The sequence below is a fragment of the Callithrix jacchus genome, chromosome 15 (genome assembly GCF_049354715.1).
Source record: "Callithrix jacchus isolate 240 chromosome 15, calJac240_pri, whole genome shotgun sequence".
In the NCBI taxonomy this organism is placed as follows: Eukaryota; Metazoa; Chordata; class Mammalia; order Primates; family Cebidae; genus Callithrix; species Callithrix jacchus.
In genome coordinates, this window is record NC_133516.1 from 30,129,617 (window position 1) to 30,200,387 (window position 70,771).

At 45.3% G+C, this 70,771-nt stretch overlaps 2 protein-coding genes, 1 long non-coding RNA gene and 2 pseudogenes across 13 annotated transcripts; 3 read left to right on the top strand and 2 right to left on the bottom strand.

Moving 5' to 3' along the window:
- The first annotated feature begins 1,230 nt into the window (after positions 1-1,230).
- LOC118147857 (uncharacterized) lies at positions 1,231-19,842 on the top strand. Its single transcript, XR_008476724.2, has 3 exons — positions 1,231-1,371; positions 11,667-11,763; positions 19,719-19,842. It is a non-coding gene; the product is annotated as an uncharacterized LOC118147857 (long non-coding RNA).
- On the bottom strand, positions 1,694-2,815 carry LOC144579522 (interferon-induced transmembrane protein 3 pseudogene; annotated as a pseudogene). Its single transcript, XR_013527275.1, has one exon. The product of XR_013527275.1 is annotated as an interferon-induced transmembrane protein 3 pseudogene (transcript).
- On the bottom strand, positions 17,611-41,629 carry ELP6 (elongator acetyltransferase complex subunit 6). Of its 10 annotated transcripts, none has more exons than XM_078350680.1 (8): positions 41,478-41,629; positions 39,443-39,521; positions 38,434-38,504; positions 31,322-31,440; positions 28,996-29,197; positions 25,382-25,528; positions 21,793-23,056; positions 17,743-17,921 (listed from the first exon to the last, which is right to left on the bottom strand). In XM_078350680.1, the coding sequence occupies exons 1-7, from the start codon at positions 41,529-41,531 to the stop codon at positions 22,928-22,930; spliced, it is 801 nt and encodes a 266-aa protein (XP_078206806.1). In that variant the 5' UTR covers positions 41,532-41,629; the 3' UTR covers positions 17,743-17,921; positions 21,793-22,927. The 10 variants fall into 10 exon arrangements, with proteins under 10 accessions (XP_078206807.1, XP_078206808.1, XP_078206805.1 ...); XM_078350684.1 differs by lacking the exon at positions 17,743-17,921 and adding an exon at positions 39,811-39,965 and having other exon boundaries at positions 22,494-23,056; XM_078350679.1 differs by lacking the exon at positions 21,793-23,056 and having other exon boundaries at positions 17,633-17,921.
- Positions 26,319-26,726, top strand: LOC118147858 (bolA-like protein 2 pseudogene; annotated as a pseudogene).
- Positions 41,630-51,789: 10,160 nt separating the features above from the next.
- LOC108588324 (nuclear pore complex-interacting protein family member A5-like) lies at positions 51,790-52,294 on the top strand. The gene is made up of 2 exons (XM_035275218.2): positions 51,790-51,889; positions 52,054-52,294. Exons 1-2 carry the CDS (start codon positions 51,790-51,792, stop codon positions 52,194-52,196), a joined length of 243 nt encoding a protein of 80 aa, XP_035131109.1. The 3' UTR covers positions 52,197-52,294.
- Positions 52,295-70,771: the final 18,477 nt, after the last annotated feature.

Below are 70,771 nucleotides of genomic sequence, written 5' to 3' on the forward strand. Positions count from 1 at the left end.
TTATTACCTATCAAATTCCTACCATGTGTCAGAGACCAGGAATACACAAGTTAATTTCCTGTACTAAAGAAGTTAACTGTCTTAATGTTGAACCTTTAAACAAATCTTATAGGCAACATAAGGGTTATTACAGAGGTCATAATAGCCCATAATAATAACCAATTATTGATTGTTGGGTTCTTGCCAGCAGCAGGTTTTACAATACATTTATCTCAAATAATCCTTGTGATGACCTTTAGAGGCAGGTAAGATAAACCCCATTTTAAGTTGTAAAAACCATTGCATCCAAAGCTCTAACAACTTACCTGAGGGGTTACACAGCTGCTGTATTGCAGAGGCAGCACCAAAGCCGTGCACTTCTGCCACATAGCTTCCAAATGCTATGTGGGAAAGGGAGTTGGAAACCAAAGAGCAGGAATCACAAAGAAGATGCTGATGTGATTTTGAGTGGGGCCTTCTAGTGTAAGAGTTTGTCCGACAATAAGAACAGCAGCAGTCAGCTGGGCACAGTGGCTCATGCCAGTAATCCTTGCACTTTGGGAGGCTGAGGTGGGCGGATCAACTGAGATGAGCAGTTCAAGATCAGCCTGGTCAACATGAAAACCCCATCTCCAGTAAAAATACAAAAATTAGCCAGGTGTGGTGGTACGCATCTGTGATCTCAGCTACTCAGGAAGCTAAGGCAGGAAAATCACTTGAACCCAGGAGGCGGAGGCTGCAGTGAGCTGAGCCTCCAGTGAGTTGCTACACTCCAGCCTGGGCAACAGAATGAGACTGTCTTTAAATAAATAAATAGCAACAGCAGCGGCTACTGCTTAAATCAGTTACCAGGCCTACTTTACATGTCATTGCTTACTGATCCTGACAACCCCAATAAGTCCCATGAAATGGGCACTCTTGTCTCCCCATTTTCTAGATAAAAGAAACAGGGGACTAGAAATGTCCAATCACTTGTAAGAAAGATCACTATAGTCAGTTAATTCATTGTTGTCTTCTCTGTAAGCTGATCATAGGCATGCACCCCCTACACAACGTTCAGCAGGTGTGGAGCCTCCTGGCTGGGTGAGTACACCATCCTCTCCACTGTCTGCCTTGACCAATAAAGCATGAGGGAACATGACCCCCACCAGCTCTAGCAGAAGCTTTAAGAGCCATTGCTTGTGTGAATGAGCCTCTTGTTCTTCCCCGTGGCCAGGCGAACACAGTCCTGTGTTGGGTCTGTTCCTTCAGATCAGGTGCTAGGATGAGAAGCCACGTGGAGCAGAACTGCGGCAAATGACCTGTGGTCCCTGACATGTGATGGAGTGAAGAATGTGCTTGCTGTTTTAAGCCAACTGGGATTTGAGAGCTGTTTGTTACTACAGAAGAGCTGTAAGTGGCAAAATCAGGATCCTAACCTCAATAGATGTAAACATTATAAAATTCACCCATTTTCCAGTGTATATTTCAGTGACATTCAGTAAATGTACAGTGCAAGTATCATCAGAATCTTCTTTTAGAACATTTTCATTATCCCAAGATGAAACTTTTCTTAAATTATTTTTTTCTCTTTCTTTTCTTTTCTTTTTTTTTAAAGATTGGGTTTCACCATGTTGGTCAGGCTGGTCTTGAACTCCCAACCTCAAGTGATCTGCCCACCTTGGCCTCCAAAGTGCTTGGATTACAGGCGTGAATACCATGCCCGGCCTTTTTTTTTTTTTTAAATAGATACGGGGTTTCACCATGTTGGCCAAGCTGGTCTCGAACTCCTGGCCTCAAGTGATCTGCCCACCTCAGCCTACCAAAGTGCTGGGATTACAGGCATGAGCCACCACACCCGGTTGTTTATTTCTTTTTATATATATTTGATTGCACTTTAGGTTCTGGGGTACATGTGAAGAACATGCAGGATTGTTGCATAGGTACATACATGGCAATGTGGTTTACTGCCTCCATCACCCATATCTGGCATTTCTCCCCATGATATCCCTCCCAACTCCCTACCCCCTGCTGTCCCTGCCCTATTCCCCACCAACAGACCCCAGTGTGTAATGCTCCCCTCCCTGTGTCCATGTGTTCTCATTGTTCAACACCCACCTATGAATGAGAACATGTGGTGTTTGATTTTCTGTTCTTGTGTCAGTTTGCTGAGAATGATGGTTTCCAGATTCATCCATGTCCCTACAAAGGACACGAATTCATCATGGTTTTTTTTGTTTGTTTATTTTATTTTATTTTTATTTTTTTTATTTTTTTTTCCCCAGGAACATGTGCACTTTATTGAACACAATTGTAGAAAAGTGTGTGAGGGTAAAAGGCTGATACAGGATTGGCTGGGGGCAGGGTGAGGAATGGAAGCTGGAGTACGTGGGAGACAGGTCACAGGCAGAGCCCCTGGCCGGGATGATTCCTCTGATCTACTGATAGGCTTGCAGCATCAGTATTGGGATGATGATCAGCAGAATGGTTGTGATTATACCCAAAATCAGGGCCCAGATGTTCAGGCACTTGGCGGTGGAGGCGTAGGCCTGGGCCCCGGTCAGGTCGCCAACCATCTTCCTGTCCTTAGACTTCACGGAGTAGGCGAATGCTATGAAGCCCAGGCAGCAGGAGTTCATGAAGAGGGTGTTGAACAGGGACCAGACAATGTGGTCGGGCACGGAGGTCTCGCTTTGGATGTGGATCACGGTGGATGTCGGGGGCGCAGCGTTGTGGGGCGCCCCCAGCGCAGCCACCTCATGTTCCTCCTTCAGCATCTCATAGTTGGGGGACGGCTGGTGCTGGCGGGAGTGAAGAAGGTTTGGACCGTGTGGTTCATGGTGTCCAGGGAAGACTGACCATGGTCAGGTTGCTGCGATGCTTCTCAGTGGTCCCTCCCCTTCCCCTGTTTGTTTTTTTTAAGACAGGGTTTCACCATGTTGGTCAGGCTGGTCTTGAACTCCCAACCTCAGGTGATCCACCCGCCTTGGCCTCCAAAGTGCTTGGATTACAGGCATGAGCCACCACACCTGACCGAATTCATCATTTTTTATGGCTGCATAGTATTCCATGGTGTACATGTGCCACATTTTCCCTGTCCAGTCTATCATTGATGGGCATTTGGGTTGGATCCAGGTCTTTGCTATTGTAAACAGTGCTGCAATAAACATACATGTGCATGTGTCTTTATAATAGAACAATTTATAATTCTTTGGATATATACCCAGTAATGGGATTGCTGGGTCAAATGGAATTTCTATTTCTAGGTCCTTGAGGAATTGACACACTGTCTTCCACAATGGTTGAACTAATTTACACTCCCACCAACAGTGTAAAAGTGTTCCTATTTCTCCACATCCTCTCTAGCATCTGTTGTCTCCAGATTTTTTAATGATCACCATTTTAACTGGCATGAGATGGTATCTCAATCTGCTTTTGATTTACATTTCTCTAATGACCAGTGATGATGAGCATTTTTTTCATATGTTTGTTGGCCTCATATATGTCTTCTTTTGAAAAGTGTCTGTTCATATTCTTTGCCCACTTCTGAATGGGTTTGTTTGTTTTTTTCTTATAAATCTATTTTAGTTCTTTGTAGATTCTGGATATTCGCCCTTTGTCAGATAGGTGGATGGCAAAATTTTTTTCCCATTCTGCTGGTTGCCAGTTCACTCTAAAGATTGTTTCTTTTGCTGTACAGAAGCTCTCAAGTTTAATTAGATCCCATTTGTCTATTTTGGCTTTTGTTGCCATTGCTTTTGGTGTTTTAGTCATAGAGTCCTTGCCTATGCCTATGTCCTGAATGGTTTTGCCTAGGTTTTCTTCCAGGGTTTTTATGGTGTTAGGTCTTATGTTTAAGTATTTAATTCATCTGGAGTTAATTTTAGTGTAAGGTGTCAGGAAGGGGTCCAGTTTCTGCTTTCTGCACATGGCTAGCCAGTTTTCCCAACACCATTTATTAAACAGGGAATCCTTTCCCCATTGCTTGTTTTTGTCAGGTTTGTCAAAGATCAGATGGTTGTAGATGTGTGGTGTTGCCTCCGAGGCCCCTCGTCTGTTCCATTGGTCTATATCTCTGTTTTGGTACCAGTACCATGCTGTTTTGATTACTATAGGCTTGTAGTATAGTTTGAAGTCCGGTAGCGTGATGCCTCCAGCTTTGTTCTTTTTGCTTAGAATTGACTTGGCTATGCGGGCTCTCTCTTTTGGTTCCATGTGAAGTTTAAGGTGTTTTTTTCCAGTTCTGTGAAGAGGGTCATAGGTAGTTTGATGGGGATAGCATTGAATCTATAAATTACTCTGGGCAGTATGGCCATTTCCACAATATTGATTCTTCCTAACCATGAGCATGAAAGGTTTTTCCATCTGTTTGTGTCCTCTCTTAATTCGTTGAGCAGTGGCTTGTAGTTCTCCTTGAAGAAGTCCTTTACATCCTTTGTTAGTTGTATTCCTAGATATTTTATTTTCTTTGTAGCAATTGTGAATGGCAGTTCATTCTTGATTTGGCTCTCTTTAAGTCTGTTATTGATGTATAGGAATGCTTGTGATTTCTACACATTGATTTTGTATCTTGAGACCTTGCTGAAGTTGCTTCACGAGATTTTGGGCTGAGACAATGGGGTCTTCTAAATATACCATCATGTTGTCTGCAAATAGAGACAATTTGACTTCCTCTGTTCCTAATTGAATACCCTTTATTTCTTTTTCTTGCCTGATTGCTCTGGCTAGAACTTCCAATACTCTATTGAATAGGAGTGACGAGAGAGGGCATCCTTGTCTATTGCCAGATTTCAAAGGGAATGCTTCCAGTTTTTGCCCATTCAGTATGATATTGGCTCTGGGTTTGTCATAAACATCTTTTATTATTCTGAGATACATTCTGTCGATACCTAGTTTATTGAGAATTTTTACCATAAAGCGCTGTTGAATTTTGTCAAAGGCCTTCTCTTCATCTATTAAGATAATCATGTGGTTTTTGTCTTTGGATCTGTTTATGTGGTAAATTACATTTATAGACTTGCATATGTTGAACCAGCCTTGCATCCCAGGGATGAAGCCTACTTGATCATGATGGATAGGTTTTTGATGTGCTGTTGCAATCAGTTTACCAGTATTTTATTTTATTTTATTTTTGAGATGGAGTTTCGCTGTTATTACCCAGACTGGAGTGCAATGGCACAATCTCAGCTCACTGCAACCTCTGCTTTCTGGGTTCAAGTAATTCTCCTGCTTCAGCCTCCCGAGTAGCTGGGACTACAGGTGCGCATCACCATGCCCAGCTAATATTTGTATTTTTTTTCTTCTTTTTTTTGAAAGAAAGAAAAAAAAAGGAGTGAAGGAGAAAAAGGAAGAGGAAGAAAAGAGGGAGAGAGAACAGGAATGTAGCTTTATTCTAAAAACGGGTATTAATAATGGCCGATCAATATTTTGTGTATTTAAGGTGCAGAATGTATATTTTGTGTATTTAAAGTGGAGAGCTCTATAAATATTTATTGAGTTTACTTGTTCCGGATCTGAGTTCAAGTCCTGGATATCCTTATTAATTTTCTGTCTCGTTGAGTCTAAATCTCTTTATGAGCCTTATGCATCTGAGTGTTAGGATCATTAGCTCTTATTGTTACATTGATCCTTTTACTACTATATCTTTGTTGCTTTGAAATCTATTTTATCAGATGCGAGAATTGCAACTCCTGCTTTTTATTTATTTATGCTCTTCATTTGGTTGGTAAATCTTTCTCCGTCCCTTTGGTTTAAGTCTTTGTGTATCTTTGGATGTGAAATGGGTCTGGATGTAGCATACCATTAGGTTTTGTTTTTTTGTTTTTTGTTTTTTGTTTTTTTGGGAGGAAGGCAGGAAGGGAGGGAAGGAGGACAGTAGGGAGGAAGGAAGGGATGAAGGAAGGAAGGGAAGAAGGGGGGAGGGAGGGAGGGAAGGAGGGAAGGGAAGGAAGGAAATCAAGCAATGAGAGAGACACTGCCGACCTGGATCTAGAGGTTTACAAGTTGATTTCTTTTTTTGAGAGAAGGAAAGAAAAAAATAAATAAATAAAAATAAAGGAGAGGAAGAAAGAGGACGAGAAAGAGGGAGAGTAAACGGAAATATTGCTTTATTCTGAAAAAAATTGGGTATTAATAATGGCCAATCAATGTTTCATTTAAACTTATGAGTAGGTGTGATGTGGTATTGACAAGAACGTATATTTTGTGTATTTGAAGTGGGGAGCTCTATAAATATTTATTAAATTTACTTGTTCCAGATCTGAGTTCGAGTCCTTGATATCCTTATTAATTTTTTGTCTGATTGAGTCTAAGTCTTTATGTATCTGGGTGTTAGGATCGTTAGCTCTTGTTGTTGCATTGATCCTTTTACCACTGTATCTTTGTTGCTTTAAAATCTATTTTATCCGATACGAGATTTGCAACTCCTACTTTTTATTTATTTATTATTTATTTTTGCTCTCCATTTGGTTGGTAAATCTTTATCCATCCCTTTGTTTTGAGTCTTTGTGTATCCTTGCATGTGAAACGGGTCTGGATGTAACATGCCGTTGGGTTTTGGCTGTGTCTTTTGATTGGGGGATTTAGTCGATTTAAATTTAGGGTTACTGCCATTTGATGTTAACTGGCTATTTTATCCATTCGTTGATGTAAATTCTTCTTTATGTTGATGCTCTTTACTTTTTGGTATATTTTTAGAAAGGCTAATACTGGTTTTTCCTTTCTATGTATAATGCTTCTTTCAGAAGCTCTTGTAAAGCAGGCCTGGTGGCAATAAAATCTCTGAGTACTTGCTTGTTCATAAAAGATTTTATTTTTCCTTCAATTGTGAAGCTTAGTTTGGCAGGATATGAAATTCTAGGCTGAAAGTTCTGTTCTTTAAGGATGTTGAATATTGGCCCCCACTCTCTTCTGGCTTGTAGTGTTTCTACTGAGAGATCTGCTGTAAGTCTAATAGGCTTCCCTTTGTGGGTAACCTGACCTTTCTCTCTGGCTGCCCTTAGTATTTTCTCCTTCGTTTCAACCCTGGTGAATCTAACAATTATGTGCCTTGGGGTTACTCTTCTTGAGGAATATCTTTGTGGTGTTCTCTGTATTACCTGGGGTTGAATATTGTCCTGCTTTGCTACATTCAGAAAGTTTTCCTGAATAATATCCTGAAGAGTATTTTCCAGCTTGGATTCATTCTCTTTGTCGTATTCAGGTACACCTATCAAACGTAAATTTGGTCTTTTCACATTGTCCCATATTTCTTGGAGACTTTGCTCATTCCTTTTTTCTCTATTCTTATCTTGTTTTATTTCATTAAGTAGGTCTTCAACCTCTGATATCCTTTCTTCTGCTTGATCAATTCGGCTATTCAAACTTGTGCATATTTTGCTAAGTTTTTGTGTTGTGTTTTTCAACTCCATTAGTTCATTTATATTCCTCTCTATATTGTCTATTCTTGTTAGCATTTCGTCAAACCCTTTTTTCAAAGTTCTTAGTTTCTTTACATTGGGTTAGAACAAGTTCTTTTAACTCCCAGAAGTTTCTTATCATCCACCTTCTGAAGCCTACTTCTGTTAATGGCACACAGTTCTTTTCCATCAGGGCTTGTTCCGTTGCTGATGAGGAACTGTAATCCCCTGTAGAGGGTGAGGGGTTCTGATTTTGGGTATTCTCAGCCTTTTTAGGCTGGTTTCTTCCCTTTGTTATAAATTTATCCATCTGTCGTCTTTATGATTACCACCTTTCTAGTTGGGTTTCTGAGTGGATGCCCAGTTTATTGATTCCCAGCGCTGGAATCCGAGCAACCCACTGTGCCGGCCAAAACAGCAGCGATAAGACTGATGGTGCTCTTCTGCCCGGGAATCTCCTCCCATTTACTCTGCACGAAGAGCTGCCGTGCTGAGGCGCCGGCAAAACAGCTGTGCTGGCCACAAGAGTCACGCTGGTGACCCGCAGGGCCCCTCCACTGGGAATCTTCTGGTCCGTGAGCAACGAAAATTCGTCTGAAAGTGTGGCTTCCTCTCATTCTCTTTGCTTTCACTGGGAGCTACAATCCCGAGCTGTTAGCGATCAGCCATCTTGGATCTATTTATCTGTATTTTTTTTTTTTTTTTTGAGACGGAGTTTCGCTGTTGTTACCCAGACTGGAGTGCAATGGCACGATCTCGGCTCATCACAACCTCCGCCTTCTGGGTTCAAGCAGTTCTCCTGGCTCAGCCTCCTAAGTAGCTGGGACTACAGGTGCGCACCACCATGCCCAGCTAATTTTTGTATTTTTAGTAGAGACGGGGTTTCACCTTGTTCACCAGGATGGTCTTGATCTCTTGACCTCATGATCCACCCGCCTCGGCCTCCCAAAGTGCTGGGATTATAGGCGTGAGCCACCGCGCCCGGCCTACCAGTATTTTATTGAAGACTTTTGCATATATGTTCGTCATAGATATTGGCCTGAAGTTTTCTTTCCTTGTTAAGTCTCTGCTGGGTTTTGGTATCAGGATGATGTTGGTCTCATAAAATGATTTGGGAAGGATTCCCTCTTTTTGGATTGTTTGGAATAGTTTTTTTTTTTTTTTGAGATGGAGTTTCGCTCTTGTTACCCAGGCTGGAGTGCAACGGCGTGATCTCGGCTCACCACAACCTCCGCCTCCTGGGTTCAGGCAATTCTCTGCCTCAGCCTCCTGAGTAGCTGGGATTACAGGCACGCGCCACCGTGCCCAGCTAATTTTTTGTATTTTTAGTAGAGATGGGGTTTCACCATGTTGACCAGAATGGTCTCAATCTCTTGACCTTGTGATCCACCCACCTCGGCCTTCCAAAGTACTGGGATTATAGGCATAAGCCACCACACCCGGCCCATGGAATAGTTTCAGAAAGAGTGGTACTAGCTCATTTTTGTATGTCTGGTAGAATTCAGCTGGGAACCCATCTGGACCTGGACTTTTTTTGGTTGGTAGGCTATTAATTGCTGCCTCAACTTCAGCCCTTGCTATTGGTCTATTCAGGGTTTCAACTTCTTCCTGGTTTGGGCTTGGGAGGGTGCAAGTGTCCAGGAATTTATCCATTTCTTCCAGGTTTACTGGTTTATGTGCATAGAGTTGTTTGTAGTAATCTCTAATGGTAGTTTGTATTTGTGTGGAATCGGTGGTAATATACCCTTAATCGCTTTTTATTGCATCTATTTGATTCTTCTCTCTTTTCATTTTTATTAATCTGGCTAGTGGTCTATTTTGTTGATCTTTTCAAAAAACCAGCTCCTGGATTTACTAATTTTTTGAAGGGTTTTTGTGTCTCTATCTCCTTCAGTTCTGCTCTGATCTTAGTTATTTCTTGTCTTCTGCTGGCTTTTGAGTTTTTTTTTATCTTACTTCTCTAGTTCATTCAATTTTGATGATAGGGTGTCAATTTTAGATCTTTCCTTGCTTCTCATGTGGGCATTTATTGCTATAAATTTTTCTCTAGGCACTGCTTTAAATGTGTCCCAGAGATAGTGGTATGTTGTGTCTTCGTTCTCATTGATTTCAAAAAAAATCTTTATTTCTGCCTTCATTTCATTGTTTATGCAGTCAACAACATTCAAGAGCCAGTTCAGTTTCCATGAAGTTGTGCAGTTCTGAGTTAGTTCTGAATCCTGAGTTCTAATTTGATTGCACTGTGGTCTGAGAGACTATTTGTTATGATTTCCGTTATTTTGCATTTGCTGAGGAGTGATTTACTTCCAATTATGTGGTCAGTTTTAAAGTAGGTGTGATGTGGTGCTGAGAAGAATGTATATTCTGTGGATTTGGGGTGGAGAGTTCTGTAAATGTCTATTAGGTTTGCTTGGTCCAGATATGAGTTCAAGTCCTGGATATGCTTGTTAATTTTCTGTTTCATTGATTTGTCTAATATTGACAATGGAGTGTTAAAGTCTCCCACTATTATTGTGTGGAAGTCTGAGTCTCTTTGTAGGTTAAGAACTTCCTTTATGTATCTGGGTGCTCCTGTATTGGGTGCACCTATATTTAGGATCGTTAGCTCTTCTTTTTGCATTGATCGTTTTACCATTATGTAATGCCCTTCTTTGTTGCTTTTGATCTTTGTGGGTTTAAAGTCTATTTTATCAGAGACTAGGACTGCAACTCCTGCTTTTTTTTGCTCTCCATTTGCTTGGTCAATCTTCCTCCATCCCTTAGCTTGAGCCTATGTGTGTCCTTGCATGCGAGATGGGTTTCCCGAATACAGCAAACTGATGGGTTTTGACTTTTTATCCAATTTACCAGTCTGTCTTTTGATTGGAGCATTTAGTCCATTAACAATTAAGATTAATATTGTCATGTGTGAATCAGATCCTGCCATTTTGATGCTAGCTGGTTGTTTTGCCCATTAGTTGATGCAGTTTCTTCATTGTGTTGATGCTCTTTACCATTTGGTACGTTTTTGGAGTGGCTGGTACTGGCTGTTCCTTTCTATGTTTAGTGCTTCTTTCAAGAGCTCTTGTAAGGCAGGCCTGGTGGTGATGAAATCTCTGAGCAATTGCTTGTTCATAAAGGATTTTATTTCTCCTTCACTTAGTTTGAAGTTTTGTTTGGCTGGATGTGAAATTCTAGGTTGAAAGTTCTTTCCTTTTTTTTCAATAGATTACTCAATCGTGGATACTTTTTTTTTTTTTTTTTTTTTTTTAATAAAGATGGGGTTTCACCATGATGGCCAGGCTTGTTTTGAACTCCTGACCTCAGGTAATCCACCCACCTCAGCCTCCCAAAGTTCTAGGATTACAGGCATTAGCCACCACGCCTGGTGAAAAGTTCTTTTCTTTTATTGAGTATTGGCCCCCACTCTCTTCTGGCTTGTAGGGTTTCTGCCAAGAGATCCACTGTGAGTCTGATGGGCTTCCCTTTGTGGGTAACCCAACCTTTCTCTCTGGCTGCCCTTAGCACTTTTCCTTCATTATAACCCTGGTGAATCTGATGATTATGTGCCTTGGGATTGCTCTTCTTGAGGAATATCTTTATGGTGTTCTCTGTATTTCCTGGACTTGAATATTGGCCTGCCTTGCTAGGTTGGGGAAGTTCACCTGGATAATATACTGAAGAACGTTTTCCAGCTTGGATTCATTCTCTCTGTCACATTCAGGTACACCTATCAAACGTAGATTAGGTATTTTCACATAATCCCATATTTCTTGGAGGCTTTGTTCATTTCTTTTTACTCTTTTTTCTCTAATCTTGCCTTCTTGTTTTATTTCTTTGAGTTGATTTTCAATCTCTGATATCCTTTCTTCTGCTTGGTTGATTTGGCTACTGAAACTTCTGTATGCTTCACAAAGTCCTTGTGTTGTGTTTTTCAGTTCCATCAGTTCGTTTATATTCTTCTCTATGCTGTTTATTCTTGTTAGCATTTTGTCAAAACTTTTTTCAAGGTTCTTAGTTTATTTGCATTGGGTTAGAACATGTTCTTTTAGCTCAGAGAAGTTTATTGTTACCCACTTTCTGAAGCCTGTATCTGTCAATTCATCTGACTCGTTCTCCATCCAGCCTTGTTCCCTCGCTGGTGAGGAGTTGTGATCCCTTGGAGGAGGAGAGGCCTTCTGGTTTTGGGTGTTTTTATCCTTTTTGTGCTGGTTTCCTCCCATCTTTGTGGATTTATCTACCTGTAGTCTTTGTAGTTGGTGACTTTCTGATGGGGTCTCTGAGGGGATGTTATTTTTATTGATGATGAAGTTATTTCTTTCTGTTTTTCAGTTTTCCTTCCAACAGTCAGGCCCCTCTGCTGTAGGACTCCTGGAGGTCCACTCCAGACCCTGCTTGCCTGGGGATCACCTGCAGTGGCTGCAGAATGGTAAGGGTTGCTTCCAGTTTCTTCTTCTGCTATCTTTGTCCCAGAAGAATACCTGCCAGATGTCAGCCTGAGCTCTCCTTTATGAGGTGTCTCTTTGGATATATGGAGGTCAGGGAGCTGCTTGAGGAGACAGTCTGTCCCTTATAGGAGCTCAAGTGCTGAGCTGTGAGCTTGGTTGTTCCATTCAGAGCTGCTGGGCAGGTACGTTTAAGTCTGCTGCAGTGGAACTCATAATTGCCTTTTTTCCAGTTGCTCAGTCCTGGGAAGGTAAGGCCTTATTTATAAGTTCCTGATGTGCTGCTGCCTTTTTTCAGAGATGCCCTGCCCAACGAGGAGGTAGCCTAGTCACAGTCTGCCAGCAGAGGCATTGCTGAGCTGCCATGGGCTCTGCCCAGCTGCTGTGTAAACTTCCTTGCAGTTTTGTTTACAGAGGTGCAGTTAGAACTGCCTCGGTAATGGCAGTCTGCCTCGGTAATGGCGGACACCCTTCCCCCCACAGAGCTAGACTGTCCCAGGTCCAGCTGTGCTTGCTGTGAAACTCTTAATCCAGAGCATTTCAGATTGCTGGTCTTTGTGGGGGTGGGACCTGCTGAGCCAGATCACCTGGCTCCCTGTTTCATCCCCCTCTTTTTCAGTTGAATGGGCTACTCTGTCCCCCAGGTATTCCAGGCACCAGTTGAAACAGTGCCCAGGTTTGTGTGAGTTTTTGTGCGGAGACCCGCAGCACTGGCTGAAACAGCCATGCTGGAGACACGTAGCACTTTTCTGCCCAGGAGTCTCCTGGTGTGTGGGCAGTAAAAATTTGCTTGGAAATGCAGTGATCACTCACCCTCTGAGTTCTCACTGGGAACCCCACTCCAGAGCTGTTCCTATTTGGCCATCTTGGATCATCTCCCCAAGAGAAACTTAACTGAGTTACTTCCTATTCTCACTCCCAGCCTCAGGCAACTACTAATTTATCATCTATCTCTACAGATGTGCCTTTTTTTTTTTTTTTTTTTTTTTTTTTTTTTTTGACAATGTCTTGCTCTGTTGCCCAGGCTGCAGTGCAGTGGCACGATCTCAGTTCACTGCAACCTCTGCCTCCTGGGTTCAAATAATTCCCTGCCTCAGCCTCCTCAGTAGCTGGGATCACAGGAGCATGCCACCATGCCCAATTTTTGTATTTTTAGTAGAGATTGGGTTTCACCATCTTGGCCAGGCTGGTCTTTTTTTTTTTTTTTTTTGAGTCAGTTTCACTCTTGTTGCCTAGGCTGGAGTGCAATGGCTTGATCTTGGATCACTGCAACCTCTGCCTCCTAGGTTCAAGTAATTCTCCTGTCTCAGCCTCCCAAGTAGCTGGGATTATAGGCATGTGCCACCATGCCTGGCTAATTTTGTTTTGAGATGGAGTTTTGCTCTTGTTACCCAGGCTGGAGTGCAATGGCACGATCCCGGCTCACCGCAACCTCTGCCTCCTGGGTTCAGGCAATTCTCCTGTCTCAGCCTCCTGAGTAGCTGGGACTACAGGCATGCACCACCATGCCCAGCTAATTTAATTTTGTATTTTTTTAGTAGAGACAGGGTTTCTCCATGTTGATGAGGATGGTCTCGAACTCCAGACCTTAGGTGATATGCCTGTCTTGGCCTCCCAAAGTGCTGGGATTACAAGTGTTAGCCACTGTGCCTGCCCTATCTTTTGTATGTGGCTTAATAATTTTTGGTCTCACTATGTTGCCCAGGGTGGAGTGCAGTGGCTATTCACAGACACAATCACAGCACATTGCAGCCTTGAACTCCTGGGCTCAATTGATCCTCCTGCCCCAGTCTACTGAGTAGCATAATGCTCTTGAGGTTCACCCATGTTGCAGAATGTATCAGTACTTTAACTCCTTTTTTACTGCTGAGTAACATTCCACTGCACAGACATACTACTTTTTTTTTTGCAAAGTCTCACTCTGTCACCCAGGCTGGAGTGCAGTGGCACAATCTTTGTTCACTGCAACCTCCGCCTCCCAGGTACAAGCAATTCTCCTGCCTCAGCCTCCCTCCCGAGAAGCCGGGACTACAGGTGCTCACCACCATGCCTGGCTAATTTTTGTATTTTTGGTAGACACAGTGGTTCACCATATTGGGCAAGCTGGTCTCAAACCCTTGAGCTTGTGATCTGCCGGCCTCAGGCTCTCAAAGTGCTGGGATTACAGGTGTGAGCCACCATACCCAGCTAATCCAGATATACTACATTTTTATTATCATTTGATTATTATCATCATCTGAATTTTTGTTTGTTTTTGAGATAGAGTCTTGCTCTGTTTCCCAGGCTGGTGTGCACTGGCAAAATCTTGGCCCACTGCAACCTCCGCCTCCCAGGTTCAAGTGATTCTCCTGCCTCAGCCTCCCAAGTAGCTGATACTACAGGCACCCACCACCACACCTGGCTAATTTTTTATATTTTTAGAAGAGATGGGTTTCACCATGTTAGCCAGGATGGACTCCATCTCCTGACCTCATAATCTGCCTGCCTCAGCCTCCCAAAGTGCTGGGATTACTGCCATAAGCCACCAGGCCAGGCAGACATTTGGATTTTTTTCTACTTTTCAGTTATAATAATAAACACTGCTGTGAATATTCACATACAAGTTATTCCATGAAAGGGGCATATGTACAAAATCACCCCCAAATGCAAAAGGAGCCAAGGAACTAGAGAACAAGACAGACAAATCCAGTTTATCAGCAGAGGGCAATTGATTAGGGAACTTACGAACAGAAACATGGTCAGCAATAAGTCAGGTAGATCTCTGCAACATTATTCCCCAGACCCAGAGCTTATATAGCATAGAAAAAGGGGTGTGTGCTCTATAGAGACAATGAAAGGCAACCCTCTAGAACAGGCCAGAATGAGTTGCGCAGTAACATAAAGGTTGCTTTGACCTAAAGGCAGGATATATTGTGATTACATGTTCTTGCATTAAAGACAGTAAATAAACAAGGAATCAGAAGGCATTCACAGGACTGGGGTCAATCTGAGGTCAACATGGCAGATTAGCATCCAAGATGGAGTCACTTTTGTCATCACACAAGTGTTTGTGTAGAACTGTTTTCATTTCTTTTCTTTTTTTCAGACGGAGTCTGTCACCCAGGCTGGAGAGTCTCACTCTGTCACCCAGGCTGGAGTATAGTGGCACCATCTTGGCTCATTGCAACCTCTGCCTCCCGTGTTCAAGTGATTCTCCTGCCTTAGCCTCCCAAGTAGCTGGGATTACAGGGGTGTGCAACCACACCTAGCTAGTTTTTTGTATTTTCAGTAGAGACGGGGTTTCACCATGTTAGCCAGGATGGTCTCGATCTTCTGACCTTGTGATTTGCCCACCTCAGCCTCCCAAATTGCTGGAATTACAGGTGTGAGCCACCGTGCCCAGCTCATTTTCATTTCTTTTGGGTAGATAGCTATGAATGGAATGGTTGAATCATATAGTAAGCCTTTATTTATTTTATTTAAGACAGGGTCTTCCTCTGTCACACAGTCTGGAGTGCAGTGGTGCAATGTCAGCTCACAGCAACTTCAGCCTCCTGGGTTCAAGCAATTCTCATGTCTTAGCCTCCTGAGTAGCTGGGATTACAGGCGTGTGCCATCACACCCAGCTAATTTTCTGCATTTTTAGTAGAGATGGGGTTTCACCATGTTGGCCAGGCTGTTTCAAACTCATGGTCTCAAGTGATCCACCAATCTTGGCCTCCCAAGTGCTGCGATTACAGGCTTGAGTCACTGCGCCAGCCTAGGTTTAACGTTTTGAGAAATACCAAACTATTTTCCAAAGTGGCTGCACCACTTACATCCCCACTAGCAATGTATGAGGGTTCCAATTTCCTCACATCCTTGCCAGTACTTGTTACTGTCAGTCTTTTTGATATAGCCATTTTAGTGGCTATGTAGTGGTATCTCATGGTTTTGTTTTTTTTTTTTTCTTTTCTTTCCTTGCTGCCGTGTAAATAATTTTTTTTTTTTTTTTTTTTTTTGAGACAGAGTCTTTCTCTGTCACTCCAGCTACCAGGCTAGAGTGCAGTGGCACGATCTCAGCTCACCACAGCTTCCACCTCCTGGGTTGAAGCAATTCTTCTGCCACAGCGTCCTGAGTAGCTGGGATTACAGGCGTGTACCACCATGCCTGCCTATTTTTGTAAATTTAGTAGAGATGGGGTTTTACCATATTGGCCAGGCTGGTCTCAAACTCCTGACCTTGTGATCCACCTGCCTCGGACTCCAAAATTGCTGGGATTACAGGCATGAGTCACTGAGCCTGGCCCTCATTGTGGTTTTAGTTTGTACTTCCCTAATAATGTTGATCACTTATATAATGCCTGTTAGCCATTCTTATGTCTGCTTTGGTAAGATGTCTATTCCAATCTTCTGTCTTTTTTTTTTTTTTTAAAAGAGACAGGGTCTCAGCCGGGCAGAGTGACTCACGTCTCTAATCCCAACACTTTGGGAGGATCATTTGAGGCCAGCAGTTTAAGACCAGCCTGGCCAACATGATGAAATCCTGTCTCTACTAAAAATACAAAAATTAGCTGGGTGTGGTGGTGCAGCCTACTTGGGAGGCTGAAGCATGAGACCTGCTTGAACCCAGGGGGCAAAGGTTACAGTGAGCTGAGATTGTGCTGCACTCCAGCACGGGTGACAAAGCAAGACTCTGTCTCAATAAAACAAAAGAACAATATCTCACTACATCGCCCAGGCTGGAGTGCATTAGTGCAATCATTGCTCACTGACTGCAGCCTCAACTTCCTGGGCTCAAGTAATCCTCCCACTTTAGCCTCCTGAGTAACTTGGACTACAGCCATGTGCTACCATGCCCAGCTATTTTTAAAAATTTTTTTTGTAGGAACAGGGTTTCACTATGTTGTCCATGCTGGTCCAGACATCTTGGCCTCAAGCAATCCTCCTGCCTTGGATCCCAAAGTGCTTATGATTACAGGAATGAGAGAGCATGCCCGGCTTGCTGCTGCCAATCATTTATTTATTTATTTATTTTTGAGATGGAGTTTCACTCTTGTTACCCAGACTGGAGTGCAATGGCATGATCTCGGCTCACCGCAACCTCCGCCTTCTGGGTTCAAGCAATTCTCCTGCCTCAGCCTCCCAAGTAGCTGGGACTACAGGCGTGCACCACCATGCCCAGCTAATTTCTGTATTTTTAGTAGAGATGGGGTTTCACCATGTTGACCAGGATGGTCTCAATCTCTTGACCTTGTGATCCACCTGCCTCGGCCTCCCAAAGTGCTGGGATTACAGGCATGAGCCATGGCACCTGGCCTACAAATTCTAAATGAGTTGAAATCTTATCCGTATTTTAAAAATTATTTCACATTAGAAAGCACAGAATAGCAACTTCATTCCAGTGAGAAGAAAAACACATTTTTGAGTCCTGAAGAATTAAGACACCATCAGAGATGAAACAGGAACATTTCAAATAGCATTGCCCCCATAAATTCTTCTCCAATTTTCTGCTCCCCCAACAAAAAACAAAAAAATTTAGGGGGAAATAATTGTTCTTTCCTATGAACATCAGCCTCATGTTACTAGATTCATTTTTATGGCCCATATTACACCCTATGATCCTGTTTTTCTACCCCTATATTTGTCCATTCTCACACTGCTATAAATACCTGAGGCTGGGCAAGGTGGCTCACACTTGTAATCCCAGCATTTTGGAGGCCAAGGCAGGTGGATCACCTGAGGTCAGGAGTTCAAGACTAGCCTGACTAACATGGTGAAACCCAGTCTCTACTAAAAATACAAAATTAGCCAGGCATGGTGGCGTATGCCTGTAATCCCAGCTACTTGGGAGGCTGAGGCAGGAGAATTTGCTTGAACCTGAGAGTCGGAGGTTGTGGTGAGTCAAGATCACACCATTGCACTCCAGCCTGGGCAACAAGAGCAAAACTTCACCTCAAAAAAAAAAGAAAGAAAGAAAGAAAGAAATACACGAGGCTGGGTAATTTATAAAGAAAAGAGGTTTAATTGGCTCACAGTTCTGTAGGCTGTACAGGAAGCATGGCAGCATCTGCTTCTGGGGAGGCCTCAAGGGAGCTTTCACCCATGGCGGGAGCAGGTGTCTTATATGGCAGAAGCAGGACCAAGATGGGGTGGGGGAGTGGCAGCGAGCAGGCACTACACACTTTTAAACAAAAGATCTCATGAGAACTCAGGACAGTACCAAGAGGGAAATCCGCCCCCATGATTCAGTCACCTCTCACCAGGTCCCATCTCCAACAATGAGAATTACATTTCGACGTGAGATTTAGGGAGGGACACAGACCCAAATCATATCAACCTTTCATTAGGCTGCAGCAGCCTTTTGGATTGTTTTGCTTTTGGTTTCAGAGTTTTTTTGAGACAGCATTTCACTCTGTCATGCAGCCTTGAGTGCAGTGGCTTGATCATAGCCTACTACAGCCTTGAACTCCTAAGCTCAAACAGTCTTCCCACCATAGCCTCCAGAGTGGCTGGGACCACACCACCATGCCCAGCTTTTTGTTGTTGTTGGTGTTCGAAACAGGGTCTAGCTGTTTTGCCCAGGCTGGCCTCAAAGTCCTTGCCTAAAGCAACCCTCCTCTCAGCATCCCAAAGCACTGAGGTTACAGATGTGAGCTATTGTGCCCGGCCTTCAGGATTGTTTTTATCTTTACAACCCTTTTTTATAAAACAGGTCTTCTAAAACTATTTCTTGGACTAATGAATATCTCAATATAAAACAAATATTTCTGGGCCGGGCGTGGTGGCGCATGCTTGTAATCCCAGTAATTTGGGAAGCCAAGGCAGGTGGATCACTTGAGGTCAGGAGTTCAAGATCAGCCTGGACAACATGGGGAAACCCCGTCTCTACTAAAAACACAAAAATTAGCTGGGCAGGGTGGTACATGCCTGTAATCTCAGCTACTTGGAAGGCTGAGGCAGGAGAGCTTGGGAGGTGGAGGTTGCAATAAACTTAGATGGTGCCACTGTACTCCAGCCAGGGTGAGAGAGTGAGACTCTGTCTCATAAGATAATAATAATAATAGCTGGATACAGTGGCTCACACCTGTAATCCCAACACTTTGGGAGGACAAGGCAGGCAGATCACGAGGTCAAGAGATTGAGAACATCATGGCCAACATGGTGAAACCCCATCTCTACTAAAAAATACAAAAATTAGCTGGGTGTGGTGGCGTGCACCTGTAGTCCCAGTTACTCAGAAAGCTGAGGCAGGAGAACTGCTTGAACCCAGGAGGTGGAGACTGCAGTGAGCTGAGACTGCGCCACTGCACTCCAGCCTGGCACCTGGCGACAGAGCAAGACTCTGTCTCAAAAAAATAATAATAATAAAAATCAAACATTTCTGAAGAAAAAATATTTTTTAAAAACCAGAATGTAGAAAAATATTCATAAATAAATGGCAAAATTTTACTTTCCAAAATATTACAAAGATTTAGTAAAGTTGACACCAGGTTTTTGAGATTTTTTTTTTTTTTGAGATGGAGTCTTGCTTTGTTGCCAAGCTGGAGTGCAGTGGCACAATGTCAGCTCACTGCATCCTCCACCTCCTGGGTTCAAGCGATTTTTCCGCCTCAGCCTCCTGAGTAGCTGGAACCACAGGCGCGTGCCACTATGCCCAGCTAATTTTTGTATTTTTAGTAGAGATGGGGTTTCACCATGTTGGCCAAGATGGTCTCAATCTCTTGACCTTGTGATCTGCCCACCTTGGCCTCCCAAAGTGCTGGGATTACAGGTGTGAGCCACTGAGCCTGGCCGGGTTTTTTTTTTTTTTTTGATACAGGGTCTCACGCTGTTGTCCAGGCTGGAGTGTGGTGGTGCAATCACAGTTTATGCAGCCTCAACCTCCTGGGCTCAAGTGATCCTCCCACCTTAGCCTCCCAAGTAGCTGGGACTACAGGTATGCACTATCACACTTGGCTAACATTTCTATTTTTTGTAGAGGTGAGGTCTCACTATGCTGCCCAAGCTAGTCTCAAAATCCTGGACTCAAGTGATCTGCCTGCCGTAGCCTCCCAAAGTCCTGGGATTCCAGGCATGAGCTGCCACGCCCAACCAACACCAGGTAAGCAAGGATAAGGAACAGATTCTGTACATATGGAAAAATACAAAGAAAATTATATGCTAGCAATTAAAGAAATGTTCATTTTCACACAACTACCATTGAATTAAAAATAAGTTAAACCCAAAGTTGACCGAGGAAAAGCTCTGTATCACTATAAACTGGCTCCACCATTCTGAAGAACAACCTGCTAATGTGCCTGGGCCAGTTCATGCTATAATTCAGTAATTCCCTTAGCGGGAACAGACTCTAAACTGGAATCACCCCACCCTTCTCACAGGCCCCTTCGCTGGTTTATTTACAGCACTTAGCATGGTCTAAGTTAAATATGTCCCTTGTCAATTCTGTTAATTGCCTCTTTTCCTCCAGAACGTAAGTTCTATGAGCTCTGCCAGTGACCTGGTTTACCAGGTTCTAAAAAAGCAAGTACTTGTCCCCACCCTCAAAAGGGAGAGTATATAACATTTATAACAGCATAATTGGTAACAGTAAAAACCAGAACCTACATGCCCAGAGGATAACTAAACAAACTAGAATATAATGATGGCATAAAATGCTGAATAGCTATTAAACATAAAATATTCGAGGGGAGTCTGAGGTGCGAGGATCTGCTGAGTCCAGGAGTTTAAGACTACCCTGGGCAGCAAGGCGACACCTGCCTCAACAAAAAAAATTTTTAATTAGCTGGACGTGGTGGTGGGCACCTGTAGTACCAGCTACTCAGGATGCTGAGGTGGGAGGATCACTTGGAATTCAGGTGAGCTAAGAAGTGCCACATTGCACTCCAGCCTGGGCAACAGAGAATCTGTCTCAAAAAAAAAAAAAAAAATTAGTGAAAGCATTTATAAACTAAGTGAAGAAACATGCTAGCAACATTTATGTCATGTAAAAAATGGTGGTTTCGGGGTCCAAAGTGGCTCCTGCCGGAGGTCATGGCTCTTGCGAAGGCGAGGTCATCAGTTCAAGGCTAACCTGAGCAACCTCAAAAGCTCAAACTGATAGGCAAAAAAAACAAAAAAACAAAAACATGGTGGCTTGCCCATTGAAAATTGTAGCTCAAATAAAGTTTGCATAAGTACTGAAGTCTTAATGAAAGAATCATTACGTTAGATTCTTTATTTATTTTTTTTTTGAGACAGAGTTTCACTCTTGTTACCCAGGCTGGAGTGCAATGGCGCGATCTCGGCTCACCGCAACCTCCGCCTCCTGGGTTCAGGCAATTCTCCTGCCTCAGCCTCCTGAGTAGCTGGGATTACAGGCATGCGCCACCATGTCCAGCTAATTTTTTCTATTTTTAGTAGAGACGGGGTTTCACCATGTTGATCAGGATGGTCTCGATCTCTTGACCTCGTGATCCACCCGCCTCGGCCTCCCAAAGTGCTGGGATTACAGGCGTGAGCCACTGCGCCCGGCTACTTTCTCTTAATTGCACTCATAACTTTCAGATTTCTATCAGGTCTACAATATTTTGAGAATAAAAGCAGCTTATTGTTTCAGAAGGATAACATAAACAATTGTATGATTTGAAGAGAAGTGTGGTTAAGTTTTTCCCAAAGACTAAAAAGGTAAAAAGTTAAAATTAAACAGCAGATATGAGCTGGGCATGGCGACATGCACCTGTAATCCCAGCTACTTGGGAGATTGAGGTGTGAAGAGCCCTTGAGCCCAGAGGGTCGTGGCTGCAGTGAGCTATGACCACACCACTGCAGTCCAGCCTAAGCAACAGAGACCATGTCTCAAAAAAAAAAAGAGAAGAGGCCAGGTGCAGTGGCTCATGCCTGTAATCCCAGCACTTTGGGAGGCCGAGGCAAGTGGATCACCTGAGGTCAGGAGTTCAAGACCAGCCTGGCCAATATGGTGAAACCCCGTCTCTCCTAAAAATATAAAAATTAGCTGGGCGCAGTGGCATATGTCTGTAATCTTAGCTATTCGGGAGGGTGAGGCAGGAGAATACCTTGAATCTGGGAGGTAGAGGTTGCGGTGAGCTGAGATCACGCCACGGTCCTCCAGCTAGGGCAACAGGGTGAGATTCCATCTCAAAAATAAAAAAGAAAAAAAAGAAAACAGCTATGCAAGTTCCTTAGTATACAGCAAAATAGTATTATTTTTTCATTTTCTTTAAGATACAAATTCACTGTAGTATAATTTATATACCAAAAAAGCACCCATTTTAAGAGGATACACTTGGTATCTACTCTGAGGTGACCTCAACTGAGGGGCTGAGTAGGACTAATTATCATCTACAGGATCCGGGAACAAGTGTTCACCTCCTGCAGTCTTCATAGGTGAGGGAGGCACCAGCTCCTCACTAAGGTCCCACCTGCTTGGCAGCCAGAACCTCCCTTACCCCTCTCACCAAGGCCGTACACACCTGCGCCTACACAGGGCCTCATGTGGCCAAGGCCCTGGTGCCAGGCCCTTGATGGCTAGGATTTGTTGGCATAAAGGCAAGGCACCACGGAAACTGGAGAAGCTGGCGTCTGAGTTACATAACTATCAGTCAGCAAGTATAGACTCTGAGGCGCAGTTACCTACAGCCCGCTGTGCAGCCTGTGCGCTCCTAAACCTCTCTAGGTCTGTTTCCTCACTGGACTCAAAGGGAAAAGGAAAGTACCTTTCCAGGATGGAAATTGAACAAGACAACCCACAGGAAGCCCCAGTGTGGAAACTTACTTTATTCCAGTCACGACTGTCCTAGTTGTCACCTTGCGTACCTGCCATCTGCAACTATTTCCTGGCTGGCACATTTATACCCACTTTGGCTTTGAAAGACACATCAACCAAAAATAGGCAGCTGGGACTAAGGCATATCTAAACAAAGGCTCCAAAGGACCCCATTCGCTGGGGTCTAGCATCCAGCCTCTCTCTCAGCAGAAGTAGGATCGTGGTCCCTTGCTGTGTTTTCTGAACAGAGCCCAGAATAGCCAAGGTATGCCATCACTGCAGCATTCAACTCTCCCTGGTCACCATGGAGTCACCAGTCCAGCCCGAAATACTACTACAGAGGAGAAAGGCCCATTTTTGCTAGGTTGTGTTATCTTCCACATCCAAAAACAGTCCCATGTAGCTTTAGCTGCTCCGAAATCAGATCACAGAACAGCAGGAGACATTCCTTTGGCAAAAAATGACACGCTTCTGTCCTGTATCTTATACTGGTAAGTGAGGCTCTGATCCCGCTGAGATGTAGACTGCGATGGTCTCCTCCACAGGATCCTCAGCTACAGAGACAGAGAAGAATGAAAGAGGGGCGACCTTGGGAACCTGCTCTACTGGGAATCCCACCCTGCCTTCTCTGTGACTTTCAGCTGAGGCCTCTATGAGATCACAGTCATAGTGATCTCATAATGGGGCCAACTTGTAAAATAAAACCTATCACCAGCTAACTACAAATAAAGGGTTCCCCTCCATTACAATAGTCATATTTGCTCAATACAGAAAGTGTGAAAGAGAGAAAAAGGAGAAGGAAGAAAAAAGTCTTTCAGAGAAAGACCCTTATTTTTATGTTGTTTTTTTTTTTTTTTTAAGCAGAGTCTCACTCCATTGCCAGGCTGGAGTGCAGTGACACAATCTTGGCTCACTGCAACATCCACCTCCAGGGTTCAAGTGAATCTCCTGCCTCAGCCTCCCAAGTAGGTGGATTACAGACGTGTGCCACCAGGCCCCACTAATTTTTGTATTTTTAGTAGAGACGGGGTTTCGCTATATTGCCCAGGCTGGTCTGGAACTCTGACTTCAGGTGATCTGCCCACCTCGGCCTCCAAAAGTGCTGGGATTACAGGCATGAGCCACCATGCCTGGCCCGTGTGTGTGTGTGTGTGTGTGTGTGTGTGTGTGTCTCTCTTTCTCTCTCATGAGCCACCATGCCTGGCCCATGTGTGTGTGTGTGTCTGTCTCTCTCTTTTTTTTTTTTGAGACAGTTTCACTCTTGTTGCCCAGGCTCATGTGCAATGGCACTATCTCGGCTCACTGCAACTTCTGCCTCCCAGGTTCAAGTGATTCTCCTGCTTTAGCCTCTTGAGTAGCTGGGATTACAGGCATGCGCCACCATGCACAGCTAATTTTGTATTTTTAGTAGAGATGGGGTTTCTCCATGTTGGTCAGCCTGGTTCAGAACTCCTGACCTCGGGTGACCTGCCCACCTCCACCTCTCAAAGTGCTGGGATTACAGGCGTGAACTACCGCACCTAGCTGTTCTTTTTTTTCTCTTTTTTTGAGATGGAGTTTTGCTCTTGTTGCCCAGGCTGGAGTGCAATGGCGCGATCTCGGCTCCCTGCAACCTCTGCCAGGTACAGGCGATTCTCCTGTTTCAGCCTCCCAAGTAGCTTGGATTACAGGCATGTGCCACCAAGCCTGGCTAATTTTTTTTGTATTTTTAGTAGAGATGGGGTTTCACCATGTTAGTCGGGCTGGTGGTGAACTTCTAACCTCCAGTGATCCACTGCCTCTGCCACCCACAGTGCTGGAATTATAGGCATGTGCCATTGCGCTCAGCCCCTTAGTTCTTTTTTCTAAGCATGGTTTTGTACTTGTGGGCTAGACTAATTTTGAAAATCACATTAGAGGCCAGGCACAGTGACTCACACCTGTAATCCCAGCACTTTGGGAGGCTGAGGCAGGCAGATCACGAGGTCAGGAGTTCAAGACCAGCCTGACCAACATGGTGAAACCCTGTCTCTACTAAAAATACAAAAACATGAGCGAGGCATGGTGGCACACGCCTATAATCCCAACTACCCAGGAGACTGAGGCAGAAGAATCACCTGAACCTGGGAGGCAGAGGCTGCAGTGAGCTGAGATCACGCTACTGTACTCCAGCCACCTGGGAGACAGAGCAAGACTCCATATCAAAAAAAAAAAAATCACATTAGAATTTGTACATTCAATGCAGAGGCCCAGGAAGGCTAGATACCTGTTTTTGTTTGTTTGAGATGAAGTCTCGCTCTGTCACTGGAGCTGGAGTGCAATGGCACAATCTCGGCTCACTGCAACCTCTGCCTCCCAGGTTCAAGCGATTCTCGTGCCTCAGCCTCCCAAGTGGCTGGGACTACTTTTGTATTTTTATTAGAGATGGGGTTTCATCATGTTGGCTAGGCTGGTCTCCAACTCCTGACCTCAAGTGATCTGCCTGCCTTGGCCTCCCAAAGTGCTGGGATTACAGGCATGAGCCACTGCGCCCGCCCCCTGGTCATTATTTTAAAAGGAACAGTGTTGACCTGAATGGACAATGCCTGCTGCAGTACTGCAGAGAAATTTTGCTGTTATTTGATGGCATGCCCCTGCATTCCATTCTAGACAACTGTCTCCTCTTTAAGAGTGCTCCATGGGTCATAAACGGGACTCCCATGGAAAATGTGTGCTGGTCCATGAGGCTCAGCACCATCTTAAGCAGAGATCTGACCTGAAGTCTCACAATTTCCAATGTTTCCCTTCCACCTAAAGTTCAGTCCCAACCAGACAGTCCCTCAGGCCCTACTCTCCCTTATGCAGTCGGGAATCATAGGTACATGGGCAAGCAGCCCATTGCCCAGCGGGTCCCTGCATACCTGCCCATGCACATCCCTGCAGAAGCCAGTGGCCAGGCCCTCAGCCCGCAGGATCAGGTGGCTCTGATGACTGAGGCCATTCAGCAGGATGTCATTCTCCTCATCTTCCACATCTCCACTGTCATGCACAAGGACCACCACATTTCCCTGCAGCAGATACAAGATGGAAACCTGGTCCTTACTGGAAGGGACACCCAGAGTCAGGGAGCACCAGCCTCTCATTACCTCCACTCCCCTGTACATCCTCACAGGTTACCCTCCCTGCTGCTGCTGCAACCACTCCCTACCTGGGCTCCCAGACCCTAATTCCAGTCATCTACTGGACAATTTCACCATCAGAGCCAACCTATATTTTCAGCTCACTTCATCTAAACCAAGCTCACCCTGCAGTCTTCAAAATTAGCTCCTCTCCTGAATTCCTGAATGTTACTAAAGTGTCACCAACCTGCAAGGCACCTATTCATTCAGTCAATGGTTCCTGAAAACTTAGTGTACAAGATCCCACAGTAGGAATAACAGGTGAGAGATATGGGCCCCAGAGACAGACAGATGCTGACAATACAGGATGATAAGGCCAAGGGGGAGGGAAGCATAAGGTGTACGGGGAACACAAAGACAAGGCCGGGCACGGTGGCTCACAGCTGTCATCTCAGCACTTTGGAAGGCCAAGGTGGGTGGATCATCTGAGGTCAGGAGTTCAAGACAAGCCTGACCAACATGGTAAAACCCTGTCTCTATTAAAAATATTTTTAAAAATTAGGCAGGCGTGCTGGTGGGCACCTGTAATCTCAGCTACTTGGGAGGCTGAGGCAGGAGAATCACTTCAACCTGGGAGGCAGAGGCTGGGCCACTGCACTCCATCCTGGGCAAGAAGAGCAAAACTCTGTCTCAAAAAAAAAAAAAAAAAAAAAAGAATAGTAATAAAAAAGAAAAACAGTAAGTGGCTCCTGTAGGGGTGCAAAGAAGCATGGCTGGGATCTAAGCTAGGGCTCTGTCTGGGCTGTGGCCCCAGCTGGATGCTGTCATGAAACTCATTGCTGCCAAATACCTCCAGGGAAAGCTGCAGCAGGACCTGGAGGTGGAGGACGTGACCCTCAACCATTGTGGGTGCAGCTTCTGAGTCCTGGTGGTGTCGGCCAAGTTTGAGGGGAAGGTGCTGCTTCAGAGACAACGGCGGGTGAATGTGTGCCTAGCCGGAAGCTCCCGCACATCCGTGCCTTTGAGCAGAAAACCCTGACCCCAGAGCAGTAGGCCTTTGAGGGGCAGAAATGAGGGACTGGCGCCTGCACAGCCGTTAAATTATAAATCAGGATCAGAAAAAAAAAAGTAAAGCAGATCCATGTGTTATTTTGGGGCAATGGATCGTATATACCGCATATTACTAAATGAAATATACTGTGTATTACTAAATTTAAAAAAAAGTAGTAAACAGTGTGGATAGCAGGTTACCAGTGATATGAGGGAAAATGCAGGGAGACAAATATGTGCACATACTTTGAGAGGCCAAGGAGTTCAAGATCAGCCTAGTCAACACAGTGAGACCAAGTCTCTACAAAAAGTTAAAAAAAAAAAAGAAAAAACACAAATATGTGCGTAATTGTACAGACTGGCTGGAAGGATGCATGTTGGAGGGAGGGAGAGAGACAGCAGCACTTTTTGCTAAAGTACGCTTTATACTGTTCCTCTGTTCCTTTTCTTTTTTTTTAAGCGATGCCCAAGTTTCTTCTTTTTTTTTTTTGAGATGAAGTCTTGCTCTGTCACCCAGGCTGAAGTGCACTGGCGTGATCTCAGCTCACTGCAACCTCCATCTCTTGGGTTCCACCAATTCTCCTGCCTCAGCCTCCCAAGTAGCTGGGATTACAGGTGCCCACCACCAAACCCAGCTATGTTTTGTATTCTTAGTAGGGACAGGGACAGGGTTTTGACATGTTGGCTAGGCTGTTCTCAAACTCCTGACCTTGTGATCAGCCCACCTCAGCATCCCAAAGTGCTGGGATTACAGGCGTGAGCCACCGCACCCGGCCAAATTTTACTTTTTCAACTAAAAAAAGTATTCTTACAAAAAGAGGGTAGTAGCAGGTCAAAGGCCCAGCTGGGATGTGGAAGGTAGCTTTGACTACTTACTCTCACCCCCCAATCCAGACTGTGCCTTCCACACTCCTGACAGTTCCTCCTCCTCCCATTCTTTCTGCATTACCCTGGCTAAGGAGCTCTGCAACCATAGCCAGGACAGCTTCTTCCAGGCAGGACTTTGAACACAGGTGTTCAACACACACTGTTGGATACCTACATGCCTGGCTAACTCAGTTAGCTTATCTCTCCCATTGCTGTGCATGCTCAGCCTGACCACACCATGCCAATATCCACACGTTCCTGCCAGCTGCACCACTGCACACTGACAAATGGCTACAGTGGGCCAGACACCGTGCTGGCATGTTACAAGCTTCATCTCACTTCACTCTTGCAGTAGGTACCTGTGAGGTAGTCACCACAGTCATGAGATGAACCAAACTAACTCCAACTTAGATGTGAACCTGACTGACTCCATCTTGGCTTCTCCCCCCACCATTTCTCCCTTGAATGTATACCTGGACCACACTGTGCTGAGTCATGTTGTGCTTAGAACTATAGAAACATATAACCATTGTAACCATATCCTGCTTGACAAGCCCACTTGCTATTGTGAATACTCCCTTGATTGATTATATGGAAAGTACTGAATGCCCCTCCTTGGTAACCAGCAATCATGGGAACTGCTTGTGTATACCCTCCTTAGTTAATCAACAATCATGGGAGCCTCCTCTCCTAACTTGCTTATTCTGCTTCTGTAAAATTCTGCTTTGCCCCCCTCACCCTGAGCAACATATAAAAGGAAATCAAACCCCTTCCTCAGGGCCAAGAGATTTTGAGCGTGAGCTGACTCTTGGTCGTTGGCAATAAAGGACTCACAATCAAGATTTCAGAGTGTGGCGCTTCCCATACAACTTGCTCAGATATTAATAGTCATTCCTATTTTCCTGATTGGCCTATTATAATTGTTAAAACTCTATTATGGCTGTGAGTGCAGTAGTATTTACATCTAATTGATCACAACCAGTTACAGATTTCTTTGTTCCTTCTCTGTTCCCACTGCTTCACCTGACTAGCCAAAAGAAAACAAAAACTCCAAAACCTCTATTATGGGAAAATCTGTTTGTCCCTCCTAACTTGGTAATAAAGGTAATATTGTATATCCTATGCTTTTATTGCCCTTTATAATTTTTAAAGTAGCTCATACTCATTAACTTAGCGGATGTATAAAATACACTCAGGGACAATAATAACTTGCACCAGGACTCACAGGCTATGTGTGGCAGACCTGGGACTGCAGTGGTGCCATATGTGACTAGCCCACTGAATGCAATGCAATGTTCATCATCACTTTACTCTGGGGGTGCTTTACTTTTCAGCAACAGCAGGTAAGGGAAAGCAGGGTGGCTGGAATACAAGCTTTCTGGGCCTCCAGAGTAAAAACAAAACTCCAAGCAAATAAAAAGATCACACCAAGTGAGTCTGGACCTGTCTGAGCTCCTGGAGGTCACAGGTGGGCGCACAGAAGGCAGTTCCATTAGTACCTTTAGTTCCCAGCACAGGGTGGCTCTGCAGTAGTGAATAAAGTCCAGCACAGCCACCGCCCCCAGGCCCAGGCTCAGGAGCACACTGAGGTCGTCCACCAGCAGCACCGGGTAGGTCCACCCAGCGGCTCCACTGTCTACTGGCTTCAGGGCGACACGTACAAACTCAAACAATGGTTTCAAGTTCCCAGCACTGGCCTCCCTGGAGGGACAAGACAAAAGTTACCAGACTTCACTCTCTCCACAGATGTTTACCAAGGACAAGTAGCACCACAGGAGAGGGCTAGGGGAGATAAAGAACTGTATCAGAATCCTTGGCGACAAAGAGTTCATGTTCTGATTAGAAAGAAAAGACATGCACATGTACAGGAATAATTTTACTCCAATTCAAATACTTCCTGAGGCCTACTAGGTAGGTATAAAGCACTGATAGAAACTGGGGGACACAAAAATAATCAGCTCCTAGGGCCCTTGAGAGACATGATACATAGCCAGATATGGTGGCTCACGCCTGTAATCCCAGCACTTTGGGAGGCTGAGGTGGGCAGATCGCTTGAGGTCAGGAGTTCAAGACCAGATTGGCCAACATGGTGAAACCCTGTCTCTACAAAAATACAAAAATTAGCCGGGCGTGGTGGCATGCACCTGTAATCCCAGCTACCTGGGAGGCTAAGGAATGAGAATCGCTTGAACCTGGGAGGTGGAGGTTGCAGTGAGCCAAGGCTGAGATCACACCAATGCACTCCAGCCTGGGCAACAGAATGAGACTGTCTTAAAAAAAAAAAAAAAAAAAAAATAGAGAGACTCCATCCTAGCTATTTGTATTTGATTTTTGAAGAAAAAAAAAAAGGAGACTCCATAAAGCCTCTCAACCTAAGAGATTAAGGCACCTGGAAGATCAACATGGACTGCGCAGGCAGAAGCCTTCCCAGGAGGTTAAACAGGGCGGGCACAGTATATCACACCTTGTAACCCCAGCACTTTGGGAGGCCAAGGCGGGAGGATCATTTGAGCCCAAGAGTTCAAGAACTGTGTAGGCAACAGAAAGGGACCATGTCTCTACAAAAAAATTTAATTAGCCAGGCATGGTGGCATGACCCTGTAGTCCCAGCTACTCAGGAGGCTGAGATGAGAAGAGTGCTTAAGCCCAAGAGGTTGAGACTGCAGTAAGCTGTGTTTGCACCACCGCACTCTAGCCTGGACACCAGAGAAAGACCTTGTCTCAAAAAAATAATGAAAATAGGAAGTTAAATAGCAACTCAGGTGCCCTGATGGTGAGTGACAGTGGCCTAAAGGCTTTTGTATAGGTAACAGATTTGACTTGTTTCTGACACAAGCCAACTTGCCCATCTCCATCTTCTCCAGTGACTATCCCCAGTCATCATTTCTCAGCAATGAGTGGAAGAACAGAGCTCAGGGCCTACTGCCATATGCTCCAGAGATGAGTCCCTTGCACTGGGTTAACTTCACTAACAATGAGGACATCTCCCCAACCCTTAGGAGGAGGTGTAACCAGCCCCTACCTTCAAATGGGAGCCCCAGGTCAGAGGTGCTAAGGGTTATGTGTGAGGTCACACACAGGGTCAGGAAACATGGCCTCACAGCACCACATAAGGCTGTGTGTCTGAGAGATGAGGCAGTGGGGGGAAGTTCCAGAATCTTCACAGATCTGTTTGTGGCCAATGTTCAGAAAGGAGGAAAAGCAGGAAAACCAATCTCAGGCCTGTGCTGTTGAATATCAAACCAGGGGACAAATTTTTTCTTAAACGTCCAGAGAATAAATATTTTAGCCTTGCAGGTCATATGGTCCCAACCATTCAACTCTATTTGTTTTTGTAGTGTAAAAACAGCCAGGGACAACATGCAAACAAATGAATGTGGCTGTATTCCAATACAATTTTATTTACAAAAAATTAAAAAAAAGAATTTTTAAAAAGACAAAACATAAAAAAAAAATACAAACAAAACAAATTTATTTACAAAAGCAGGCAGCTGACTCAGCCCATAGTTTGCTGACTCCTGTATCAAGCCAAGCACAGAGCACAGGCACATGCTAGGCTCTAAGCCAGGGCTGGAAAACACAGCAAAGCATATCGTTCTGCCATCCTTCCAGCAAATGATCCTCTCTAGAGCTTTTGGGACAATGTCCACTCTCAGCCCCATGATAAGAGCCAGCATGTGATGATGCTGCAACACCAGATGAAACGTCTGACTCCTGAAGCCAGTTCTATCCTCCGGCACAGTAAGAAGGAATCAGGCAGCAACCAAGAACCCTGCTTGGGCCCTCTGGCCAAGTGTGTGCTTCTTGGGCTGCAGACTGACTGACCTGAGAAACTGCAGGGGGTGTGGCTTCTCTTGAGCCTGGAAGAAGACGTCCACTGCAGACTTGAGTCCCTCGAGGAACACAAGCTGCCCACGCTCCCGCGCCATGGTCAGGTTGACACCCTAAACATGACAGAGAGAGTGAGTTACTGTGCCTTGTAGCAGAACCCATCAGACTAGATGCCAGCTTGCAAGAGGGCACAAGACATCTTCCAAACATGGCAGAAGTGTATCTGTCCACCCGATGTACAGGCTTGTCTTCATTCCCCTGGGAGCTCCCAACCCACAATCCTTCACCTGTTTTCAGATGTGCATTGCCATTTAATTGTCACATTAAAAGAAAAACTAGCCAGGCATGGTGGCACATGCCTGGAGTCCCAACCACTTGGAAAGCTGAGGCAGGCGGATCGTTTGAGTCCAGGAGTTTGAGATCAGCTTGGGCAACATGGAGAGACCTCGTCTCTACAAATAGATTAAAAAAATTAGCCAAGTGTAGTTTGCACCTGTAGTCTCAGCAACTCAGGAGGCTGAGGTGGGAGGACCACGTGGGCCCAGGAAGTCAAGGCTGCAGTGAGCCAATGATCATGCTGCTGCACTCCAGCCTGAACGAGAGCTCGAAAAGACAAAAAAAAACAAACAAAAACCTAGGCCTGGCGCAGTGGCTCACGCCTATAATCCCAGCACTTTGGAAGGCAAAGGTGGGTGAATGGAAGGCAAAGGTCAGGAGTTCAAGACCAGCCTGACCAACATGGAGAAACTCCGTTTCTACTAAAAATACAAAATTGGCCAGACATGGTGGCTCATGCCTATAATCCCAGCACTTTGGGAGGCCGAGGCAGGTGGATCACGAGGTCAAGAGATAAAGACCACAGTGAAACCCTGTCTCTAGGAAAAAAAAAATACAAAATTAGCTGGGCATGGTGGTACATGCCTGTAATCCCAGCCACTTGGGAGGCAGAGGCTGCAGTGAGCCGGGACCATGCCATTGCACTCCATCCTGGGCAACAAAAGTGAAACTCTGTCTCAAAAACAAAAACAAAAACAAAAAAAAGGGAGGCCGAGCATGGTGGCTCACCCCTGTAATCCTTTTGTAGAGACAGGGTCTCACTAAGTTGCCCAGGCTGGTCTTGACTCCTGGGCCAAGGTGATCCTCCCACCTCAGCCTCCCAAAATGTTGGGATTATATGCATGAGCCACTCACCCACCAGCTCAATACTGTTTTTATCTTTTTTTTGAAATGGAGTCTTACTGTCACCCAGGCTGGAGTATAGTGGCATGATCTCTGCAACCTCCGCCTCCTGGGTTCAAGCTATTTTTCTGCCTCAGCGTCCCAAGTAGTTGGGACTATAGGGCGCACCACCACGCCCAGCTTATTTTTGTATTTTTTAGTAGAGACAGGGTTTTACCATACTGACCAGGCTGGGGGATTTTAATTTATAATGGTGATACAAAGTTTCATATTTAAATGTGTGTATTTATAAAATTAAACATATTTAAAAACAAGTAATAATAAAGATAATGGCTGGTCAAAGTCTGGAAAATGCCAGTGTAGAAATAAGGGCCCAGACTTGGTGGGTTTTTTTTTTCCCCCACTCTTGTTGCCCAGGCTGGAGTGCAATGGAGCAATCTCAGCTCACTATAACCTCCACCTCCCAGGTTCAAGCAATTCTATTGCCTCAGCCTCCTAAGTGGCTGTGATTACAGGCATGTACCACTACACCCAGCTAATATTTTGTATTTTTAGTAGGGACGGGGTTTCTCCATGTTGGCCAGGCTGGTTTTGAACTGCTGACCTCAGGTGATCCACCCGCCACATCGTCCAAAAGTGCTGAGATTACAGGCATGAGCCACCACATCTGGCCAAGGGCCCACACTTTTTGCTCTGTTTATCTGTCAGTGGCATGGGACCTTAAGACTGTTCTGAGGTTTGAAAGAACACAACTCATGGACTGTAAATGTCAGGCTGCCTAGAATACAGTAAGAACTGAGTATGAATAAGTCCTCCTCCTCTTCTAACTGGGGCAGTTGTCTCATACGTATTCCAGCAATATAAACTCTTTATTTATTTATTTATTTGAGACGGAGTTTCGCTCGTTACCCAGGCTGGAGTGCAATGGCGTGATCTCGGCTCACGGCAACCTCTGCGTCCTGGGTTCAGGCAATTCTCCTGCCTCAGCCTCCTGAGTATCTGGGATTACAGGCACGCGCCACCATGCCCAGCTAATTTTTTGTATGTTTAGTAGAGACAGGGTTTCACCATGTTGACCAGGATGGTCTCCATCTCTTGACCTCGCAATCCACCCGCCTCGGCCTCCCAAAGTGCTGGGATTACAGGTTTAAGCCCAGCCAAACTCTTCTTTTTTTTAAAAAAAAGAAAAGGCCAGGCCAGGCGCAGTAGCTCACACCTGTAAATTCCAGCATTTTGGGAGGCTGAGGCGGTTGGATTAACTGAGGTCAGGAGTTCGAGGTCAGCCTGACCAACATGTGAAACCCCGTCTCTACTAAAAATACAAAATTAGCCAGGCATGGTGGCACATGCCTATAGTCCCAGCTACTGGGGAGGCTGAGGCAGGAGAATCCCTTGAACCTGGGAGGAGGAGGTTGCAGTGAGCTGAGATCACACCACTGCACTCCAGCCTAGGTGACAAGAGGGAAACTCTGCCCAAAAAAAAAAAAAAAAAAGAAAGGCAGAAATTTAGTATGCTTATCCCTGCTTAGACCAGGACTACTTTTTTTTCTTTTTTTTGAGATGGAGTATCTCGCTCGTTACCCAGGCTGGAGTGCAATGGTGCAAACTCGGCTCACCGCAACCTCCGCCTCCTGGGTTCAAGCAATTCTTCTCCCTCAGCCTCCCGAGTAGCTGGGACTACAGGCGCGTGCCACCATGCCCAGCTAATTTTTGTATTTTTAGTAGAGACAGGGTTTCACCTTGCTGACCAGGATGGTCTCGATCTCTTGACCTCGTGATCTACCCGCCTTGGCCTCCCAAAGTGCTGGGATTATAGGCATGAGCCACCGCGCCCGGCCCTTTTTTTTTTCATTTTTTACTTGTCACTGACTTGAATCTCAAGGGATTTTTTTTTTTTTTTTTTTTTGGATACAGAGTCTCATTCTATTGCCCAGGCTGGAGTGCAGTGATGCAATCTCAGCTCACTGAAACCTCTGCCTCCCAGGTTCAAATGATTCTTGTGCCTCAACCTCCCGAGTATCTGGGATTACGGGTGTGTGCCACCACACTTGGTAATTTTTGTTATTTTCAGTAGACACAGGGTTTCACCATATTGACCAGACTGGTCTGGAACCCCTGGACCCAAGTGATTCATCCACCTTGGGCTCCCAAAGTGCTGGGATTACAGGTGTGAGCCACTGCGCTTGGCATCAAGGACTTCTTAAATATAGTTCTTTTTTTTTTTTTTTTCAAGACAGAGTTTCACTCTTGTTACCCAGGCTGGAGTGCAATGGCATGATCTCGGCTCACCGCAACCTCCACGTCCTGGGTTCAGGCAATTCTCCTGCCTCAGCCTCCTGAGTAGCTGGGATTACAGGCACATGCCACCATGCCCAGCTAATTTTTTTGTATTTTTAGTAGAGACGGGGTTTCACCATGTTGACCAGGATGGTCTCGATCTCTTGACCTCGTGATCCACCCGCCTCGGCCTCCCAAAGTGCTGGGATTACAGGCTTGAGCCACCGTGCCCGGCCTTAAATATGGTTCTTCATGAACTACCATCCAATTAAGCACCCCTTTAAGATGCCTGATTAAAATGCAGCTCCCTGGCTGGGCATGGTGGCTCATGTCTGTAATCTCAGCTACTTGGGAGACTGAGGCAGACCAATCTCTTGAACCTGGGAGGTGGAGGTTGCAGTAAGCCAAGATTGTGCCATTGCACTCTAGCCTGGGCAACAAGAATGAAGCTCCATCTCAAAAAAAAAAAAAGCAGATCCCTGAGTCTAACTTCAGACCTCCAGAATGAGGGCAGAGCTCAGGATCTACATCTCAGCAAACACCCAGGGATGGTGATGCACCTAAATGTGTAACCTACTGCTTCATCTGTGCAGAAATAGGTCACATGGGGCTGGGCATGGTGGCTCATACCTGTAATCCCAGCACTTTGAGAGGTTGAAGCAGGAGGATTCCTTGAGCTTAGGAGTTTAAGATCATCCTGGGAAACATAGGCAGACTCATTCTCTATTAAAAAAAGGGAAAGGAGGGAGGGAGGGAGGGAGGATATGTAACTCTTTAGACTTTTCATGCCCCTACATCAGGTCTCAATTGCTCATTCACACACAAATCGCTCAGGGTCCTCCACTGTCCAGTACCATTTGTTCCAACAGCTGCAGCTGACAGAGAAAAAGCCTCCTGATCATCAACTTTGCTCTTGCTCACTACCAGTCTATTTATGTAAGTGCAACAATATGGCATGAGTATAGAAGCTCATGTTCCAGTACTTCACATGCCAAGTACTGTGCATGCCATTCCTGCTGCGCTGATCATTCAAAGGTAAAAGAAAAAGTGGCCAGTTTAGACTTGCAAACACACATCCGTCTCATCTGAAAAGCAGATCCAGTGGCTGTAATGTCATGCTATCATGCTACAGAGACCTGCGATGCAATATGTTTTGTTTCCTTTTTTTTTGAGAGACAGAGTTTCACTCTTGTTGCCCAGTCTGGAGTGCAATGGCACAATCTTGGCTCACTGCCACCTCCGCCTCCCAGGTTCAAGTGATTCTTCCGCCTAAGCAATACTATTTATTACTTTAGTAAATAAGTATATAATTTACTAAAAAGACAAATAAATTTCGTATTTTTAGTAAAGGTGGGGTTTCTCCATGTTGGTCAGGCTGGTCTCGAACTCCTAACCTCAGGTGATCTGCCTGCCTCGGCCTCCCAAAGTGCTGGGATTATGGGCGTAAGCCACTGCACCTGGCCAATGCAACATGTTTTCTTTACATCCTGATTATTCTCCCTGGGCTCCTGGCCTGATGTCTACACTGGAAGTTCTCCCTTCTCTGCAAAGGATGGGAAAGAAAGAATCTACCATCCTCTCACCCCCTCCTTTGCTTCTGCCCAACAGAGAAGAGGCAGTGACTTGGTCTGCCATTAGCCAGGCAGGTGGTGTGTGCCTGTAGAGCGAGACATCCAGTAAGATTGGATGTTATTGATTGATTGATTGAGATGGAGTCTTGCTCTGTCACCCAGGCTGGAGTGCAGTGGCGCGATCTTGGCTCACTGCAACTTCCGCCTCCCAAGTTCAAGTAATTCTCATGCCTCAGCCTCTGGAGTAGCTGGGATTACAGGCATGAGCACAATGCCTGGATCCTCTAAGAAATAAATGAGTAGAATGCATGTCCCATGAGTGACAGATTCCAAAGTTTTAGGATAAAAGGCATGAGCCTCCACCCTGGCAGCTGAGAATTTTTATAATGACTAGGTCTTGGGTTTTGTCAAATGCTTTTTTTGCATCAAGTGATATGATCATATGAATTTGTTTATTTAGCCTAGGGTGGATTACAATAGTTGATTTTTATTTATTTATTTATTTTGAGATGGAGTCTCGCTCTGTTGCCAGGCTGGAGTGCAGTGGCGTGATCTCGGCCCACTGCAACCTCCACCTCCCGGGTTCAAGCGATTTTCCTGCCTCAGCCTCCTGAGTAGCTGGGATTACAGGGGTGTACCACCACGCCCAGCTAATTTTTGTATTTTTGGTAGAGACAGGGTTTCACCATGTTGGCCAGGATAGTCTCGATTTCTTGACCTCATGATCTGCCCGCCTCAGGCTCCCAAAGTGCTGGGATTACAGGCATGAGCCACCATGCCCAGCCAATAGTTGATTTTCAAATATTGAATCAGCTTTGCAAAACTGTAATAAACCCAAGTGTGGTGTATCATTCTGTTTATACATTTCTGAACTTCATTTGCTTATGTTTTTTGGTGGGGGCTGCATCTCTGGTAGAGATTTTTTTTTTTTGAGACGGAGTTTCACTCTTGTTACCCAGGCTGGAGTGCAATGGCGCGATCTCAGCTCACCACAACCTCCGCCTCCTGGGTTCAAGCAATTCTTCTGCCTCAGCCTCCCGAGTAGCTGGGACTACAGGCGCGCGCCACCATGCCCAGCTAATTTTTGTATTTTTAGTAGAGACGGGGTTTCACCTTGTTGACCAGGATGGTCTTGATCTCTTGACCTCGTGATCCACCCGTCTTGGCCTCCCAAAGTGCTGGGATTATAGGCGTGAGCCACCGCGCCCAGCCTTCTAGTAGAGATTATTTTTTTCCTTTTTTTTTGAGATGGTGTCTCGCTCTAGGAGCACACACCACCTGTCCAGCTAATTTTGGTATTTTTAGTAGAGACAGGGTTTTGCCATGTTGACCAGGCTGGTCTCAAACTCCTGATGTCAGGTAATCTGCCTGCCTCAGCCTCCCAAAGTGCTGGGATTACAGGCGTGAGTCACCATGCCAGGCCCAAGACTGGCATTTTAAAGAGCACTGCTAAAGAGTAGCCCGGTTATCTCCCTCTCTGAGGCTGGCCTGTCTGGGAAAAAAAAACAACCAAATATAAGAAACAGCCCTTCAGCTCCCATTTTCAGGCAGTGAAGTCCACCTGGTCTTCACTAACTACCTAACCTGGGTAATGGCCCAGGTTAGGTCAGGAAGTTCATCAGCCTCTTGGCCATCTGATTCTTGCCAGCCTGTGTCTGATGTGGTGAGGGGCAGGAAACAAAAGTGTCTCTCCCCACATTGGGGTCTGAAGCCCTAGACTTAGGGAAAGACAGCGGAGGCCATCCAATTTCGCAGCAGAGCAACATGTGAGCTCCAACCAAGGATTAAAATCAAAACTTTCATGGAGAAGAAGAAAATCTTAACTGGTCCAGAATAAGTAGAGAAGGGTTTGATTAATTAACATCTACAAAGAGCAGGTCTGGTTCTATAAAATCTCAAGTAATGAAACATGTTCAGATGCTTCCTTCACCCTTCAGACAAGGAGTTCAGAATCCCAAGATTCATTTAGTCCCTCCTTCACTAAGTTCTGTACAAAGCAAACAGGAAAGCCAAGCTTTTCACTATGCGTGACACACACACCCACTCAGGGATCTCACCAGGGAGCACCAAAATATTTACCAGCTTCTGTCCCACGATATTGTAGTGGCTGAAGGACTGGATGAGTGCCACAAAGCAGACTTTACAATTAGCTAGAAAACAAAATAATTGATTTTAAATAAATCCTCTGCTTACAACCAGTCTCACTGACTTCACACTTCTGGAAATAAAAGCACTGAGGGAAATCTAGAGACCCAGAGGCTTTGCAACCCAACATACAGAATTTGATTCTGAAAAAATATGTACTTTTTTCTTATTTAACAGTTATGTCTTATTCTGTTGATTCTAAGATATATTTCTGTTAGATGTCAGATGTAGTACTAGGTACTTATTTATTTTGAGATGGTCTTGCTCTGTTGTCCAGGCTAGAGTGGCACAAACATGGCTCACGACAGCCTCAATCTCTCCAGCCTCAAGGGATCTGCCCGCCTCAGCCTCCGGAGTAGCTGGAACTATAGACGTGCCCAGCTAATTTTTGTATTTTTTTGTAAAGACAGGGTCACCCTATGTTGCCTAGGCTGGTCTCAAACTTCTGGCCACCGATATTCCTCCCACCTGGGCCTCCCGAAGTGCTGGGATTATAGACGTGAGCCACTGGGCCCAGCCATGCAGCAGACATGTTCTTTAGGAAGCATCTACTGCCAGGGCAAAGTGTCAATAGGGTCAAGCACCCAGAGACCTTGAGGTACACAAAGACCGAGGAGCAACAATATCAGGAAGCCACACAGGACCTCAGTGAGACGATGTCCACACAGCGGGTGGAGAAGGGGAAGGTAGGACACAGAAACAGGGAGCACATGCCACTCTTTGTCAGGGCTGAGGAGGGAACTAGATGGCCCAGTAATAATAAATAAAATAGCCCCCCTAGGTATCCTAACACCAAAGCCTGGCTTGTAAATGCTCTTATTTAATGTAGAAATAAGAGGTTACTCCTACGTTAAAATGTGAAGGGTTCCTTAAACAGTTTTGGTTTTTATTATTTCTGTACTCCCCTTGGGTTTCTTTTCTACAGCATCAACAAGTCGCATACCTTTGAGGTAGAAGGAGAGAAAGTGGTGTACAAGGAAACTGCCATCTGTCTTGGCATCACAGAGTAGAGTCAGTTTCCCCTAAAAGTTACAAGGAACACAAAAAGGTTAGACTCCCTGGAAAGAGGTCGACTTAGTGTAGAAATCGAGTAGATTATGTCCACACCTAAATTTCTACACCTGAAGAGTTTATCTTTTTAATGATATATATGCTAAGGTTAACCTGAAAAGATGAAAATAAGCCAAAATTATGGAAAATCCATGATTAAAGTTATCACTTATTGTTACTCATGATAGGGAAGCATATCTTGGCCTCCACCTCCTCAAAGCAAAACAGAGAATAACATTATTTCTCTTCCTCACTCCTCACCTTAGTAACTCAGGAACCAGTCTTAGGAAGAATTGGATCCTGAACAAAGGATGCTTTTACCATCAGACTCCAGTGAAAATCAGACTGCTAGGATTGGAAGAGGCCTTCAAAAGACCTCCCAGCCAAATACTTTACTTTCTGATGCCAATTCTGTTCTGTAGGGTGAGGGAGAGGGGAGGAAGAAGCAGTTATTGATAGAGATGTCTGATTACGAAGTTCACCCAATGGCCCTGCTTCAGACAGAGGTCTGATCATGGAGAGTCCTAGAAAGACCTCTGAGGGTGGTCTCTGCAAAGCCTGGGTGTCCTGCTCCAGTCACCTCTGTCAGTGACAGGGAAGGTCGGGATCAAGTGATACCATGTATGCCAGCTCTTTGCCGTGTGACCTTCTGCAAATGCCTGACTTCTCTAGGCTTCAGGTTTTTTCACTTAAAAAATATGAAAGATCACACTGTCAGACCTTCAGGGTTATCCCGGGTGCTGTCATTTCCTGGTGCTCACTTGCACAGTCCATTCTCTCATCTGGCCCTAGGCTGACTTTGGAGTGCCAGTAGTAACTGGCAAGGTAATCAGAGTCATGTGGACAAGAACTGCCTGGCAATTAAATTCCACAAGGATCCACTGAAAGCTACAATTTGGCACTAGGGGGTCATAAAAAGGCTTTAGACACATAGTATTCTGGTTGCCTGGAGGAGCTTACCATTTCATTAGGAAGACAAAGATTATGAAAAAACCAGGCTGGACTCATGCCTGTAATTCCATCACTCAGGCAGAGGCGGGTGGATCACCTGAGGTCAGGAGTTTGAGACCAGCCTGGCCAACATGGTGAAACCTCGTCTCTAACAAAAATACAAAAAAAAATTAGCCGGGTGTGGTAGTGCAGGCCTGTAATCAAAACAACACGCAGAGTGCTCCGGGGCAAGGGGGCGGTTAGGAAGCTCGCCCATAAATAGGGCAGCGATTCGAACTCTCCTCTCCTTTTGAGCCTATTCCGCAGGCTCCTCCGAGGGCCTGGGGCCCCAATGAAAACGCACAGGGTGCCCCAGTTTACGTCTGTGAATATAAGCCAACCTTATTGTATGTCGTGCCTCCCAGGGACTTTTGTGGTTTTTTTTTTTTTTTGGACTTTTGTTTTTTTATTGAGACGGAGTCCTGCTCTGTCTCCCAGGCTGGAGTGAAGTGGCGCGATCTCGGCTCACTGCAACCTCTGCCTCCTGGGTTCAAGCAGTTCTCCTGCCTCAGCCTCCCGAGTAGCTGGGACTACAGGCATGCGCCACCACGCCCGGCTCATTTTTGTATTTTTAGTAGAGACCTGGGTTTCACCATGTTGGCCAGACTGGTCTCGAACTCCTGACCTCAGGTGATCCACCCGCCACGGCCTTCCAAAGTGCTGGGATTACAGGTGTGTACCACCGCGCCCGGCCACTTCCCAAGGATTTTTAAGGGCAAGCACGGCCTTTGAGAATATGCGAGATGGTCCAGAAGGCCCAACTTCCGCGGACCCAAGTCTCCAGTTCAATCCCCGGGTCGACCCTCTGAGGACTACAACTCCCAGGCGCCCCGTGCCCGGTCATGGCGCCATTCCCCGGCGTCGTGAGCGCTGCCTCCCGGCTGCAGTCTTCTGCCGCCTGCCAGGCCCCGCCCGCTTCCGGGCCCTGGACCGCTTACCTGCTCCGCCCTGTCCGGGGTGGTGTTGAGCAGGTTATTAAGTTCCGGGAACATTCTGAGCTCCTGGCACTACCGCTCTGGAGGAGAACTCAGGGTGCTGCAGAGACAACGGATGCTGGAGAGCAACAGGAACCAGCAAACACGGCACACGCAGAGGAGTGCGCATGCGCTACGCCCCTTTTGTGAGCCAGCCACAGCCAATCAGACGGGCGCCTCGACGGGGCCACGGCGCACGTGCGTCGACGTACATCGAGTCCTAGGGGCTTCTCTGTGCGACTGACAGCGGCCTCTGGCGGCTGGTCCCATGCAGATCTGCGTGGCGCCGGAGCCCTCCCAGTGGTCCCCAAGGCTCCACGCGACCGAGTCTTTTCCTTCCCTTGGCCTTGGTCTTTGCCCAGCCCCGGGCCTCCTTTCCTCTATACGTGGCTGTCAGGCGCCTTCTATGTGTCCCACACTCCTAGGAACTTGGGCTCCATCGGTGAACGAAAACAAATGACACGGAATTATATCTAGAAAAGTTCTGTGGAGAAAAGCAAAAGTGGGATTAGGGAGTAACAGTGGGGGTAGGGGTAGGTTTCAGAATTAAAGAGGTTGTCAGGGTGGGCCTCACTAAAAGCGTGGTTGCAACGTCCACTGTATGCCTGTCCTCAGAGCCTTTACACTAACTCTTCCCTCTTCCTGGAATGCCCTTTTCCCAGATAATCAGCCAATTTAAAAATTCCCCGCTTCCTTCAGGTCTTTGCTCAGATGTCACTTTATCCGTGGGGCCTTCCTTGAGCACCTTACTTAAATCGCAAACTGTCCCTTTCCGAGCACTTTTTCCTTGCTTTTATTTTTTCCATAACATTTTTATTATACAGTATATAGCTTTGTTCTAGCCCAATTAGATCAGTGGAGAAACCTGTAATTCCACCAAAGTCAAGTTTGTTGACAGTCACTAAAATAAAAGAATTGTTATATGATTCGGGAAAGAGTCGAATTCAGGTGAAATTTAAGTGAAGCGGTGTTTGATATGCTCAAAGCACAGCACAGCTGTGTGTAGAGGAGTCATAATCTGGTGTGGACTGCAAAGTGGACCCAGGGTCGTTTCTGTGGGAACTACAAGGTTAAGATAGATGTGGAATTGAATCACTTAGCTGAAGCTCTGCACCTGGGATGGAAATCGAGGCTGCTTCTCTGTGTAAAAGGGACGTAGATCCTTCAGCCAAGAATGAGATGTTTCATGCTTATTAAAATGTGAGAAAGAGAAAAAAAAATTGGCCTGACACAGCTTGGTCTTGGTGTTCGGTTGAGCATAAACAATTTCACAAAACATCAACATCAGACTGATTGTGATGGATCAAGACAAAACTAGATCACTCCATCATCATGTTGAACACAAAACATGTAAATTATCCAAGCCATGACAGAACAGCTCATTCCCCAGCAAATAAGAGTACTGCTTCTTTACCAACCTCTTTAATACTGGCTTTGCAAAGATGGTGGCAATGCCTGTAATCCCAGCTACTCAGGACGCTGAGTCAGGAGAATTGCTTGAACCAGGGAGTTGGAGGTTGCTGTGAGCCAAAGGTGCACTATTACACTGCAGCCGGGGCAACAGAGCAAGACTCCGTATCAAAAACAAAACAAAACAAAAAAGCAAGAAACAGGATCTCTCTCACTGTGTCATCCAGGTTGGATATAATGGTGTAATCATAGCTCACTAAGCCTTGAACTGTAAGGGATTTATCCTGCCTCAGCCTCTCAAGTAGCTAGGACTACAGACATTCGCACTAGCTTTTTTTTTTTTTTTTTTTTTTAAGATGGTGTTTCACCATGTTGGTTGGGCTGGTCTTGAACTCCTGACCTCAGGTGATCCACCCGCTTTGGCCTTCAAAGTGCTTGGATTACAGTTGTGAGCAACCAAGCCCGGCCCCCTTTTTTTTTTTTTAATTAAAAACATTTATTTTATTTATTTTTTTTGAGACAGAGTCTCACTCTGTCGCCCAGGCTGGAGTGCAGTATTGTGATCTCAGCTCACTGCAACCTCCTACTCCCAGGTTCAAGTGATTCTCCTGCCTCAGCCTCCCGAGTAGCTGGGATTACAGGCACATGCCACCACGCCCAGCTAATTTTTGTATTTTTAGTAGAGACAGGGTTTCACCATGTTGGTCAGGCTGGTCTCGAACTCCTGACTTCATGATCTGCCCACCTCGGCCTCCTAAAGTTCTGGGATTACAGGTGTGAACCACTGCGCCTGACCCTTTTTTCTTTCTTTCTTCTTTTTTTTTTTTTTTTTTTTTTTGTAGGTGTGGGGTCTCACTATGTTAACCAGGTGAGCCACCACACCGAGCTTTTTTTTTTTTTCCTTTTAGACAAGGTCTCTTGCTTTGTCACCCAGGCTGGAGTGCAGTGGCATGATTATGGCTCACTGCAGCCTCAACCTCCTGGGCTCAAGCAATCCTCCCACCTCAGCATCCCAAGTAGCTAGGACCACAACAAGTGCACGCCACCACATCCAGCTAATCTATTGATCGATTTTTTTTTTTTTTTTTTGGTAGAGATCAGGTTTTGCCATGTTGCCCGGGCTGGTTCCAAACTCCTGGGCTCAAGTAATCCTCCTTCCTTGGCCTCCCAAGGTGCTAGGACTATAGGCGTGAGGCATCAAGCTTAGCTTCTCAGGATGCTTTTTTAGCCCTGACCGTTAACAATGATACTCATGATATTGCCAAATAACCAACATTTAGTATTTTTTTTTTTTTGAGCCAGAGTTTTGCTTTTGTTGCCCAGGCTGGAGTGCAATGGCACTATCTCAGCTTACTACAACCTCCAGCTCTCCGGTTCAAGCAATTCTCCTGCCTCAGCCTCCCAAGTAGCTGGGATTACAGGCATGCATCACCACATCCAGCTAGTTTTTTTGTATTTTTAGTAAAGACCAGGTTTTATCATGTTGGCCAGATTGGTCTTGACCTCCTAGGCTCAAGCAATCACCCACCTCAGCCTTCTAAAGTGCTAGGTTTACAGGCATAAGCCACCACTCCCAGCCATTTAGTCTTTTAAAAAATCGGAATGAGGCTGGGTGCAATGGCTCACACCTGTAATCCCAGCACTTTGGAAGGATGAGGTGGGAGGATCACTTGAGCCCAGGAGTACAAGACTAGTCTGGGCAACAGAGTGAAACCCTCTCTGCAAGAAATAAGAAAAAAATCAGCTGGACGTGGTGGTGTGTACCTGTAATCCTAGCTACTTGGGAGGCTGAGATGAGAAGACAGCTTGAGGCCAGGAGGGAGAGGCCGCAGTGAGCCATGATCTTGCACACAAACAGACACAAAGGACCAGGATTTCAAGACCAGCCTGGGCAACATAGCAAAACCCTGTGTCTACAAAAAATAAAAAAATTAACCAGGGGTGATGGTGTGCATCTGTGGCCCCAACCAGTCGGGAGGCTGAGGTAGGAGGATCACCTGAGCCCAGGGAGGGCAAAGCTGTAGTAAGCCATGATCATGCCACCGCACTCCAGCCTGGGTGACAGAGTGAGATACTGTCTCTAAAAGAAAAGAAAAATAAATCTTAATATCTACCAGAGAGGGAAGGCACAAAATCTGCAGTGGAAATCAACGTGACACCATTCTTCCCAACAATAGAGCAGTTTTCCATTTGCTGAGGAGAAATAACTGTCAATTTACAATTTTATACTCAGCAAAACTACTTTTCTAGAGTGGGGAAAAGACAGAGATTTTCAGTTATGTAATACATAAAATCTCCACTAAAGAATATAGTTTGCGTTGGGCGTGGTGGCTCATGCCTATAATCCCAGCACTTTGGGAGGCCGAGGCTGGTGGATCATGAGGTCAAGAGATCGAGACCATCCTGGTCAACATGGTGAAACCCTGTCTCTACTAAAAATACAAAAAATTAGCTGGGCACGGTGGTGCCTGTAATCCCAGCTACTCAGGAGGCTGAGGCAGGAGAATTGCCTGAACCCAGAAGGCGGAGGTTGCGGTGAGCCAAGTTCGCGCCATTGCACTCCAGCCTGGGTAACAAGAGCAAAACTCTGTCTCAAAAAAAAAAAAAAAATACTTTGCAACAAGAAAAATTAACCATATAGAAAGGAATAGGATAAGCCAGTGATGGTGGCTCACATCTGTAATCCCAACACTTTGGAAGGCTGTGGTGGGTGGATCACTTGAGGTTAGGATTTTGAGACCAGCCTGGCCAACATGGTGAAACCCCATCTCTACCAAAAATATAAAAATGAGTTGGGCGTGGTGGTGCATGCCTGTAATCCCAGCTACTCAGGAGGCTGAGGTGGGAGGATCACTTGAGCCCAGGAGTTCTGGGCTATAGTGTGCTATGCTGATCAGGTGTCCGCACTAAGTTTGGCATCAATATGGTGACCTCCTGGGAGCAGGGGACCACCAGTTTGCCTAAGGAGGGGTGAACCGGCCCAGGTCAGAAATGGAGCAAGTCGAAACTCCTGTGCCGATAAGTAGTGGGATCGCCACTGAACTCCAGCCTGGGCAACATAGTGAGACGTCGTCTCTTAAAAAAAAAAAAATTAGCTGGGCATGGCAGCAGGTGCCTGTAATCCCAGCTACTCAGAAGGCAGTGGCAGGAACTGAGATCATGCCACTGCACTCCAGCCTGGCAGACAGAGCGAGACTCATGATCTGCCTGCCTCAGCCTCCCAAAGTGCTGGGATTACAAGTGTGAGCCACCATGCCCTGCCTGTGTTTTTAACTAACTTTAATTCTCACATTTTTCACAGTTTTAATCAACATTACAAGAAGACTATATTATTCAAATCTTTTTCTTTTTTTGTGTGTGTGACAGAGTCTCACTCTGTCCCCCAGGCTGGTGTGCAATGGTGAGATCTCGGTTCACTGCAACCTCCACCTCCTGGGTTCAAGCGATTCTCCTGCCTCAACCCCCTGAGTAGCTGGGATTACAGGTGCCCGTCATCACACCCAGCTAATTTTTGTATTTTAAGTAGAGATGGGGTTTCACCATGTTGGCCAGGCTGGTCTCCAACTCCTGACCTCAAATCCACCTGTCTCGGCCTCCCAAAGTATTGGGATTACAGGCATGAGCCACCGCACCCAGCTGTTACACAAATCTTTTTGGACTTTGAAAATCTGACATGAAGTGCCCTATTTCAGCAATAATGAACATTGATTTTTTCAAAAGTTAATGTTTTTAGAAACTAGGCTAAACAAGATTCGGTGATTATTTCTGTTGGAATATAACCTAGGTATTATTATGAATATAAACATATTTTTGAGATGGAGTCTCGCTCTGTTTTCCAGGCTGGAGCGCAGTGGCATGATCTCAGCTCACTGCAACCTCCGTCTCTTGGGTTCAAGCAATTCTCCTGCCTCAGCCTCCCAAGTAGCTGGGACTACAGGGTTGTGACACCATGCCTAATTTTTGTATTTTTAGTAGAAACAGGGTTTCACCATGTTGGCCAGGCTGGTCTCAAACTCCTGACCTCAAGTGATCCTCCCGCTTCAGCCTCCCAAAATGCTGGGATTTACAGGGATGAGCCACTGTGCCCAGCCAGTATTATTATAGCAGCTGCCCACTCTCAGTTTTGTGTATATATAAACATATCTGGTTGGGCGTGGGCTAACGCCTATAATCCCAGCACTTTGGGAGGCCGAGGCAGGCAGATCACCTAAGGTTCAGGAGTTCGAGACCAGAGCAGCCATCATGGTGAAACCCCGTCTTTACTAAAAATACAAAAAATTAGCCGGGCATGGTGGTGGGCACCAGTAATCCCAGCTACTCGGGATGCCGAGGCAGGAGAATCACTTGGCCCCGGGAGTCAGAGGTTGCAGTGAGCCAAGATCGCACCATTGCACACCAGCCTGGACAACAAGAGTGAAACTCCATCTCAAAAACAAACAAACAAACAAACAAAAAACCCCATATCTTTATGTACTATTTTCATCTATAAGACTTTTTACTTATATATTTTTTCTCATTCTTCCATACAGTGTGGACATATTTTTGGATACGTTACAGAGAATGTAATGCAAATTTCTAAATATTTATTTTTTGAGACAGAGTTTCACTCTTGTTGTCCAGTCTGGAGTGCAATGGCAGGATCTCGGTTCACTGCAACTCCTGCCTTCTGGGTTCAAGTGATTCTCCTGCCTCAGCCTCCCAAGTAGCTGGGATTACAGGCACTCACCACCGCACCTGGCTAATTTTGTATTTTTAGTAGAGACGGGATTTCTTCATGTTGGTCAGGCTAGTCTCTAACTCCCGACCTCAGGTGATCCACCCGCCTGGGCCTCCCAGAGTGCTGAATTACAGGTGTGAGCCACCTCGCCTGGCCAAGTTTCTAAATATTTAAAAGAAGACCTTGGCTTCCTGGCCATTGTATGTTCTTACCTTCCTTTTAAATTGAATCCTAAATTTCTAGGTAAAGTTCTGTAATTATTTTTTAAAATATTTGCAATGTTTTTGTCAGATAAATGAAAAGTAATAGTTTATGTCTCAAATTTTCTTCCTACAGTTTAAGTGTTGTAAAGTCCTGTATAGTAAATAGCATCTTTTTAAAGAATACAACTTGATGACTTTTACATATGGATATAGCAATTAAAGCATCACCATATTCCAGATTCAAGATAATAAACGCATTCCTCCCTCTTCAAAGTTTTCTCCTTTTTTTTTTGAAATGGAATTTCGCTCTTGTTGCCCAGGCTGGAGTGCAATGGCACAGTCTCAGCTCACTGCAACCTCTGCCTCCTGGGTACAAGTGATTCTTCTCCTCAGCCTCCTGAGAAGCTGGGATTACAGGCACCTACCACCATGACTGACTTAACTGTTTTGTATTTTTAGTAGAGACGGGTTTTCACCATGTTGGCCAGGCTGGTTGCGAACTCTTGACCTCAGGTGATCTGCCCACTTCAACCTCCCAAAGTGCTGGGATTATGGGGTAAGCCATTGTGCCCGGCCTCTCCTCCTTCTTTTTAATCCATCAGTCCTCCTCCCTCCATCCTACTATCCTTCCCTGAACTGCCATTTCATGTAATGGAGTTATACAGGAGAGGAGGAGAGGTATTCTTTTTTTATTTTTTATTTTTATTTTAAACGGCCCCCACCCCCCCCACCCCCACCCAGGAGGAGGGGTATTATTGTTCTGAATTCTGTAAAGTCAGCAGAATCATTTTCACACTGATCTACATTGTTTTAAATATTAATAGTTTGTGGCCGGGCCCAGTGGCTCACACTTTTAAACCCAGCACTCTGGGAGGCTGAGGAGGGCAGATCACCTGAGGTCAGGAGTTCGAGACCAGCCTGACCAATATGATGAAACCCTCTTTACTAAAAATACAAAAATTAGCCAGCAGGGCATGGTGGCGTGCACCTATAATCCCAGCTACTCAGGAGGCTGAAACGGGAAAATCACTTGAACCTGGGAGGTGGAGGTTGCAGTGAACCGAATCATGCCATTGCACTCCAGCCTGGGCAACAGAGTGAAACTCCATATTAAAAAAAAAAAAGTTTTTTTTTTAATTGCTGAGTAAAATTCCTTCATATGAATATATGATAGTGTGTCTGTACTCTCCCATGGAAAGAGATATGAAGCTTGTTTCTCCCAGTTGGTCTTTGTCCTGAAAGCAAAAATCTAGAAAGCAGCACCTTTGCAAGATTTCCCTGTGTATCCTTGCATTTTGGAACTCCATAACCGACAGGGAAAGCATCCAATTGATATTGTGTCTAAAATTCTTCAAACATACAGAACATGAGTAATAATGATTTGGGAACTCTTGAGCAAAGAACAAATTACTGACATGGGACAAGTGATTTTGACAATGACCATCAACATTTTACTATAAAACTTCATACATAAAGCATTGATGTGTTAACATATTAATGAACACGACTTAACACGTATCTACCCATCTTTCCATCCCTCTATCCATCCATCATCAGCCCATCTTATTTTAGATGTATTTCCAACTGAACTGGAAGCATCAATATACTTCCTGCTGAATAGGTTAGCAAGATTAACATTAACTAGAATTCAATGTTTCTTTAAATTTTTTCTTCTAAAGAAGAGTGACATGGAACAAAATATACAAATCTTAAGTGTAAGTTTACTAACTTTGAAAACTACATATACCAGCATAACCCAGCCTCCTTTCAAGATCTACAATATTATGTCACCCCAGAAAGTAAACTCTCCTTTCTCTCTTCCCAGCCAATCCCTTTCTCATCATAGGTTGATTTTGCTTATTCTAGAATTTCATGTATATAGATGCATGTCATGCCATAGGTACTCTTTTGTGTCTACCTTATTCTGTTCAACATAGTATTTCTGAAATGATTCCCATTGTTGCACAGATCTCTAATTCAATCCTTTCCATTTCATACTTAGCATATGCTGAGTCCAACCTTTTGAATGGCTATCTCTGTTTAATTCACCATCTTGAAACAAACATTTAAAATTAAGATGTTTTCAAGAACATATAGTTAAATCCTGAGGAATCTATCTAGGAATATTATCAGAAGTCATCTAAACTTACACAGGGGAAGTCCTTCATTCATATAAGAGTGTAGTGGAATTAAGAATCTTAGAGAAATCCCACACTATTCTTGCCATTTTCAGGTCCCTACCTTAGTTATTTTTCAGCACTAAAATCTAATATTCATTTCTGAATGAAGTCATCACTTGATTTTTTTTAACTCACGCTGATCTTTAAATGGCAGAGATTCACATAATCCAAGCGAAGTGTGATTCAGAGGGATTCTTTTATCATGTGATAGATGATAAATATATACAATGTTAGATGTCAATTTAAAAAGTAAGTAAATAACATTAAAGAAAAGATAATTACTTCATAACTAGCTTGTCTAACAGGCAGGTGACAGGCCACAAGCAGCCCAGGACAGCTTTGAATGTGGCAGAACACAAATTTGTAAACTTTCTTAAAACATTATGAGTATTTTTGTGATGTTAGTTCATCAGCTATTGCTAGTGTTAGTGTGGTCCAAGACAATGCTCCTTACCACTCCACCCTTTTTTTTTTTCCTTTCTGTGCTTAACTCAAGGTCTGTCCCCTTTTTTTCTGGAGACACTGTCTTACTCTATCCCTTAGGCTGGAGTGCAGTGGTGTGATCTTGGCACACTGCAACCTGCACACTGCGCGCCCCCTGCCACGCCCAGTTCAGGTGATTTTCACGTCTCAGCCTCCCAAGTAGCTGGGATTACAGGTACCTGCCATCATGCCCAGGTAATTTTTGTATTTGTAGTAGAGATGAGGTTTCCCCATGTTGGCCAGGCTGGTCTCAAACTCCTGACCTCAGGTGATCCACCAATCTCAGCCTCGCAAAGTGCTGGGATTACAGGCATGAGCTACTGCGCCTGGCTCTTTCATCTTTTTAGATCACACATTGCTTCTACTGAGATCCTAGTACATGTTTTGTTCCTATCCTATGTGCAGAAATCAGAAAGAAAAAAAAACATTCTACAAAGAACTTGGAAGATGTTATTTCAATGAATACCCAGGAATTTCAGAGGTATATGAGCCACATCTGTGTCAGGACTTGTACTGCATTTTAGCCATGAAGAGAACAAATTTTTTTTTTTTTTTGAGACGGCGTTTTGCTCTTGTTACCCAGGCTGGAGTGCAATGGCGCAATCTCGGCTCACCGCAACCTCCGCCTCCTGGGTTCAGGCAATTCTGCCTCAGCCTCCTGAGTAGCTGGGATTACAGGCACGTGCCACCACGCCCAGCTAATTTTTTTGTATTTTTAGTAGAGACGGGGTTTCACCATGTTGACCAGGGCATGCCCAGCTAATTTTTTTGTATTTTTAGTAGAGATGGGGTTTCACCGTGTTGACCAGGATGGTCTTGATCTCTTGACCTCGTGATCCACCCGCCTCAGCCTCCCAAAGTTCTGGGATTACAGGCTTGAGCCACTGCGCTCAAGAACAAATATTTTATGCCTTAAAAGATTAAAATCATATAATGTCTATATGGAATTATTTGTTGGACTTCAGTCATTAGTGAGAATGTTTTGCTTTAGGTTCAAACAAGCCTCAGTAAAGCTGGTATCAGGGAAGGGAAAGTGGACTCTGAGAAGAGCAGGGACAGAAAGAAGATCCTCTGCTGCAGATCAGGAATGAGTAGGGGGTGAAACGTTGGGAATCCTAGCTGAAAACTCAAGGTAATTACTTCCTTTTCCTTTTCAAGTTGTGAAACATTGTAACCTGTGGTAAAATATGTATAACATGACAATTACCACCTTAACCATGTTGAAGTATACAGTTCAGTTGTGTGAAGTATATTCACATCATTGTTCAATTATTATTTCCTAGATGTCTTTCCTCAAGTCTGTCTTAAAGTCACGAAATGTAAATGATGGATTCATGGATTCACAGCTAAAAGCTTGGAGGTCCAGCAGCTGTAGCCAAGCAAGTATGCTATTTGTTGGAGTCCCTATAGCATGGAAGAAAGTATGCCCTAGAGAAAAAAAGAACTTCTTCTTGCCCTTATTTTTCTCACCTTTTACTCTCCCCACTCTAACCAAGGGCTCAGGTCGACTTGGACGCCCACAAAGAAAAGGGTTATGTCCTTTCCAGGAACTAAAATTGACCTGGAAGACCTCTTTATTTCATGGAGATCTACGGAAGCCAAAGTGCATCCTGAAGTCCAGAAGGTGACGACGAAGGTCGACAGTCATTACGAAATCTGTGGACAAAGAAAGACTACTGAGGAAGAGTAAGATGGTCACTGACACAAATACTGCTGTATGAACCATGTACCAACCAAAGGAGACAACCGTAATGTCCTTGAGAATATTTTCTGCAATATTTGTGGCAAATTAAGTGAGCACAAAATTGAGTTTGTCCTTCCTCTTGATTAGTTAATCTGCGTATTTTTCCCCTTCCCACATTCTTCCTTGTAATTTTTTGCAGGAAAGAGGTGGTACTGGTACAGGCATGGTTAAATTCAATGCTTGGTCATTTCCAGTCTTTTAAGTTTTGGTCAAATTATTTTCCTGCCATTTGCCTAGTTCTTTTTTATTAAATGTGAGACACTGATTAAAAAATATTTAGCAATGGGCCAGGCACAGTGGCTCACACCTGTAATCCCAACACTTCGGGAGGCTAAGGTGGGTGGATAACCTGAGGTCAGGAATTTGAGACCAGGCTGACCAACAAGATGAAGCCCCATCTCTACTAAAAATACAAAAATTAGCCGGGTGTGGTGGCGGTTGCCTGCAGTCCTAGCTACTCGGGAGGCTGAGACAGGAGAATTGCTTAAACCCTAGAGGCACAGGTTGCAGTGAGCCAAGATGGTGCCACTGCACTCCAGCCTGGGCAATGGAGCAAGACTCCATCTAAAAAAAAAAAAATTTAGCAATTAATTGAGGCCTACTACCATGTTATCCTGCTGCAGAAAAGATGGGAAACTACTTCTGGGAGATGGTCAGGGGTCCTAGCACACCTGGATGTCCACCATACAGTCGGCAATCAAGGTTATCAGTGCAGACTCTGTCCCTACAAAGGCCAGGGTATTTCTTGTTTACCTCTATTCCTGGTGTGTGATTCTTCTGGGTCCCAACCAAAACCAGCGAACTTCAGTAGGGGTCACCTTCGTTGGCACTACAGAGCTACAAAGATGAGCTGGAAATGACAGGTGACTTGCCAGCAGGCCAGAGTAGTTTTTCTTTGTCTCTCAATGGGAGGCATCAGTTCTCCCTCCAGTTGATTCATTCTTGGGAAGGTTGTCTGGGGACCTTTGAATCATGGCCTTCAGATGCTGGAAGGGAAGAAAGAATCTCAGCCTGGGCTAGTGGTTCATGTGGATGCATTTCTCTCCCATTTCATTTCAGGAAGCTGAGAATGAAAGAAGGTGAGGAAGCAGAAAAGGAGAGGCAGCTGTCAGAGGCAGAGGAAAACATAAAATTGTTTATGGAAAAAAGACACACCTACAAGTAAGTTCAGAAACTGAACACCAGCCTCTTGGGAAACCCCTGTTGAAGTGTTTTGTTTTTAACCTTTGTACAATATTTAGACCCAGTTAACACATAAATAGAAACAAATGGTCAGAAGAGGTATCTAGAGAGAGAGAGAGAGAGAGAGAGAGAGAGAGAGAGAGAGAGAGCGAATTCACAAAAGAGAAAACAAAGTACCTTAAGATTTACCAGTGACTGGCTGGGTGCGGTGGCTCACACCTATAACCCCAGCACTTAGGGAGGCCGAGGTGGGTGGATCACAAGGTCAACAGATCGAGACCATCCTGGTCAACATGGTGAAACCCCGTCTCTACTAAAAATACAAAAATTAGCTGCGCATGGTGGCATGCACCTGTAGTCCCAGCTACTCGGGAGGCTGAGGCAGGAGAATTGCTTGAACCCAGGAGGCGGAGGTTGCGGTGAGCCAAGATCACACCATTGCACTCCAGCCTGGGTAACAAGAGCAAAACTCCGTCTCAAAAAAAAAAAAATTTACCAGTGACCAAAACATGTGAAGTAGCGAAACATCTCCTGATCCCAATGCTGGCCAGACTGTGGAAACTCGGTTCATACCAGCCGTTCCAGGGGTGATGTCAATTGTCATCATCCTTAGGAAAGCATGTTGTTGTAGGATTGACCACATCCTTCAAAAGGACTGTGCCTGTTTATAAGCCCAGCTGTTTTTGCACTGTGAAAGATGGCAAGGATATTAACACAAGGAGAATAGAGCTTTATGACTGACAAAAGATGCCCAGTAAAGGATGAATTAGGGACACGCTGATAATGAGTAAGGAATTGTCAGAACCCAGCAAGCATTAAGTAAAAGAGGAGGAATCATCATAGCAACAGTTTTGATCATAGTGTACTTTTACAACTATGTGAAATACATTTTCTTCGTACAGATAGATTGTAGATAGATTATGTAAGGATATAGTTGTGAGGGTAACAGGAACATGGCAGATTATTTAAAATCATACTGAAAATGGTGCTTTATATGATAAATGTGATTCTAAACCATAAGAAAATGATTCAAGACACTTGGTGGCTCACACCTATAATCCCAGCACTTTGGGAGGCTGAGGTGGGCGGATCACCTGAGGTCAGGAATTTGAGACAAGCCTGGCCAACATGGAGAAACCCCCATCTCTACTAAAAATACAAAATTAGCTGGGTGTGATGGCACATGCCTATAATCCCAGCTACTCCGGAGGCTGAGGCAGGAGAATCGCTTGAGCTACCCAACTGCAGACTTGACTGTCTTCGGTGAAGGCACGCGGCAAGTTCTTCTGACAAGTAACACCCTTCAGGACTGACTCTTCCTGTTTTATACAGCAACTGTCTCAGCCTGGGCATCTTGGTTACTTTTAACTGAGGAGATGAGCCTAGAAAGCAAATGGGCCAGCTCCCTTTCCCACCTTGAGTCAGTGTAAAGGCTTTATTTTTATTTCATTTGAGAAAAGTAACAGCAAGGACATTTTAGAATGGGAGCTGTATGTGCTGATGAAAGCAGAAATTTTCTGGGCAATGTCTTCATGGATCGATATTGTACCATGAGATCTGCTTTAAGAAAAGAAGGTGGTTTTGGGTATTTTTGTATCAATTTAAAAAATAATAAGAAAAAAAGAAAAGCACTTATTTACACTTTTTGGAGCTTCATTCTTTTTACTTGTTTAAATTGTTTATTGTGAGCTATATAACTCTTAGTAAATTAAATTTATATGTAATCTTCCTTTTTTGTTTTTTTGTTTTTTTTGAGATGGAGTTTTGCTCCTGTTACCCAGGCTGGAGTGCAATGGCACGATCTCGGCTCACTGCAACCTCCACCTCCTGGGTTCAGGCCATTCTCCTGCCTCAGCCTCCCGATCTTCCTCCTGTTAACATTTTAAGTGTAACCCTAAAACTTCCCAGTTAATTTCTGCAGCTCTTACCTTTTCTCATTACTGTTCATGTCTGTATGTCCATTTCTGTTCATAAATACTGATAATAGCTGGTTAGATATGAAAGTTAGATTAATTATAAATCTGCAGAATTTTGAATGCCCCTATGGCTTGAAGAAAAGGAGCAGTGCTATTCCTGTCCAGGGTTTATTGAAATTCTTCCCATCCATGGCTGTTGGTTGTTTTTTTTTTTTTAATTATTATTGTCCGGTGGTCAGTTTGCTCACCAACTGAGCTAACTGGCTACCTGACACTATTTTAATTTTTAGTGCTTAAGTTATGAGTGATTTCCTCTGATATGCACTGGGAATGACTGATTTAGAGCTCATTTCCAGCTGGTTAGAGCCACAGTTGGTTGATAGTTAAGAAAATCCAGGCCAGGCATGGTGGCTCATGCCTGTAAAGTGCTGGGAAGCACTTTGGGAGGCTAAGGCAGGTGGATTATCTGAGGTTAGGAGTTTGAGACCAGCCCGGCCAACATGGTAAAACCCGTCTCTACTAAAAATGCAAAAAATTAGCCAGACATGGTTGTGGATGTCTGTAATCTCAGCTACTTGGGAGACTGAGGCAGGAGAATCACTTGAACCCAGGAGGTGGAGGTTGCAGATTGTACCATTGCATGCCATCCTGGGCAGTAAGAGCAAAACTCAAAAAAACTCAAAAAATAAAATAAAAAGAAAATCTCACCTAGACCAGAGCTCTGTGGTGTCTTCCTCAAGGATGAAGGCCCAGGGGACTCCAGGTCATTTGAGGCATCTGGTCAATAAACCCCTGTGCCTCTGGTCAAGGACATGAGTGTGGCAAAGATAGTGAGATGGCAAAGGAGGGCGTGGAGGGTTTCTCATTCTGCACAGAACATGCCAGCCAGATTAAGTCACGTTCCCTTCTCTGGCCCTAGCTGATTCAGGACCTCATTCAATTCCCATAAGGAACAGCAGCTGGATCCCAACTGAAAACAGAAATGCTGGGGTCACTCTGCCTATTTCAGGACACTTCTATCTTTTCCTACAGCGCCCTCTTCCTGGCCTGGCCTGGCCTCTGCTCTGCAGGTTCTGGTACCTTCTCTGTTTTGACTTTTTCAAAAGCAAAATCTTCTCCATGAGCTTTCAGGCTTCTCTATTCCCAGCTGGTCATCTTTGGTGGCACCTCCAGTAGCCATAAATGCTTATGGGTAGAGGGCTGAAAGACTTTGACCGTTCTGTCTCCAAAAAGAACACAAGGAGATGCCACTGAACTCCACTGCTGTAGGTCTCACGGCCCAGTGAACACTGACTAATCCCTTTTACTCAAGGTGTTACAGGGTCCCCTTTCCAAAATATGTGGGGTTTTCTTTTTCAGCTGTGATTTTATCTTCTGCCATAAGTAGGTGACTAACATTTGGAATACCTGCTGTAATCACAGAAGCGAACAAAGTGAAAACTCATTAATCCAACATTAATATGTGCTTTGTGCAATTTTGAATGTTCTTTGACAAAGTCAATTCCATAATTCATCACAGTCCCATCTCTGTTGGTAACTGTGTTGTGCAAAAATGCCCCCACCCCCACCCAGTGGTGTCCCTGATCTCATACTTTAAGTGTCAGAGGTTCCATATTTGTAATAAAATATGCCTTGGCTATGATGTAATAAAAAGTGAACATTACTCATTACCTACAGGGACAAATCCCAACAAAGGCCTTAAATGATGCTCAGCTAAGCTGGTTCTCCTGTGGCCTCTGTAGTTTTGACAGTGGCCGAGTCCTCTGATCACACATAATGGGACTTGTACACTTGAAATCAAACACATTTTTTTTTCTTTGAGACAGAGTTTCACTCTTGTTACCCAGGCTGAAGTGCAATGGTGCGATTTCAGCTCACTGCAACCTCTGCCTCCTGGGTTCAGGCAATTCTCCTGCCTCAGCCTCCTGAGTAGCTGGGACTACAGGCACGCACCACCATGCCCAGCTAATTTTTTGTATTTTTAGTAGAGACGGGGTTTCACCATGTTGACCAGGATGGTCTCGATTTCTTGACCTTGTGATCTACCCGCCTCGGCCTCCCAAAGTGCTGGGATTACAGGCGTGAGCCACCGTGCCTGGCCCCAAACACATTTTTAAAACTTCTGTTGTTTATAATTCCCATCTCATTTCCATGGTCAGAATTATTCTTTATGTCATAGTGCATTTAAAATTTGGTATTACCTGGGAGTTAAAACAAATATTATAGCTGTGCCAAACTAACATGTGTATGTAGGATTGTTCTGTCAGAAAACCCTCTCCCAGTTCTCCTGCAGGTTTCAGGAATCCACATCTCTCCAGAGCGAAGACCCTTTGTCAAGAAAGGAAGCAGAGCAGGGATAAGGGTGTCCTCCAAGCAGAGCAGGAATCAACTTCCACTCTGTCTCTTTCCAGCTGAGTAACCCTGAGAGAATATTCTTCATCTGGGAGCCTCTGTTTTCTTAGATTTGGAGTAGGGTGGAGTTCTGAGAATCAGAGACAGAACATGAAAGGCCTGGAGAACATTCTCTTAAGAGTAGCTGTGACTCGGGCCGGGCATGGTAGCTCACGCCTATAATCCCAGCACTTTGGGAGGCCGAGGCGGGTGGATCACGAGGTCAAGAGATCGAGACCATCCTGGTCAACAAGGTGAAACCCTGTCTCTACTAAAAATACAAAAATTAGCTGGGCATGGTGGTGCGCGCCTGTAGTCCCAGCTACTCGGGAGGCTGAGGCAGGAGAATTGCTTGAACCCAGAAGGCGGAGGTTGCGGTGAACCGAAATCATGCCATTGTACTCCAGTCTGGGTAACAACAGCAAAACTCCGTCTCAAAAAAAAAAGAATAGCTGTGACTCATGCATGGACAAGGGGCTTTTTATTTCTCTTTGTGATGCAAGGAACATGCTCCTGTGATGGTGGTGAGGGAGGAATGAGGATATACATAGATACCCTTCACCATGATGGCCAGGCTGGTCTTGAACTCCTGACCTCAGGTGATCCACCCACCTCGGCCTCCCAAAGTGCTAGGATTACAGGCATGAGCCACCGAGCCTGGCCCAAAAACATGCTTCTTTATTACTGTGTAATGACTCCGTCTTCCCTGGGACAGGCCCCGAGCCTGCCTACATTTGCAGGCAGACACAGTGGCATGTGAGGACAGCAGTTTGTCCTCATGATTTTTCTTCACTCCCCTGCTGGCAGGATGCAGCGGAAGGGAAATTTTATAGCACTGATGCTGCTATTTTGAAACCCAGAGAAGGGGGAGGTGCAAGGGACTATCACCTGTGGTATAAGGTGCAGCTTGTGTTGGTGTTTCTGTCCATCAAATTAATATATTTCAAAACACTGCCTCCTTCTGCCTTGCAGTTCAATAGGGCTGAAGGGGAGCCTCATTCTTTGTCAGAATTGCACTACTTTTTCTACTTCATGGCGGGCCCTTCAGAACCACTGATAGGCTGCTGGTCACCTGCTCCACCTGAGTGTCATCTGGGACTTCATCCACCTCCTGAAGCTGTCTGTCCTCCGGGACCTCAATCACCTCCTGTAGCTTCTGTCCTCCGGGACCTCAATCACCTCCTGTAGCTGTCTGTCCTCCGGGACCTCAATCACCTCCTGTAGCTGTCTGTCCTCCGGGACCTCAATCACCTCCTGTAGCTGTCTGTCCTCCGGGACCTCAATCACCTCCTGTAGCTGTCTGTCCTCCGGGACCTCAATCACCTCCTGTAGCTGTCTGTCTTCCGGGACCTCAATCACCTCCTGAAGCTGTCTGTCCTCCGGGACCTCAATCACCTCCTGTAGCTTCTGTCCTCCGGGACCTCAATCACCTCCTGAAGCTGTCTGTCCTCCGGGACCTCAATCACCTCCTGTAGCTTCTGTCCTCCGGGACCTCAATCACCTCCTGTAGCTTCTGTCCTCCGGGACCTCAATCACCTCCTGTAGCTTCTGTCCTCCGGGACCTCAATCACCTCCTGTAGCTTCTGTCCTCCAGGACCTCATCTACCTCCTCCAGCTGTCTGTCCTCCGGGACCTCAATCATGTCCTGAAGCTGTCTGTCTTCTAGGACACATTCAACTCCTGTAGCTGTCTGACCTCAGTTACCTTCTAAAGCTGTCTGTCTCTGGGAATTCATCTACTTCCTATAGCTGTCTGTCCACCAGGACCTCAAACACCTCTTTCAGCTCTCTGTCCTCCGGGACCACATCCACTTCCTGCAGTTGTCTGTCCGCCAGGACCTCATCCACCTCCTGTAGCTGTCTGTCCCCTGGGACCTCATCCAATTCCTGCAGCCATTTGGCCTCCAGGACCTCAATCACGTTTTGCAATGGTCTGTCTTCTGGGACCTCAGTCATGTTTTGCAGCTGTGTGTCCTCCAGGACCTCAATCATCCTGATGAGAACAAATATTAATGTGTGTGATAAATTATATATTGTTTACTAAGAGATGATGGCAAGAAATACTGTGAAGTCCCCAGGCAGAAAACTGCTTAGGGCATTATAGAATAGTAAGCAATATGTACCAATCATGCACTAGTTAAACCAGTTCTTAAAACGCAGAATACATAACCCTGCCCCCATTTCTCCAATTAAAAAATGCTTTCTAGTTTATTTTTAATTAGTAGTGAACAGGCACTAGCTGCTTGCCTAGTTTATCTTTATTCTATAAAAAAAAACATAGAACACTTGCTCATTAAAAATAATCACTTGTTCACGAAAAACACACGTGGTCAGAGTCTGCTCTGGGCTTTCAGCTGGGAAATGCTGTCAGCCCCCTACTGCTCTGCTCTAATTTTCACTTTTGCACTCTATTTTTGTTTCTGTTTCTTAAGTCCTTCAGCGCCATCTATGTTAAAATCTCCACAACCAAGCTAGTCTCAACATCACCCCCTGCAGCTGTCTGTTCTCTGGGACCGCATTCACCTCCTGCAGCTGTCTGCCGCGACCTCAATCACCTTTTGCAGGTGTCTGTCCTCTGGGACCTCATCCACCTCGTGCCAGTGTCTGTCCTCCCAGCCCTCATCCATTTCCTGTAGCTCTCTGTCCTCTGGGACCTCAATCACCTCCTAAAGCTCTCGGTCCTCCGAGACCTCATCCACTTTCTGCAGCTCTCTGTCCTCTGGGACCTCATCTACCTTCTGCCTCTACTTAGTAGCCTCTGCAACCTCAGCCACCTCCTCTACCCATTTGGCCTCTAGGACCTCGACCACTGCCTCCACATGCACCACTTGGTATGTTTATCTGAACAGTATGAATGGATTTGTAAAACGAATTCATCTTTCCTTTGAGTTAATCGAAATGTCATATATGGTACTGCAGGGCTTTGCAGAATAAGGGTAACACTGGCTGAGGATGTGGTCACTTTTCTTGGGTTTCTGAGGGTACACAGTCGGTCATATTATTTCCTCATTATGACCTTGGCAGTAGGTATCTCTTGTAGATGAGGAAAGAGACTTTTTAATTTTGGCGGGGGAAAGAGTTGCTCTGCCACCCAGGCTGGAGTGCAGTGGCGCAATCCTGGCTCACTGCGACCTTTCCCTCCAGGGCTCAGGTGATCCTCCCACCTCAACCTTCAGAGTAGCTGGGACTACAGATGTACACTAACATGCTTGGCTTATTTTCTTTTTCTTTTTGTAGAGATTGTGTTTCTCAGGCTGGTCTCAAACTCCTGGACTCACGCCATCTGCCCATTTTGGCCTCACAAAGTGCTGAGATTACAGGCATGAGCCACTGTGCCCAGCCAGAGATTATTATAGAAGCCAATAGTACCAGTTTTACAGGCATCTATGGAACCTGGGCCATATGGCCAGTTCCATGAGGAATAAGACCTGTCCCTGACTTGCAGGGCATCCTGTATCCTGCAGCAGAGATCCACACTGAAGCGCACAGAGTTTCTGACCCCCCCTAGTGGAAATACAAGTGAAGGGACCCAGGGTGCAAAGGAGGAGACAGAATCGCCTGCAAATAAACAGGAGGCTGTGGAAGAGAAGGATGAAGCAGGGAGGTATCACATGGAAGTTTGTTGAATTCAGGTGGAGCTGGAAGGTCGCTCCTAGCTGGGCAGGCGGTGTGAGCAGGAGTGTGGAGGCTACATGAGGGCCACACAGAGCCACCGTGGGAGAGCTCAGATGGCACAGTGTGCACAGGGAATTATCCTCCCCAGCACTTCCTTGTTGCCCTACAGCCTTTAGTCCATTATCTGTAGGAAAGACGATTCTTTCCCTGGATGTGTGAAGCATGGGTCAGGGTGAATGAATGCCTAGAGGTTTGGGAATTTTAACTTGGTTTTGTCAGGGGACCCTATCTCCCTGAGTTTTTAGAGGAGACTAACAATAAGGATGGGTCTGGTTCAGTGGAGCAGCAGCCTTGGCTTTCAGAATGAGGCCGACTCTGGTGGAGAACTCAAGGCCAATCCTGAGCTGCTCTGGCATCATCTCATCCCCAGCACCCTCTCCTTCCCCACAACTTCCAGCTTTGCAACTCCCAACCTTGGCATGTAAAATCCTCCCCCTTCCCTGTGTCCCTGATGCCTGAGCCCAGACACCAACTCTCAATGGGGCTCAGAGCCCTGGCTTTCTTATAAATAAGCCAGGAATTATGTGATTATGAAGTCATTGTGAGGACAAAGAGACCAAGCCCATAAACAAAACATCTTGCAAAATAGTTGGTAGGTGTTAGACCCTCACCCCTCTTGTTGGTTAAGTGAAAATATTCCCACTCACAAGATCAACAAAAGATGTTCATTGAAGTTCATTAAATAAACCTTAATGTGTAACAGCTCGGACCCCAGGATTTCCGATCTCTATTTCAAAAAATAAGGGAAAGCCCCTGTCTCCAAGATTAAAATTCAGATCCTTACCGGAGGAAGAAATTACAGCAATGCATTCCCAGTTAAACTCTGAGATCTATATCTGGGATCTGTAGATAATTATTCTCCATGACATACAGACACAGATGCAGCCACACACAGAAGTATTCTTTAGGGGCACAGATATTTTATAGAAGACAAAATGTATATTGGGCAAAAGAAGATCACATGAAAATAAACTAAAATCTTTTCAGCTTCCAGGACAATTGGAAGACTCTCCTTAGCTGTGATGTCATGGAAAATCATCCAACATGTTTTATGCTCCCTGCCCAGTGCTGCCTCCTCTCCCTCTCATTTCCATAGTGTTTCCCTTAATAAACATTCACAGTCCTATCTGTCTGGGTGTCTGCTTCCTGGAGGGCCAGCTCACACCCCAGGGTGTCCCAGGTGTGACTCATCATACACTGTTCAAATTCAGGTAGATACTGCTTTGCTGGCCACAGAAGCAGGGACACCCTTTGGGTAGTGTTGACCGGCAGGGGCCCAAGGGGGCCTGCTGGGGTGGGGGAACATCCTGTATCATGCCATGGGTGGAGGTTGTGCTCATTCATTCTAGAAATAGTCACTGTGTGCCTAGTGGCTGCCAGTGGTGCCTTGTGAGCAGATAGGCCAACTTTTCATGATAGGGAATAGAAGGGAGCCCAGCAACAGCTGTAGAGACAGTGAGGAGGCCCTGAAGAGGTTCAGTTTCTCAGAGCCCCTTTCCCACTGAGCCAGCTGTTCCCAGGAGCACCAACTCCAGGCAGCTCTGAGGGAAGCTGAGCTGGGAGCAGATATTTCTCAGTAAGTCCTGTGCCCCCCACCACCTTTCTGTGATTTTTCTTTTTTCTTTTTTTGAGACAGACTTTCGCTCTTGTTACCCAGGCTGGAGTGCAATGGCACGATCTCGGCTCACCACAACCTCTGCCTTCTGGGTTCAAGCAATTCTCCTGCCTCAGCCTCCCAAGTAGCTGGGACTACAGGCGTGCACCACCATGCCCAGCTAATTTTTGCATTTTTAGTAGAGACAGGGTTTCACCTTGTTGACCAGGATGGTCTCAATCTCTTGACCTTGTGATCCACCCACCTCGGCCTCCCAAAGTGCTGGGATTATAGGCGTGAGCCACCGCGCCCGGCCGATTTTTCGATTATACCACCTGTACACTTGTAACCTGCACCTGTGCCACCCCCCAGGCCAAGGTAGAGTGTATCAACCGGTGCCAAAAACCACCTGCCCTGGCTCCATGCTTCACTGCCACCAATGGCCATGAGCATGGCCATTAATTTACACCTCTTTGTGGTACAGTGAAGATGAATCTTGACAGTGACAGCTTTTTTCAGCAGAAGCTACAGAGACCTCTTTCTGGGCATCAGAAGATCTACCGGGAGACCCCTCTGGGAGCTGCCATCTCTTCCAAAGGATGGCCTCAAACCTCCTGCCTTGGCCAGTCTGACAAGCCTCCTGAGACAGAGGCACTCTCAACAAAAAGTGTCTGCAAGCCTCCAGCCTCCACTTGAATGGAGGCAGTTACCCCAGTGAGTTATTTCCTCTGAGCTTGAATAACAAACTGAAGGAAGAGGTCCTGAGCACAATGTTGACGACCTGCCTTGCCTGACTGCTGGAGCTGGAGGATCCCAGTCACAAGTGTTTCATACTCATTATTCAACTGTAGCTTAATATTTTATGAACAATTTTTCCTTGTTGGATAAATTTTGAAATTTTTCATCTAAGGGGTTACTGTAAATGTCTAGTCCCATGAATATCAAGAATATGGTAAATATATGGGAGAGAGTACCCATACGTAAATTCTGAAATAATTATGGAATTTACGTATTTGAGGAAAATTTCATAGCTGTAATTAGGTAGAATGCACAGGGAGGCAAATATCTTAATGCAAACACAATAAAAAAACAGACAAGCAGAGTATAATTGTGCTGTACACCAGAAAAGTTAGGGTGCAGGGGATTGTGGTTGAGGACTGCAATTTAAGTGGTTCCAGGAAGGATTCACTGAGAATTTGGAGGTTTTAGTAATTATAAGATGAAGAGCAACTGAATAGTTATACAAAGAGCAAACACAGGCTGGGTGCAGTAGCTCACACCTATAACCCCAACACTTTGGGAAGATGAAGCAGGTGGATCACTTGAGGTCAGGAGTTCTAGACCAGCCTGGCCAACATGGTGACACCCGTCTCTACTAAAAATACAAAAAATTAGTTGGGCATGGCGGCAGGTGCCTGTAATCCCAGCTTACTGGGAGGCTGAGGCAGGAGAACTGCTTGACCCTGGGAGGCAGAGGCTGCAGTGAGCTGAAATTGCACCATTGCACTCCAGCCTGGGTGACACAGTGAGATTCTGTCCAAAAAAAAAAAAAAGCAAACACAAAGATGTAAATGTAATTTGTTGTAAGATTAAAATTTTACTTCCATTTAGTTCCTACTAAATGAAGTATTAGGTCGGTGCAAAAGTAATTATAATTTTTGTGATTAGTTTTACTTGCAAAACCGCAATTACTTTTGCATCAACCTAACATTAATTCATCTACTCCAGTAATTGACATATTCTTATCATTACTCTTACCTCAGTTAACTACTATAGATAAATTGCCTTAACACCCACATTAGGATATTATTTGTATCTCTACTTCATCTGATTCTCAACAATAAAATAGATAATCTGTTATCATTACTCCTACTTTACAGATGGAAAGAGTGAAACCCAGAGAATCTGAGTGATTTGTAAAAGGTGTCTGTTTATTTATTTTTCATTTTTATTTTTTGAGATGGAGTCTCTGTCACCCAGGCTGAGTGCAGTGGCCTGATCTCGGCTCACCACAGCCTTTACACCTCATGAGTTCAAGCGATTTTTCTGCCCCAGCCTCCCAAGTAGTTGGGTTACAGGCACGTACCACCATGCCCAGCTAATTTTTGTATTTTTAGTAGAAACAGGGTTTCACCATGTTGGCAAGGCTGGTTTCAAACTCCTGAGCTCAAGTGATCCACCTGCCCTGGCCTCCCAAAGTGCTGGGATTATAGGGGTGAGCCACCTTGCCCAGACCAAGGTGCCTGTTTAATTATAAAGATTCATTTCAGGCCCGTCCTCAATTCCACCTTCCTCTCTATTTAATGTCCCATCTATCTTGTCACATTCAGCTATAGTTCCAGGACTGTCTACATCTTCAATTCCCATTACATGGATAATGTGATGTTCCCTGGGCCAGGCTTTTTTTCTGTGGTTCTTCTGAGATGCCTCTTGTCACAATCAGCACTTACACCCATATCACTACACCCAGTGATCACTTTCTTGTCCTCAGCTTATGAGGTCCCCAGAAGCTTTCAGCACAGTTGCCAGCTCTCCCCTGATGATATGGTTGGATTTGTGTCTCTGTCCAAATCCCATGTTGAATTACAATCCCCAGTGATGGTTGTTTGAAAGTGTGTGGCTCCTCCCACTTCACTCTCTCTTCCTCATTTTCTGGTCATGTGAGACTTGCCTGTTTCCCCTTTGCCTTCTGCCATGGTTGTAAGTTTCCTGAGGCTTCTCCAGCCATACTTCCTGTACAGCCTGTGGAACTGAGACAATTAAACCTCTTTTCTTTATAAATTACCCAATCTTGGGTCCAGTGTGGTGGCTCACGCCTGTAATCCAAGCACTTTGGAGGTCAAGGCGGGTGGATCACCTGAGGTCGGGAGTTCAAGACCAGCCTGACCAACATGGTGAAACCCCATCTTTAAAAAAAATAAAATAAAGAAAAATAAATAAATAAATAAATTACCCAGTCTCAGGTAGTTCTTTATAGCAATGAGAGAATGGACTAACTACACATCTGAATACTTTCTTTTAAAAAATATTATTTTGAGAGACAGGGTTTGGCTGTGTTGCCCAGGCCAGTCTCAAACTCGGCCTCAAATAACTCACCCACTTCAGCCTTGCAAAGTGCTGGGATTATAGGAATGAGTCACCATACTTAGTCCACTTCCTTTTTTTTTCTTTTGAGATGGAGTCTTGCTCTGTTGCCAGGCTGGAGTGCAGTGGCACAATCTCAGCTCACTGCAACTTCCACCTCCTTGGTTCAAGTAATTCTCCTGCTTCAGCCTGCTGAGTAGCTGAGATTATAGGCATATGCCACCAAACCCAGCTAATTTTTGTATTTTTAGTAGAGACGGGGTTTCACCATGTTGCCCAGGACGGTCTCAATCTCCAGACCTCATGATCCACTTGCCTAGGCCTTCCTAAGTGCTGGGATTACAGACATGAGCCGCTGCACCTGGCCATCCAGACCACTTTCTAGAATTATAATTAGTATTTACAAAACTTTCTTTCCTCTTACCTCACTTATCACTGTTGTGCTCTCCTTTGTTAGCATTTCTTTCTCTGGTTGTCCTACAAACGTTAAAGTCCCCAGGACTACGCTCTAAGCCTGACTTTCCTGCACCACCACACACACATGCTCAATGATGTAATTCTTCACCATGGTTTTATACTGTCCATGAACTATCACTTCCAAATCTCCCTGGAACTCAACTTGATAACCACAACTGTCCACTTTATACCTCCACTTCAATGTCCATGAGACATCTCAAAATGAACAAGTCCAGGACAAAAACATTTTCCTTGATGTGTGGTTCTTTCTGGTTATCATAGACTTAGTAAATAGCATCCACCCTCATTCAGTTACTTAAGCCCATAATTTTAATATATCCTTAATTATTCCTATTCTTTTTCAATTCTCTATTTTTTTTTTTAATTGAGACAGAGTCTCCCTCTGTCACCCAGGCTGGAGTGCAGTGGCGTGAACTCAGTTCACTGCAACCTCTGCCTCCTGAGTTCAAGTGATTCTCCCACCTCAGCCTCCCAAGTAGCAGCTGGGATTATAGGCATGCATTACCCTACCCGGCCAATTTTTGTATTTTTAGTAGAGACAGGGTTTTACCATGTTGGCCGGACTGGTCTGAAACTCCTGACCTCAAGTGATCCGCCTGCTTCAGCCTCCCAAAGTGCTAGGATTACAGGTATGAGTCACTGTGCCCCGCCTCAATACTCTATTATAACCTTTTCACATGTCTTATCTGTCAGGTGTTCCTGTGGACTCTGCATTCAAAATCTGTACTGAATTATCTTCTCCCTGGTCCTAGCAGTAGAAGGAACATTTACCTCTCACCCTACTACTCACCAAATCCCCCTGCCTTCCCTGTACTTTTCCTACAACCTATTCTCCACAGAAAAGCCGGAGTGATACTATACAAAAGTACTTCAGATAATAAATTTGTATTGTATACAAATAGTAATTTATTTGCATTTCCCAGAAAGCTAAGTGCACACTACTCTTCCTGGCTCACAGCAGCCACGATGACCAACCTCTCTCTGAGCTCATGTTCCACTAGCTTCCCTCTTGCTCATGAGGCCCACTGGTCATGGGCTGCTTTCCTGTCATGCAGCCATCATGAAGGCATGTCCTGGCTTCGGACCCAGCATAAACCTTTCCTTCTAGGCTGCTCGTTGATTGTGTGTCTTTGTGGACTCTTTTTTTTTGAGATGGAGTCTGTCTCACTCTGTCGCCCCGACTGGAGTGCAATGGTGCAATCTTGGCTCACTGCAACCTCTGCCTCCTGGGTTCAAGCAATTATCCTGCCTCAGCCTCCTGAGTAGCTTGGATTACAGGCAGCTGCCACCACACCTGGCTAATTTTTGTATTTTTAGCAGAGATAGGGTTTTACCATGTTGGCCAGGCTGGTCTCGAACTCCTGTCTTCAAGTGATCCACCTGCCTTGGCCTCCCAAAGTGCTAGGAATACATGTGTGATCACCTGGCATTTTTGTGGACTCTTGTTTGATATCCAAATCAGAGAAGGCAATGTCACTTTCTTCAACAAAGCCATTACATTTTATGCCATCACTGGTGCTCTACTACTTTACAATAAACCTATGAAGGTAGTATCTCTATTCTTACTATTTTTTATAAGAACATATTAAGTGCTGTGAGCTTCAGTAACTTGCCCAAGAGTACATAACTACTATGTAGTGAATCTAGAACACAAAGCTATCCAGTCTGCTCCAGAGTTCACGTCTGTCATCACTGTGCAATCCGACCACAGAATGAGCTAAAATATAGCAGGTGCTTACTATTTATTAATGTGGTTTAGGTGTTTGGAATATGTTAATTTATTCTCAGGAGGCAGTGGGTGGTTATCTTTGATATTACTGAGATTAAACAATAAACATTTAAATGGCAGAAATAATTTTCAAATCTTGGTTCTGAATATACATCTTTTTTTTTTTTTTTTTTTTTTGAGACGGAATCTCCCTCTGCCTCCAAGGCTGGAGTGCAGTGGTGCGACCTCAGCTCACGGCAACGTCTGCCTCCTGGCTTCAAGCAATTCTTGTGCCTCAGCCTCCCAAGTAGCTGGGACGACAGGTGCATGCCACCACCCCTGGCTAATTTTTGTATTATTAGTAGAGATGGGGTTTCACCATATTGGCCAGACTGGTCTTGAACTCCTGACCTCATGATCCGCCCACTTTGGCCTCCCAAAGTGCTGGGATTACAGGTGTGAACCACCACACCCAGGGAATATACATCTTTGCTATAACTATGATGTCACATTGTCCTAAATAAAATGACCATAGATTTCTTATTCACCTCTGTGTTCCCCACGCTTAGATTCTGGGATATCCTGGGAAATTGGAAAAATAAAATATAAAGTTACTCCTTGATATGGTTTATGTGCGACCCCCTTGTAGACCCCTGCCCAGTACCCGATCCCAAGTAACAGCTCGAGAGTTGGAAGCCGAGTTCAGCTTTATTGGGACCAGCGGGCAGGCCAGGAAAGGAAGGAGATCTGGGCCGGCTGCGACTGCGTAGCTGGGGTAGGAGGGTTTTATAGGGGGGTGGACGGGGCGTGGACACAGGGCTGGCGGAGTGTCGTGGGAGCTTAGGATAGGCTGTCCGTCTCTGGGCAGACTGCTGAGGTAGCTCAGAGGGTTATGTGTCGGTTCAGGATAGGCTGAGGCTTGGCGGGCTTTTCTGCTGCGATGATTGGCTGCTTGTTGTCGGGCAGAACAGAGCAGCGCCTAAGGGTTTTCCTCCAGACGGCAGGAAGCCTGGGGGGAGGGTGGCAGGACTTTCTACCGAACATCCCTGACTCCTTAAAAAAGGGAAAGGGGCTGTGGAGTCGATCTGGCTACTTCCTGCTGGACAGGGGCGGAGTGGGGTCTTTACGGAGCCTGGGAGGTCGGTAGGGGGGTATATGCGCAATCTGGATGGCTGGGGACTGGTTGTAGCAGCATCTGGTTGATAGTGATCTGGGTAAGCTCCTGGAAACGGCGCTGCAAGAACTGAAAGAAACAAGGGGCGACAAGTAAGAAAAGACAGATGATAAGCAGAGGCCCTATCAGTGGGGATAGGAGGGTGTACATGGATGACGACCACCATGCGGTGGCTTCAGTGGTGAACTGGTGACTTTGTAGCTCTGCCTTGATTTTCTGGAGATTTTCGATGCGGGTTTCTACTATCCCAGATTCATTGATGTAGTAACAACATTCTTCCTGTAAGAAGATGCAGGTCCCTCCTCTTTTGGCCGTAAGCAGGTCCAGAGCTCTTCGGTTTTGTAAGGCTACTTGAGCAACCGAAGTGACTTGTCGCTGGAGAGATGCTAGGGAGGCAGCAGAGTCATCAATTGCAGTTTGCAGCTGTGAGAAAAGGCGGGCTAGGGCCTGGTGAGTGTTAATCAGGGCCCTGCTTCCTAGGCCTAGAGCAGCTGTGGATCCTGCGAGGGAGAGCCCGATAGCTATGGGAAGAAAGGCAGCTCTTCGTTGACGATGGGAACTGGGGCGTGCGGAAGACATGCTAGTGTGCATCATAAGGAACTCAGCCGGTGAATAGACAGTGAGGCGTGGGACCAAGGTGACAGGGAGACAGCGGAATGTCCTCTAAGGTCGGACTGGGTTAGTAGTTTGGAAAGGGTACCGTTGCACAAAAAGTAAAAACCTCGGGGAGCTGTTAGATTAGTTGTGAGTTGTTGAGTCCTGTTGCATGTGGAGTCTGAGCTCTGAGAAGAGTAGCAGGCCGGAAAGGGTGAAGTGTTGAGGTAGAAGAGTGGGACGTCTGGAATTGGGGGGTGTCGGCCTGTCCCGTTGGTGTGATGTGTAGGGAACATGGTTGGGACCGCAACTAGAGGAGTTTGTCCAAGAGTAGCACACAGGAGGCAAGAGGTCAGATTGGTTAACCCTGTCTGGTTGGCGAGCTTTAGGCCTTCTCTCATGAGGGTTAACCACGAGAAAGGGGCTAGCTGAGTTTTTAATGTAGTTTCTTGCACTTGGATCGTGTTGTGGATTTCTGGAGAGGTGAGGACATATGCCCGCCAGATATATGTGTGAGGACGGATAACTTGTGGTACTGGTCTCGTAGACTGAGGCCTTTTGGGGTGCTTGCCATCTATCGTCCCAGGGATCTGGGATGGTTAGAGTAAGCTGGCACTCTTTGCTGGGATTGCCCTCTGAGTCGAATTTTGTGGTCCTCTTAAGGAGGGAAGGGAAGCGGCCACCCTGTCTTCGTCTTCGTCAGCTGTGGGGTCCCTCTGACAGGAGC

Coding starts and splice junctions, on each gene's coding strand:
- LOC108588324 (XM_035275218.2), top strand. CDS start 51,790: ATGTCTTTCCTCAAGTCTGTCTTAAAGTCACGAAATGTAAATGATGGA. Junction 51,890..52,053: donor CAGCAGCTGTAGCCAAGCAA/GTATGCTATTTG, acceptor TGTCCTTTCCAG/GAACTAAAATTGACCTGGAA.
- ELP6 (XM_078350679.1), bottom strand. CDS start 41,531: ATGTTCCCGGAACTTAATAACCTGCTCAACACCACCCCGGACAGGGCG. Junction 39,522..41,477: donor CCCCGGACAGGGCGGAGCAG/GTAAGCGGTCCA, acceptor TGTAACTTTTAG/GGGAAACTGACTCTACTCTG. Junction 31,441..38,433: donor ATATCGTGGGACAGAAGCTG/GTAAATATTTTG, acceptor TGTCATGTTTAG/GGTGTCAACCTGACCATGGC.